The 71,793-nt window shown below is 41.5% G+C and overlaps 3 protein-coding genes across 3 annotated transcripts in view; 2 read left to right on the top strand and 1 right to left on the bottom strand.

Moving 5' to 3' along the window:
* Positions 1-8,248, top strand: part of STON1 (stonin 1) — a gene marked incomplete at both ends in the record, with an annotated part of 11,380 nt that extends 3,132 nt beyond the window's left edge. Inside the window, 2 exons of the mRNA XM_080615996.1 lie at positions 7,593-7,795; positions 8,174-8,248. Of these exons, the coding sequence (XP_080472122.1) occupies positions 7,593-7,795; positions 8,174-8,248 (278 nt within the window). The remainder of the gene's footprint in view (positions 1-7,592; positions 7,796-8,173) is intronic.
* A 10,621-nt stretch (positions 8,249-18,869) lies between these two features.
* GTF2A1L (general transcription factor IIA subunit 1 like) lies at positions 18,870-30,091 on the top strand (the record flags this gene model as incomplete). Its single annotated transcript, XM_080615007.1, has 9 exons — positions 18,870-18,890; positions 20,811-20,912; positions 21,211-21,334; positions 22,966-23,021; positions 24,222-24,315; positions 25,169-25,782; positions 27,311-27,592; positions 28,347-28,436; positions 29,984-30,091. The coding sequence occupies 9 exons, from the start codon at positions 18,870-18,872 to the stop codon at positions 30,089-30,091; spliced, it is 1,491 nt and encodes a 496-aa protein (XP_080471133.1).
* Positions 30,092-36,573: 6,482 nt separating this feature from the next.
* LHCGR (luteinizing hormone/choriogonadotropin receptor) lies at positions 36,574-58,291 on the bottom strand (the record flags this gene model as incomplete). Its single annotated transcript, XM_080615006.1, has 11 exons — positions 36,574-37,813; positions 40,383-40,463; positions 43,060-43,245; positions 44,375-44,449; positions 45,204-45,272; positions 47,283-47,360; positions 47,467-47,541; positions 48,092-48,166; positions 49,768-49,842; positions 51,881-51,952; positions 58,143-58,291. 11 exons carry the CDS (start codon positions 58,289-58,291, stop codon positions 36,574-36,576), a joined length of 2,175 nt encoding a protein of 724 aa, XP_080471132.1.
* Positions 58,292-71,793: the final 13,502 nt, after the last annotated feature.

The raw sequence follows: 71,793 nt of genomic DNA, 5'->3' as shown, positions 1-71,793 counted from the left end.
TAGCAGATTGACAGAAAAACCAAGGCAGAAGCAAATGAAGAGAGGAATATTAGCCTGAGCCTATATATAAACTAAATAAATTGATTTTGGTGTTAAAACAACATTTGAAAGCATCCTATAGCAACATGTTGCTATAGCAGCAGTTGTGAGGGTATGAATTATTGCCTGGCTAGTAGCAGACAAGAGCTAGTATTTTTGCTGATGATGTTGCATAGCAGTACTAGTCCCTTTTGCGTGCAGACTATGTCTTGCTTTGGCAATGAAGTCTCTCAAGTCTTGAGCAATTGCGCCTTTAGGACGCCAAGGACGAGGAACAGTACAAATGACACCGTGGTCAGATTCAGAAATGATGCTGTGTTAATGCTATCTCTGGTTTTCCTCTTCTTTTGCTTTGGAAGAAGCTGTGGTTAGCTTGGACCTGTAGTCCAAGCTGTAAGGCCATATAGTTCCTCCCAGATTGGCTGAGCACTCCCTTCTACACGCAGCTTCGTCCCTGTCTATCTCACGCTCTGCTCCAAGAGGATGCTGGTGGCTGCCAAGCAATGTGCAGCAGGAGAGCAGGGGAGATGCAGCATTGGCAGACAGGCTAACATAAGGCAGGGAGCCCAGCCACAACTGATGATGGGGGGAAGAAGATTCTTCAGGTCTTCAGAATCTGTAGGTATGGGTGTCTTTCACTCCAGGCTTCAAGGATTTGCAACATGCTGCTGTGATCCATATGTTTTCCCAAGGCTTATGGGACTGACTGTTTGGGTAGCTTTTAATATCCTTTGCTATTTAATGTAGGTTTGCTTCTGCAAAATCAAGTCAGCAATTTAGTCAGGCAGTTTTAAAGAAGATTATAATTCTGCCAAAGACTTTAATTCCCTGCAGTTCGTTCACCTTAGATTTGATGTGCACAATTAACTTCAGATTTATATATTATTTTAAGGTAAGAACTGCTTTTGTGACATTCTACAGCTTTACGTTATTTTCTAGCAGTAGCTCAAGCTTTTGACATTTGAAGAATTCCTCTGGCTGAGCTCTGCAAAATCATTTGTGTCCTTGAAATGTTCATGCCTTTGAAAAAACATTTTGGTAGTAATACTGCCCAGTCACATTTTAAACCTCTCTATTAAGTTTTCTGTATGCAGTTAAGAGTTTAAAAATAGACTTGGCCCAAGGCACGCCAAAAATCTGGAGGCACTCAACCTAATAGGAATATGTAAACTTTCATCATGCGTTTACTGCAGGGAAAAAAATATGCCAAGGTTTTTGCCTTCAAAAAGCCTTTGTCCAAGGCTGCTTAAAAAAAAAAGGAAGGAGGGCAAAAGCCTACAGTTATATTGTGACTCCATTTATAGACATCGAAATATGTTAGTATCCACTGGGTTCTGCTCAAGTGCTTCCTTGGAAGGGTGCTGGGCAAGCAAAGTTGATGCGAGCTGCAAGACCCCAGGTTTTTAAAAGCTGCCTGTGCTTATTCAGGTATTTGAAAGGAGAGTTTGGAGCCAGAGTGTTAGCATTAGTAAATAAAGAATTAAAAAGCCATAGACTTTGAAGGGTTGAGTTTGTGCTTCTGAAATCAGACCATCGCATGAGGAAATGTAGAACGTGTTATGATTTCAGCACAGTCTTTGCACTGGAGAAGCTGTACTCACCTGGGTTACCTTTGGAGCTGGGGAGAAACTGGACTTGGGAACGCTGTGTTTTAATCTCTTGCTATGTAAATTTGTGCCCAGTGGTGTTTCCTGCTACGACACCTCCATCCTTGGGCCGCGGTGTAAGGCAGTAGTTCCTCAGCTGATGATCTTCTGCATTGTGGAGCCACACTGCAGAAGCAGTGATTAAGCAACAAAAGAAGTGAAGCCAGGGCAGCTTGTGGCTGATGGCAGCCCTGCTACTGCCTTCTAGTGTGTGGGGTGATGTGGGTCCCATCAACCTTCAGCTGCTGCTTTCCTTATTTCTAAACTGCCTAGGTGGAAACACCAAGCCATGACTTTGTCAGATGGGCTCCATCCGGGCCCAGCCACCTCTGTCTGCTACCAGCACCACTACAAACTGCTCCTTGGTGGCAGTACCTTCCTCCTCTCCTGTTTCCCATGCATTTCTCCCAGCAGGCTGGATAAATGCACCCATTTAGAAATAACTGCAGGAGCTGTTAACTCCTAACAATCCTCATGTAAATCTGTTCTTAGTCGTTGTTGATGTTCTCATGTTCAAAATAAGACTTTTAAAACTGGACCTATTTTGGCAAAAATAGAATTACTACTTAGCTAAAATATCCAGCACATGTTTTTCTGGTCTAAACTGCTTGGCTTTATGAACCTTTCTCAGATCCAGGTTACTCGAATGCTACTCAAAAAGGGGAAGTAGTCATAAATAGTGTGAGTAGGTGCAGCAAAGTTAGATTATTAATTGTTTGTGAAGTGCTATATGAATGCTAAATGACAGTTTGAACCAAATTTCATAGTTTTATTGATCTTTTGTTTGTTTTGGCTTTCTTGTTGGTATTCTTCAAAAGATGAGAGCAAGAATTGGGAACATTTTTAGTAAAAAAGAGCCAGATTTTCAGATGTAAACCAGGACAAACTTGGGCCTGTCAATTCACAAAAGTCTTGCTACCTATACACCTAAACCACAGGGTTTCTATCTCCTAGGTTAGCTAGTAAAAGCTCAGCTCTCCCCAAAGTATCTGGTTGCCTTTCAGGAGTGATTTTGGTTTCATCAGTCCAGGTGGTCATGTCTCTGTGATGCCTAATGGATAAGGGGGGCTTGCGTCTGAATGTGTTGTCTTAGCTCAGTGTGTGGATGTACACTGTGCCTGCTTCAACCCATTTGTCTTCCCACACCATTACCTTCTCTCTGTTTCTGGCCAACATTTTGCTTTTTCAGCATTACAGTTTCTTTTGCAAACAGATCTTGTACATGCAGCCTCTCTTTCTTCTTCTAACTCCAGTGTAATAGGCCTTGGAAGCAATAGTTCCATGGAGCAAAGATGACAAGGACTGTTCAGCTTTAGGTGAAAACCAAGGCAACGCTCACAGTCTTCCAATGTGTTGGTCAATCACTTTGTTGGCTGACAATGGATGGGAAGAAGTTGCTCCATGCTCCTAGCATGGCCCAGCGGTGGGCAGAACTTCTCTGCAGTGAAGTGGTGAGTATCTCCTGACACTGGTGTTGGTACAGGAGATGGATGGGCTGGGGGAAACCCTGTGTTTTGGGGGTAGGCAAAAAGGTCCAGTGGAGGCCACTCCAGAGGACCTAGGGCAGTAGCCTTACCCAGACCCCAAAACTGTCATCTCTGCCTTTGCAGGTTACCACCTAGGGGAAAGGAAGGACCTCAGAATTCATCAGATCCCACCACTGTGACCACGTCATGGGTGTCGGTTAGCTGCAATATAGGCCCATATTTTTTTAAGGGCTATATGGTACTGAGTCACAACTGTGCCATGTCTCACAGAGGAGCCTTTAGCAGCAGACCAAGAGGAACAGCACATGCCTGGGCTGAAGTGGACATCTGCCATCCAACGTTTACCAGGAAAAATCCAAGCAGTGGTTATTTCTGGATCACCCTTCTCAGAAGACAATTTTCAGACTATTCCCATTGCTACTAGTTTCTTCATAGACCTCTCTCTCACAACAGGAAGATGCTGAATTTGATCTCCCGAAGCCCTTAGATACAGCCATTTTCCTTCTACCATGAACGGACTCCAAAAAAGATGTTGCTGCTTTTCGACAAACCCTTTCTTCTCAGATCCTTGTTCAGCCATCGCTCCAGAGAGTGCCACTTTTCCTGGCCAAGGAATAATGTGACACCTAAGGGTTGTAATTGTAACCCCTGCTATTTCCTGCAGGACGTTTCACTTGTGGCTGATGTTGTGCAGTCCGCCCATCCCAACCTAGCAAACAGAACAAAGACCAGGTCAAGTATGTGTGTTGCCATGCTGCATCCTGGCACCGCCATGTGTGAGTGGAGCAGGTCCTGGGAGCCAAGAGGAGCACAGCTCAGGCAGGCTGTGGTGCCACAGATGAGATGAGATCTCACAGTTTGGCTCTGGAACGTGATGCTTCTTACGGCCTCCTTCACAGCTTCACCACAGCTGCTGCTGGGATGATGGCAGATTCAAGAATGGAGAGGCCTACCTCAACAGAGGCTCCTTCTACCATGTCCAGGCAGCCTGGAAGAGGGACTGTGGACTAAGAGAGTGTTAGTGCACGAAAAATGGGCTTGGACACAGGAAGAGACGACCAGCAGCAGACTGTGGACAAGGATCATGTCACAGCAGTATACAGAGCTGCCTGTCACTGTGTTCATGAGTGACAAAGTGTCATCTCCTCACACTTTAGTGCTCCAGCTTCATTCTCAAGGGGTTGGCAAATGATTGTAACGTTTGTGTCTGACTTTGTTCCCTCCTCTCTTTAAATAATGAAGTCCCTAATGTTATAGTTTTACCTGTCTCTGTGTATTGTCTTATTGTCCTGAGACTTCAGCCACATGCTGTGTGCCCCTGGCATTGCTCTCCTTTGCCTCAGACCTTTGTAGGCTTGCAAACTTGTGTGTTAGTGTGTTGAAGGACCCTGTAGTGTGCTCAGAGATGTGAGTAATGTCTCACACATGCTGGGAGCACTGATTTAGCACAAATCACAGTCAGTACCTCCTGCTCCACCTCCATACCAGCCTTGCTGTCTAGCTGCATGGGGGACTTGGAGCCTCATGCACAACTGAACTAAGCAGTAGGCTATTACATAAAAAGAAGGTGACCATGCTGCTGCTTTTGGTCGTGGGCCATGTTTTGGGTGGTGGTTGTCATTTGTCAAGTGTATGTGGGTTGTAAAACATTATGCCTTGACTGATGCGGCTGGTGGGATGCAAAGTCAGCAAGGAGGTGCAAGGTTCTTCCATCCCATCTCTCCAGCGTGTCTGTCTGGGTCTGGTGATGGCCATTGCTGGGCATCTACTTCTCCCCACTCACCTTAAAGTTGTACTGGACATATTTAGTCACAGAATCATAGAATCACAGAATGGTTTGGGTTGGAAGGGACCTTAGAGATCATCCAGTTCCAACCCCCTGCCATGGGCAGGGACACCTTCCACTAGACCAGGTTGCTCCAAGCCCCGTCCAACCCAGCCTTGAACACTGTAAGGGATGGGGCAGCCACAGCTTCTCTGGGCACCCTGTGCCAGGGCCTCAGCACCCTCACAGGGAAGAACTCATTTTCAAAACTCAGAACCTACCCCTTTTATAGATCTGCCTTTGCAGTTATGAATGCAAGTTTCAGTACCTCTTCCTTCAATTTCCATAACCAGTTCCTTATGAGCATGTATTAGAGCCATGCTTTAGTAGAGAGAAGCAGCTAGTCCCATGTGGGGAGTGATTGCTGGGCCTCATTGTGATACATGTGTCTTTAGGAGACTTCATGGCGAGTGTTCTTTATGGTGCAGGATTCTAGGTGGTGGTTGTAGTAATTTTCTGAACTCCAGTCCAGGTTGTCTCTGAATATTACAAGTAGTTATGTAAAGAAACAGCATTTAGGATAAGGATCGAATGTGATGTATTGCTGGAAGCAAGCCTGCAGGGGATGCTTGTAAATCAGCTTTGTACAGAGTCCAGCTGATGAAGGACTGCACTTGCCCAGTGACATGCTCCTTGTCTGAAGCGGTGGCTGTAAATGCTTCTGTGTTTCTGTGTGCATGCCTTTGGGGTCAACTGAGCACAGACAGGAATACTTGCAGTCAGCAGACAGCTTTTCAAGCTACTGATTATTGTTGTTGTTATTAAACATGGATGAAAAAAGGGGGAGAAAAAGAATTGAAGACCTTCCCATCTGAAGTCTAAGGGCTGATAATCCAAAGGACACATCCTGTTCCTTTCTCTCCATCTCTCACCTTTTCTTCCAGGCAGTGAGGTGTTAACTGTGCTGTTGAGTGTAATAACAAGGAAGAAGGAAGAAATTATTAATTATACTAATTATGTACTTAGTCAAAAGGAAACCAAAATGTTAAATGTTTCAGTGATTATGATTAAGACAGATTAAAACAAATGTTGTGCTCTTTAAGCCTTGATTTCTGGGGACACATTGACTTTATGCCGGACTTGGATTGAAATCTGGAGGATGGTTCATTGAATTAGACTTTGTCCTGGTAAAGTCGTAGACACGTGTGACAGAACTGCCCACCAAACCGCTCAAATGGCCATGGTCTCCTAATACCAGAAGTGATTTGGGCATGCTGTGAGGCACGCTGCAGGGAAAACCTGCACAGACCCAGCCCAAGGCTCCCAGCAGCAATGGAGAGGTAGCTTTCTAAATTCAGTTTTGCCTTACAAAATGCCACTTGAGCCTGTGGATGTGGAGTGTCACAGCGATTTTTCCCATGAGACGGATATAGCTCAGTGTATGATAACTCCATCTTCAGTATTTCCTTCGTTCTGGTATGAAATTGATTCCTGTCACCGGAGAAAGCCAGTGCATAAAGAATGGAACTTTGAGATGCCGCTCAGTGTAATGGATGAAAACCAAATCTACACTGCGGGGCTTGCCTTTGACAAAATACAGCCAATGCTTTCTCTGCTTGTATTTTTTCTGCCTGCAGCCAAATGGTAGTCAGTTGTCTGTGCTGATGCTTAAAATCCTGGAGAGCAGGAGAAATGCAGAATTACTACATTTTGCCCTGAAGAATTCGGAGAGGCAGCTGCAATATAAAGGATTCTTTTCATTATATTGTACTGTACTGCTTTCATGCACACAGCATGCCCACTGACCTCAGCTTCTTTGGAAAGCAGGTTTTTCCCTCTAGTGTTCCTGTGTGCCAGGAGAAATGCTGTCCCTTAACCATTGCCACGTAGAAGAAATGCTAAAGCAAGTGATCCCTAGGATCTAAGGCTGGATTGAAGTAATTTAGAATATGCATGGGCAATCCTCCACAACTCTGCATTATAAGATGGCAGTTCCTTCAGTAATATTTTGCTTTGGAAGAAATGGGGTATGTTCTTTCCGAAGCTAGAAAAGGAGTCCAGGTAGCCTTTATCCTGGCAGCTGGGATCTGTCTTCCTTGAGCAGCACTTTTGAGCCACACCTTTGTCTGCGGCTATAGATATACTGTAATAAGTGATGTTACACAAGATAGCTGTAGTTCTTTAAACACTGCAGTACAATTCCTACAGCAGAGAGCTCTGGAAAGCGTGCTTGTTGGACACAAGGCAGCATCTCAGCCTTGGCTAAGCTGGGGCCTTCCAGGTTTTATTTTTCTATGAGAGTAAGACATGTATTTTTAAGGGAAAACTGAGATTCTTCCCTAATTTAGCAGCCAATCCCTAAGCCTGTAATTCTCTTCTTTCAATCTGAAGCTGGAAGGGTCTGGTAAATCTTGTATAATTTAATTTGTAGAAGTGCAATGATTGTGAAAAGTGTGCTGAAGCAGACAAACAATGAGGAAGGGACCACCTTATGCCCAAGTAGCAAAAGATTACAGATAGAATAATCTTGTATCATAACAACAGCTCTGCATTAATAAAAGATAGAGCTGTGCTCTCTTGCTAGGAGATTAACCTTGCACTCTAAGCAAAGGAAAGATTATTAACTGATGGTTTGGGTTTTTTTTCTTTCCCAAGGTTCAGATCATCCACACAGCCTGTCTTACAAATTGGAACTGGGATCAGACCAGGAAATACCGTCTGACTGGTATCCATTTGCTACTGTCCAGTTCATCGTTCACGATACCTGTGCCTCAGGAACAGAAGTCAAGTCACTGGGCACAGAGAGTGATCTGCAGCCCCAGAAACATGTGGTTCAGAAAGCTTTCTACAATTGCCAGGTATTTTCAGGGCTGTGTTTCCAGTGTTTTCCTCCTCTTCTTCCTCCCCACTCCCCCATACAGTATTTGCAAAGCAAATGTGCTTTGCATTTTAAACAAACCTTGCATGTACTCGTGATAATGACTTTGAGCAAAAGGATCATTAAAAACTAATTCCTTGTCTGATCAGAGATGATACTGGAAAACAGAACTGCAAACGCAGCATGGTTTTTCCTCAGCTGAGCTGTTTTTAGCAATAGTGGTTTTGAAATCTGTTTGGTCTGGAAATGTTTTGATTCTGTGTCACAGCTTTTCTTCATGCTGTTGCTGCAGTTCAACTTCCAGTGCCCAATTATTTGCTGATTTTATGTGGGTGTTGTTTTTGTTTTCTGACTACAGGTTGAAATTGAAAAGAAGTGGATCAGGCTTGATGGAGAAGACCCAGATAAGGCTGGCAACTGCCTCATGCAGTAGAAAAGGACAGGAGGCACCGTCATAGGATGATAGTAGGCATCAAGTTACATAGGAAATCCTATTGTTAGAGGAAACGCGGTGACCTAGTTTAGGGTAAACATGGTCATTTTATTTCTTATCTGCTTTTGGGTTTGATTCTGCAAATCAGTACTCGTTTGACTGGTCTATGTGCAAGTAGACTTCCTGTCATGGGAATACTGGTATGAGTAAGGTCTCTTTAAGAGTTGCAGGATGTGAACACTTAACTGACTGATTCTAATATATTATTTTCCTGTTCGGTATCTATGACTTGGGAATGATCTCACACTTTATACTGAAACCTAATGGCTACACTTAAAGAGTACATGTCACTTGGACATATAATATTCAGCACTAAACCTGCCAGAGTGCTTATATGCAGACCACCATCTGTGTAAGATGCAGCAGGACCAATTACATTTTTTAGTGGTGTCTGAAAAGTGAAGTCCCCATGTTTCTGCTCCCCTCAGTATATGTGAACAGAACAAGTTATAATATTACTCTTGACAAGAGCCTCAAATAATGAGTTGGAAATGGGGTGATTTCATTGGTAAAATGGGAAAAGTTCCTCTGCAATAATATTCTTCATTTTTCTGTGGCTGCAAGTGTTTCCTTCCCAGCACTTTATGGCTTCAGTCAAAGTAATCTCTTGGGCAAAAAAACATATGGCAAATGTGATTGAAATTTGTGTTCAGGCATTAGACAAATCTTTTTCACTGCTGCAGTAAGTGAGGCAAGGGGTGCATCTCCAGCAAGCGTGCATCAGTCCCGGCCCTTTTCATATGATGAAGCTTTGAGAATTCATTTGATGAAGCTGTGAGAATTTACTCCAGAGGAGTTTTCCCACAAACTGAAGCCATGGCTGGTTGCTGCTGTTTGCTCTGGGTCTCCTTTAGGATGCAAGTTCCAGAGGTTGGTTTAGAAACTGCAGGAGCTGTTGCTTTGAGTAACTTTTAAGACAGCCTTTCCCTGCTGTGACACTTCAGCAGGCAGTTTGAGCTACTAATCCCATATCAATGTGCTCACTGTGTTTTCAACAAATGACAGGCATTGAGGGAGAGGTTTTAATGCTTCCCCTCAGCCATTCTGCCCCGTGTCCATTCTGCCCCGTGTCATTCTCTTCAGGCTGTAATTCCAGGTTGGAAAAAATCTGATAAATTTAAAAAATGCCCTCAATATCTTTTTTTTTTTTCCTGTATTTTTCCTAAAATTATCCTTCCTTCAAACTGAAATTAGTGGAGAAGAAAAACACAGTAATGCACTAAATCTCACTTTATATTTCATCCAGCTTGTAACTGTTCATATGAACACTGTGTAAAAATACAGATCAGTGTGATTCCCCAGAAGTAGAAATATGTAGGATATGCACTGAGGAAAATTACCAGTCTGAGGAAACAGAAGGCCATAATATGAACCTTGTTCATCACAATAAACTTTTCCCCCCTATTTGGAAGCTGGGAATAAAATGGCTAATAAATTCTATAGTACGTCCTGAGGGCAGGTTTTTTTATGGGTATTGCATTGGCAAAGCCCCAAATAGACTATTATGGTATTTTGACTTCTCTATATATCCCTTTTTATTAGCAGATTATATTATTATAAATCTAAACAAGTACTTGAGTGCAATAGTGATCCAAGTATGTCTCAGCTGTCACATCCTCCATCATGTTTTGACTTGAGAAGCCATTAGCACCTTCAAGTCATGTTTGCTTTCTTTTATTCACATTAATTTTTAGTTTATATTCTTCTCAGCTGAACTGAGAGGCACAGGGGGTGCAAGGGCAAAGTGTTTGTTCATAGCATCACAGCAGAGCTCTGCAGATCACTGGAGCCCATGTTATCCTGGAGCTACGATATCTGTTAACCTCTTTGCTTGGTAAGCTAGAGAACACAAAATACATGTTGCTGACACCTGCACTAACCTTAGTCTGAGGCTGACTTGTTTTGATTTCCATTAATACAGCTAATTGAGTAAATCTGCTAGCAGTTGTTGTTGTCTAAAGCCTGTCTTGCCCAGCTGGCCCCTATTTTCCTGCTTTTCAAAAGGAGGGACATGCAGGCAGATCTGGTGCTCTTTCACCTTAGGATCACCATTTGCAGCATTCATTCCCTGGGCATTTAGTACCTGGTGGTGTTATGGGTTTTGCAGAAGCCACAGCTGCTTTTCTGCTGGCAGGTGTCTGCTGTATCATAGAATCATTGAACGGTTTGGGTTGGAAGGGACCTTAAAACTCATCCAGTTCCAACCCTCTGTGACGGGCAAGGACACCTTCCACTTTCATTTAGTGTTTGGAAGTCCACATAGCATTGACCCCTCAAGATACAAGCTGTTGTTCTGAATGGCCTAAGTGATGAACAGCCACGTTAAGAGTCATCTTTCCTGCCAGTGAGTGTGCGTTATATCTGGTATGGTGCAAATGATCATTCGGCCTTTTTGACATAAAAAGGTCAACCTACAGCTTTATCTGTGTTGCAGACTTTTGGATTTCTATTTGAGGCCTGCAAGACTCGCCATTTACTTTAATTGGAATTGGATCAGGATCACGGAGAAGTAATTCCACAGAAATACTGCCACATTGAAGGAAAGTTACTCTGTTTAATATATGGCTTTCAGTTTAAACCCGACAATTAGTGCATCCTGAGGTTGAGTAATTACTCTGCTCAGTCTTAAACTGATGTTTGTATGCCTTGCTGTCAGAATATTTATAAAGAGGCTGCAGTTTCATGAAAGTTTGGGTTGTCTGACATCTCCCTCCATCCCCCCTCGAATTCTGACTTCCTATGCTATTGCAACATGCCAAAGCAGAAATACGCTGGCTTCCACTGCCTTCTGCATTGTCTGATGTCCTAGGTATAACCTACTGGGCAACTGTTCTCAATGTTTAAGACTCATTTGCTAATATTTTCTACGAAAACTGTAGCAGGTGACAGTGAGTAAATGCTTTGATTCTTTAGAAATCAGGGATATAAGTCATCTAGTTTTGGGAGGGGAATGGAGATGAGGAACAGTTGCTGCAAGCTGCTGTGATGCTTAGTGTCCAGCTAGCAGAAGGATCAGAGCTTTAAATAACCCATTAGGTACATTGGCATCATGCGAGGAACCAGGTTTCACACGTATCTGATCTCTGCTTCCCACAGCTACCACCTGCAGTCATTGAAATGCTTCCAACTGCTTGGGTCGCTTAAGACACTTCTCTCATGTTTACTACAGGGCAGTATGTAGATATTATCTGTGTTTCCTTCACAAAGGACCAGCAGGGTTTGGGATATTTTCTATTTTAAACAGAAATCAATGAGAACACCTATTTTTATAGTGTGTTTGCCTTATTTTACAAGTGTCCTATTTGTTGAATCTGACAAACTTTATCTTTGCGTTCATCTTTCTCATATGATTGTATTACTACTGTAGGCAAATGGTACTTGATGTAATTTTGGACTCAAACACCCATTGAAGTCAATGGAAGTCTTTTAACTGACAAAATGGAATCTGCATCGAAGTCCCTAAGAATAAAGGAGAGGCAAAAAAAAAGGAAGAAAGGAATAGTGGTAATGTGCAAAAACCCCACAGAAGATTCTTGATGCTAGTAAGTAAGCAACATGCAATGCTCATTTATTCCAACCAGAAGAGAGCAAAAAAGAGGTGTTACTGGGTGTCAAAGCTGAAGCTTTGCAGTGACTGGAAACGATGGTGTGGCTGCCCCTGCATGGCAGCTCTTGAGTAGGGAAGATGATGGTGCACTCCATTGAACATGATGCCACGCTGCTCTCATCCTTATGCTCCTTGCTTTTTTTTCCCCCTCCAGATTCCATGTAAGTTGTCCAAAAGTGCTTTACACCTGAAAGTATGTTTTCATGTGTTGCTTTTAGTTGCATTTATTTTACTTGACAGACTTTTTATTGGTGCCCACACCTCTATTTTAAATTCATTTCTCTTTTTGTTGACTAAACAGAGTAACTAACTGCTGCAGTTAGTAGTTCTTAGGTATAATTTTGATAACTCTGAAGCACTGCTGTTATTCTTAATGGAAAATATAATTTTATTTGGGTCTTCTGTCAGTATAAGTATAAACAGGTCATGTTGATAATCTTGTAATAACATTTTGTAGATTGCATATTGATTAAAAAATAAAGTTGTGTTTCAAACTAGCAGTTTCTTGCCCCTCACTAGAAATTTATCAAGCTTGTTTTACGTTTACTGTATTTAACTGGTTGTCTTGTGCCATTGAGTATTGCAATTTATTATAAAGAGTGATTCTCATCTGCGTTTGAGTGGTGGACATCACTCCTCGTCTTGGGTAAAGCTAGGTGCAGAAAGCTGGGCATCTTTCTGCACTATATTCCATTAATGATCATTTATGGCAGGCCCTTTTCCTGCCTTACTTGTATAACAATAGTAGCCCAAAGAATACTCTGTTTTTTTTCCTGTTGTATACTTCCTCTGATCTTTCTGGGATATTTGAGTATAATGTAGCAACAACTGGTTTAAGACTTCCACAATTTTCGAAGTCTGTTCTTGAAATAAGCTGTTACTAAGGAAATAGTGGAATAAGGCAGAGAGATTTGTGTAGCAACATTCAAAGAACTAGCTTAAAGTATAAAATAACCATACCACGTGTCCTATGCTGCTGTCTCTGTAGCACACCAGTCAGCTATTCTAGGAAAGACTGGGAAATACAGTTAATAATAATTTTCACTTTATTGGTGTTTTATCCTTCAGTGAGCAAATAGAAGGCTCTAGCAGAAGGTAACTAGCAGAAGTATAGTCCCCTTCCACAGCTTAAACAGTTTGCAGTGTTTAATAGTATCAGTGAACAATATGATTTAGGTACATGAAAAAGTGAGATAGTAAATTGCTAGAATACAAGCAAAAACATGAAAACATTTATTTTTGGACAGTTTCCTTGTATGTGCTATGCATAGGATGTGCTATTTTATAGCCCTGTTCTTTCCTTAGTAAAAAACAACCTGTAATTTTTTCCAGTAACAATCATAACACATTTTAAGTGATGTTTGAGTTCCCTGCTGAAGCCTTACTGACAGAGATAAAAGAAAAAGCACTGACTCAAATTCTGTTTTGCCATCCCACAAACCCCATGTGCTTAGGTATTTCTGCATGTGGATAGGTATAGTCTAGCACTACATTGTGTTGTGAGGGCCTTTTTGGTTTAATATAAAATAACTTTCACCTCCATTTCCATATTCAACAATAAAAGTCTGAGGAGAGAAAATCAGAAGTGGAATGGACGTGCTGGGAGCAGAAGAGACTCATGATGAGTGGAAGCAGTGGAGGTAAGAGGGAGGAGGCAAGGAGGGAGCAGGGAGTTGGCAGAAGGGCAGCAGGCAGAGCTTGTTTGGAAGGGCTAAGGAGAACTGCTGCCTCTCTAAGTGAAGGTGAAAAGTCTACCTATAAGTGGGACTGAAATAAAAAAGCGGTGAGGAACTCATGCAGAGAAGCACCTTCAAGGGAAGGTATTGAAAACAAAGTTGTGAGTATCTGCAGATGGAAACTGAACTGAATGCTCTCCTGGGGTTGGAATGAGTCAGAGTTGGGAGATGCTGAGGAAGGGGAACATGGGCAGAGCAACAGGAGACACAGCAAGGTGGCTGTGGGACTGATAGGGGACAGGGAGAGGTGCCTTACCTGAACAAGATGAGCTGGTGCCTGCTTGTGGTGTGGCACAGCCCAGGGCAGATGGCTCCGCCTTCATTTAGTATGTGCTGCCATTACATGCCAAGCAGAAGAACTTGCTCGGTCATGAGCATCCCTACATCCCATCTGTATAGCTGTCAGTAATGGAAACCTAATCTCCCTGGACAGGAATATCTTGCTTGTGCAAGGGACCAATGACACAGTCATGCTAGAGGAGATGCAATGAAAATACCAAAACTCAGCAGTGGAACAAGGAGGATTTAAAGCAAGAACTTGGGCATTAGCCTGATGATACCCACAGGTAAGCTACCGCTGTAACCTTGCTGGACTGCTCTGTAGGAAGGGACCTTCATCCATCAAGTAATTTGTAATGTTGAGCAGATTTTACTGTCTAAATGTAAGTACTGACACCAGGATTTAGATGGCAGTTCATCTGAAATGGAGGAAGCCATCCACTGCCTGGATGACAGGCTGTTTCAGCCCCTTCATGGAAAGCCATTACTGAGTATCTTTGCTACTAATTACGTGATTATAATGTCAAAAAGGGTGTGCAGAACATCTCCTTCAGGTAGATCTACACAAAAGGAGAGTTGGAGGAAAAAAAAGAAAGAAAGGAAAAAAGAGAAGCATGAAAAGGTCATGTATTAGGACAGGAGGAGCCCAACCATGTTTGCTTAGAAAGATGACCTTGAGCAAATCCTGGGGTCCTCACACAAATGCTTCCAAGACCTGATGCAGGTTAGTCTCCATACACCTGAGTTATTTTTTAGTGGTGTTAAATTGATATCAATTAGGCAGTAAAAAGAAGAACCTGACTGTTAAACTGTGCTTCAACCTGACTCTCAAAGTCACCTGCTGGATTATTTCAGTGGTATGGTTGGTGCTGCAAAACCCACTGCTGGTGAAAGGGGCTCAGCTTTGCATTTGGTAATTTGGAGAGGAATCAAGTCAGTCAGAGCAAATTGGCCTTGACCAAAACATGCTGCTGTGCTCTTATTTAACTTTGCACTAAAACTGCTGGACTTCTGCAATCATCTGCTTGACTATGAACTTCCAGCAGCGAGAAGGGAAGGGGATTTCAACCATTGATGGAGGGGGCAAGATGTCAGGGAAAAGAATTAAAAGGCAATGAAAGCAAAAGCAGTTGACCAAAGAGGAGGAAGCTGGACTGGGGCTTTTCTTGGGGACACAGGGCAGGAGACTGGGGTCTCTCTGAGAAAGAGGGTACTACAAGCATCTGTATGTCATAGGTAAACACGGCAGGCAGCAAAAGAGGTGAGGGAGCAGGAGATGAGTGCTGAGTTGGGCACTGGCATGAGTATGGCAGAAAGTATGGACAGGGAAGTGGCTGGTGGCTGCTGTTTCCCTATGAGGCTTTCTCTCCACATATGGTATTTGTATCAGGGTGAGTATTTAGGAAAGGCAAGCCTTATTTCTTCCTTAATTAGGCTTACTCATACTACACAAGTCCCTAGGCTTATCAAGGAGCTGAGATACACAGTACTACTCAGTATATTCAATCCACCAGGACTGCCATTTTTATATAGCAGTTTGTAGAGGTCAAAGCTTTTCTTATTCCATCCAGTGTCCTTAAAATCTGTAATTAAATTGAATTAGGGGACAGGTCTTTCTACAGTCCCTCTGATAAAGTGGTTTAAATGGTTTAAAAAAGGAGAGGCCCTTGAAGAAACAGGAGTTACACATGAACAATGAAAGAGGAACAAATCACTGGTCCCAGTGTTACCAGTCTCTGAACCCCACAGAAATGATGGAGCTTATAACAAAATCATGCTGTTAATAAAATTGGTTATGAGACTAGAGTACTGTATGAGTCAACAGCTGAAAACAAAGGGAGCATGTTAGAGAATACCTTTAAAGTGAAATTACAGTTCTGTCCGTGTCAAGGCATTTCAAAGGGAACTGCCAGGATTCTGCAACCGGTTCCTCCTAAGAATGATTGCGTTTACTTGGAAAGACGGGCAAGATGGTATTTGTAAAACATGCCTGACAAAGAATTCTGCAGTCCTGCGGTTGAGTAGCCGAGCTCCTCTACAGCAGCAATGCTGCATTTAAGCAGAAGAGGGCATTCGTTACCAAGCATCTGAGTTTGCTGAGGGCTCCGTTTCTAGAGGGAAGGCATTTCAAACCAGTAAATTATTATATATATTTTTTAATGATTAATAAAGGTTCATCATCCAAAAATAAATCTTCTCTAGACATCATGTACCAAGAGGAGTATAAATAATTACAAATTAAAACCTGTCTAGTAAACGAATGTTCGAGGTGCCCTTAAGCAGCACTATCCCAAATGCTGACAAACCCCCTAAAAATCAGGAGGGTTTGAACAGCATGGTAATCTTTTCCATAGTTTGATTTCAAAAACTCTTGGGAGCTGTTAAAGAGACTGCAATGGGGAGAGCTGGACTGGACTTTCATTAGAACCAAGTCTAATGAAACCTGGATGCTGCTCCCAACTGGCATTTATGAGCTTGGGCAAAAGATGTGGTGTGTCTGTGCCTCAGTTTTTTCTCTTAAAAGCAGGCTTAAATTTAACAGAAACCATATGCATAAAAATCACGACAGGGCTGCACTTTGTACTGCAGGACACTGATACTAGGTTAAGATCACCAGTATCAAAGCTGGCCAGTCAGTATGATTAATGCTATTCACAGACAACTGTGGCTGCTCCCTCCCTGGCAGTGGTCAAGGCCAGGTTGGATGGGGCTTGGTGCAACCTGGTCTAGTGGAAGATATCCTTGTTCCTGGCAGTGGGTTGAAATTGGATGAGCTTTAAGGTCCGTGTTTTAATTTTTTAATAGTAATTTATTAATATTTTATCAATATTAATATAATTAATTTATTAATTTATTAATATTTTTAAATTTTTTAAATATTTTTTCTTGTTCAGAGAAGATTGATTTTTTTCAGTGTACACCAGGCTTCCTCATGCTGCTCAGCTGACACTGCTCACAATGCTTGAATGAAAAGCCACCTTCTCCAGGAATTTGTAAAAGAAATCACATAAAGTATGTTGCTAGACCTCAGATGAAAGCAGATGTGCCTTGGTGTAGCACGAGCCGCACCCTGCAACCTCCCTGTGCAGTTTGGAAAGTTGTATTCCCACTCCCAGTTTTTGCTTTCTCTGCAGCCATAGCTGTGTACTATCAGGAGGCTTAGCCTGTTGTCCTTTGCATGAAGGGAGCTGACACGCTGAGCTTGGTGACAGGAGTTTTGGTATTCACTAGCAATACAAAGGATGTCATTTACAACAGATGGGATATATCCACAGTGCCTTGCGCTGGTGGGATGTGTTACGTATATGCAAATACAGAGACATGCAGTCGACCTGAAATGCAGGTGAATACCGTTTGCTTTGCTCTGCAAAATTTAATGTGGACATAACCAAAGTAACCCAACCATTATCTGAGACAGCTGAGACGTCCTCTGGTATCAAGCTACCCAATCTCTCTTTCTTTTTGAAGTTAGGCATAGAAATTGCACTGATTTCAGGGCACTTTCCATAGATAAAGGGTGGTAGAAGGCAGGGAACTGATTTATAAAATCTTCTTTCTGCACTTCCACCTTTCTAAAGCTGCTGTGCAGTGTGCTGGCAGATAGATGCTGGCAGATAGATGGCTCAGCATCAGGTTTATCTGCCTGATGAATAAGTCGCAGCCAGTTGCAGGAGCACCATCTGCAACCTCCAGGGCCCAGCGAGATCCTCAAGGCTGCAGTCATCTCTGCTAACATGACAGGACTCACCAGACAGGAGAAGAATAACGATGCTCTTGGTATGCACCATCCCAGGCAGCTTCAAATAAGAACCGTGCTTTAAAAAATAAATGTTTTATCACTTAAATTATTCTATAAGCAAAGCAACATGAGGGAAAGGCTTGCCTTTGCCTCATGATGATGCAGGGCATACAGAACAGCTGAATATGCAACTGCTGTTTAATTCAAGACCCAGACAGTGTCATTAAACAAATTTTGTTGCAGAGCAAAATTACTTCAATAGCAAATTGCATTTGTCTCATTCGTGAATATGCAGTTTACAATATTATTATGGATGTTGCTTCTTTGTTGTTGTTGTTGGTGTAGGTGTTAGTCTAGTTATATAATTAAGGGTCTGTCAGTATTTTCATTACAGTATTTTCATTTTTTAGAATGTGTAAGTCATCCTTAAAAATTAAAGCTGAATGGGTGAGTTGCCACATGCCAAATAGCACTGTACCAGCACAGCTACCTAAAAATTGAAAGCAAAAAGAAGGGGAAAAGAAGGAAAAAGATGGCATTTCTAGGTTCTCGGAATCATAATGGCAACACCACTCCATGTACAGAAGGTGTATAAAGACCAAAGTGTATATTCTCCTACATATATGAGATTAATGAACATTTTTCCAGATGAGCAACTGCGAAATTGGTAGATCTCTGTACTAACATATGAACAGATTGCTGCAAATGTAAGCAATAATTTGTGTAGTTGTAGCAGATTGCTGCTACTTAACTGGTAGCTTCAGCTATCTCCCCATTTATGGGGTAATAATGACTTCAGAGTTTATTAAAGCAAAATAATATGCTTTTGTAGCCAGCTTTCCTAGGTGCATTTTGGCACCACGGGTAAGTGGCTCTCCAGACAAAGCCTCCTTTCCCCTGTGCTCACAAGCTGAAGCTTCAGGCTACTGCTCAGGGCTTGAACTACAAACCGGGCCCCTTGGCGGCCTTAAGCTTTGTGCAGCGGCAGGTCCCTGTCTTCAGTCTCTGAAAGAAGAAACCAGGGTTCAGTAACCATCACCCGGAGACGCTGGAGGCTTTCAGTGCAGAGAGGACAACAACGAGCCCACTAAAGAGAAGGAAGGAAGGCAGAGAAGCGGCTGGGCGGGGCCTGCAGCGGGGAGGCCGCCTTTCTGTGGCAAAGGCGCCATAAGGCGGGAGGGCGGTCGGCGGGCCGGCAACATGGCGCATGCTAACTTTGTGGTGAGCTGTGGCGGGGCTGGGCTGCGTCCCGGCCCGACACCGCGGCGTGTACCTGGTGCTCAGGAGCTGTGAAAGGCTCTGCGGGCTCTGGTTGCCGTGCGGGAGAGGTTGGGGCCAGGGCCCCGGCAGTGGCGTCCTGCTCCCTGGAGGCGGTGGTGCCCAGGAAGAGCCTCCAGCTTTTCCCTTTGCAAGGCGTTATTTTTTAGACGGTGGATGTTTAAAAAAAGGGTTTTGGAGGCAGAAGCATCGTGGCAGGTGTTGGTGCGAGGTGCTGGGTAGCTCTAGGTGTGGAGAGATGGTGTGCAAGCTTAGAGGTGACAAGGAGAAAGGTGGTGGCTTTTTTCCCCCTCCGGGCTTCATCTGCTGCCTCTCCTCAGCGGAGAGGCTGAGAGAGAAAGTGAGACTTTCTCTCACTTGAGAAAGTGAAGACTTGAGAGAGAAAGTGCTTCAGATGACAGTAAGCCCAGGGAAGCCTTGGAGGCTTCGGTTTAAGACTCGCTTTTGGCTTTTGCTTTCCCTGCCATCCCACAGGAATTTGTTAACCAATGTTGCTGGCAGTTCCAATGTGGATGGCTTGGTTCTGGAAAGAAAAGCTGTGTGTGTGAAAGCTGGAGTACAGTAACATTTGCACTGTGACCATTCCTCTCTAATTTGGAAACACGTAGTGTTCGAATTGTACAATTGCTATGTACAGTTTTCATAGAATGCAATGGGTGTGCTTTCTTACTGTAGCTTGGCCATCCTGGGGAGAGGAGTGGGCCTGCTGAAAGATTTCAATTCAGTTTCTCTTCTGGATTAGTAATGAAGACAAAGCATTCAGGCTAGTCAGCATCTTTTAGTGTAGTGGTACAAGAGTAATTTTTTTTCCTTCTTACCTTCCTAGTATCCTGAAATGTGGGAGAATTGGAGATCTCTAAGCTCCCATAAGAACACATGCATGAGTATGGTTATTTTAAAGTAGTGCTCTGTTATGCTGGCAGCTTTTTGTGAACAATGTAACTAGTACTTCTTAATAACTTACAGGTTTTTGGTGTTTGTTTTTTTAAACAAGCTTTTTATCATCTTCAGTTTAACACAGCTTTAGAGCAGTAAAATATTAATTGGATGTTGTAGGAAAATACAAATTAATATCCTGAAATCTTAACTTCTGAGGTGTCCTGAAAATCTCAGCTTCATCTTTCACCTGATGTAGGCTGTTCTGGTGGTAGTGATAGTTTAAAGTTTAGCAGTTTAAATTATTAAAAGCTTATTTTACGTTTGCATTTGAGTGGGTCAGTTTTCTAGCTCATGTCTAGACCTGTTGTCCAGGTCTGACTAGAGGTTCAGGATTTAGTCACTGACATGAGTTGGGCTCCTGTTGTGTTGTAAGATGAATGATATGTATTGATAACTAGAGCATTAACATTTCCATAGCTAAATTACTATACAGCATCAGACTATTGCCACAAAGAAAAAAGTAAACTGTCTCTGATTTCTTGCAGGTTGCTTACATTGTGCTTCTGGTAGAATTGGCACATCTCAATTTTAGTAGTTTGTGTTGGTTGGTCTTTAAGTTAGGTGCGATGACACTAGAATGATACAGTTTTAAACTGGCATTTTAGATGTGCTTTTTTATCTAAAAACAATATGGCACAGCAACTGTTTTTGTAATATGTCTAGGATTTTCTTAAGCATTACTGTAACACACAGAAGCCAGTAATTTGAGGCTTGAATCCAATATTTTTTCAGGGATGTTGGATTTAAAAGAATGAATGGTCTTGCAGACCTTTGCACTTGGGAGTATTCAGTTTATTACACTGTTCTGTTCATGTTCTGCAGTTTGTGACAGTAGTTTTTACAGCAAGATTAGATTGGTGCTGTCATTTCAAATGACTGAATGTTCATCTTAACTTGAAAATATTTTTATTTTCTTAAACATAGGCCAAACTATACAAGTCTGTTATTGAAGATGTGATTGAAGGTGTGCGGGAACTCTTTGCAGAGGAGGGTTTAGAGGAACGGGTTGTCCAAGACTTGAAGCAGGTTTGTTGGGTTCCCCTGCATTAATAGAAGTTGTGTATTTTATTTTTTTCTTTTGGGATGGTGCATCTGACCTTTTCTTTGCCCTCTAAAGCACGCATATTTTGTCCTGACTTAAGGTATGCTGTGAAGGATGTGTTGGGCTGCTGGAAGTCGAAATTCAGTGGTGATTGTCACCATGTTTGTTGGATAGAATCAGTCAATTTACTCTTGGAAAAAACAGGAATATGTGATGATAGTTTTAGCTGTGGTTTGTTTTTAAAGCTGATGTCTGTTGACCTTAATAATAATCCTTCTGCAGCGTTGGGAAACCAAGGTGATGCAGTCTAAGGCAACAGAAGGCTTCTTCAAGAATAGCCACCATTCTCAACGGTTTACTCTGCAGTTGCCACAGAATCTTCACCGTGTTCTGCAGGCTTCAACAGGTCAGATATTGTTGATTACAACAGACACAATTTAAGAATCACTTAGTGATTCAGAAATCTTTTTGGAAGACTTGAAAGTTGTGGAATAATCTTGGTTTGTGATTCTTACGTATCCCCGTCTATCATGATGGGGAATGGTAATTATTTGAAAGCAGAATTATACCAATAAAGGACAAGTTAAAATTTGATAAACTAATGTAATTCTGTCTACATGCTTGTAATCTGCTGTTTATTTCCAGTAGCACAATTTGAAGAGTGTTTTAGCCAATTCTGCGGTCCAGAAGTGGAACCCTTCAATTGCAAATGTACCAGTAGGGTTAAGCTTTCACTTCCCCTTTTAATGTAAGGCATGATGTATGCAGAGGTTATATGGCATGTTTGTGCCATGCAGCTCTGATGTGTTGAACAATGTTCTGCGTTTGTTTAAATGTAATCCCTTGCTCAAACAGAAGAGTGTGAGTGCTTTTTGTTTGCCTCTCAGTTAGTTCTCCTAAAAGCAATATTCCCTTTGCAGAGAAGTACTTACTTTCACTCAGCCTCTTACATCAGGACCTATTAGTCTCAATTAAGTCCAGCTGACCACTGTAGTAATGTTGTGATAGAGTGTAATGCTTAGCTGAGATTTCTCCCAGTGAGGGGCCATTAGCTCCTTTCCCAGTAAGGACAAATAAACACAGAATCATGAGATGATTTAATTAAAACCTGAGTTGTAGTGCACTTCAGGGTTAGGCAGGGACTCTTCATCTGGGTTTTTTGGCTTTTTACAATCTTTATAGTTGAATGGGCTGGTTTTGGAAACAGATGTTTTACTTATTCCATCTGCTTAAAGGGAAAATACTTTTGAGTTTGTTTGCTATTGAAGGCTTTACATTTAATGAGCTTTACTTTATTACTCATGGTTTTTGGAAGAGCAATACTAAGGCAAAACAATCTGTTGAAGCCAGTGAACTTTTTATTTGCTGTTTTGTTTTTGGGTTTGTTTGGGTTTTTTTTAATGGAATTTGAATTGTTCCATGGCTAGGGATTTTCAAAGTAGTTAGTATTACTCAGTTGTTTGTTTCTTGAAGCCTGGGACAGCTTTCCCTTTGGTTTATCTTCACTGAAGTCAGTATTGAGTGCTTTTGAAAATCCCACCTTAGTGTTCTTACTATTAGCACTATTGGATTTGCTATAGTGCAGAAAAATACTTGCATACTTTCCCCTTGTTTACAAGGCAGTACATTTTACATATGCGTTCTTGGTCATGTAAACATGGTAGTATTGCACATCTGTCCATGTAATTGATGGCATATAGAAATGGCATGCTTAATTTTTACAGTGCAGCTTAAATAGATGAAATAGTTATAATAAATATTTGTAAAACAAACAAACAAATCTCCAAGACCAGCTTTTAGCAAAATATAAGTTTTGTAAATTCAGAGTATAATCTTTTCCTCCCTCAAGTACAGCGTAAGCTTGAAGCAGCATAAAGGGAAGTATATTTAAGAGCCTTACCTCGATGTGCTTGTTTGTTGATCTAATGAGTGTGAACTGAAATCAAATTGCTTTAGTTTCAGCAGTCCTTGCTGTAAATTACTGAAAGATCAACTGTGTCTGAAAAATTAACATTTTTATATTTTTTGGTTTTATAGCTTCTTTTGTCATCCCAACTGCCAAAGGTTTTCAGCATTTTACAGCAGTAGACCCGGTGCGTAGCTGTAGTGATGTTTTCTTTCAGTTTTGATTATTCTGAATTCTAAATGATTGTCAATTGTTAATAGGCTTAATGGGAGGCAAATATTACGTATTTTCCATGTATAGATCTTCAGAACAGCATTTAGGGACTGAAAAAGTAGCATTTCTCATGATTTCACCTGTCCAATACAGCAAGAGAGCAGGAGTCCTGCTGAGAGAGAATAAACAGCTAAGGAAACTCGTTGTTGCTTCTGGTCCTTTTAGTTACTTATTTTTTGTGAAGACCATGAAAAAACTAAGAGTCTGCAGAGAGAGCTGTAACTTTGCTGCTTCTATTTGAGCAGTGAAAAGGGATGGGAAATCTACCAGTTGGTTTTGCAAGCAGTGCAGCCAGAAGTGTGTTGGAAGATGTGGCTGTGTGTATTTAGCCCATAGGGTGGAAGTGTAGTAGTGGAAATACACATCTGCAGATCCTTTTTTTAATCATTGGGTGTTACAGTAATTCATGGTTGGGATATCCTAGCACTAGTGAAGCTGCGAGCAGCATTATCCGTGAGATATAGAAATAGCCCAGAAGACAATGGGTGTTTTTAGAGTTGACAGGTTCTAAACTCTGGGCATGGCAAAATTTCTTTGGGGAGAGGCTATTAACTGTCAGAGCTTGATGAATTTACTGAGTGCCTCCTGAGCCTCAAGCTAACTCGCTTGTCAGGCTGAAATATAATACAGAGAAGATGTTTGTGTAATGTGCAAGTTTCCTGATTTAAAAACAGGAATTCCCTGGAACAGCTAGTTTGAAAGGGAGATGTGTATCCAACTCCACTTTCCAGGAGAAAAAGAAAATGTGAAGTGACTTCACAGACCTAGGCAAGGAGCCTGTGCTGTGTGAAGTAATGCATAAGCTTAGGATAAAGTGGCTCTGAGTGGAAGAATACTTTTCTGGATGGTGTGTACATGGAAGGGGTAAAGTGTTCTGTTAACAAAAAGGAAATGTGGTAATTGGAAAATAGGATATACTTGGGACAAGTTATTATCCTATCAATATATAATGCTCTTTACATGTCTAAATTTCAAAAGTCTGAAGCAACTCTTCAGTAAAGATGATCACAAAAAGGCCTTCGTTGATGTTTCATCTGGATATGTTGTGTGTGACATGTAGGGCCCTAGGAGATAAAGTATGCACTATTTCTTAATGAAGCTCTTGTGTATCTAGGGTGCTTCACGAGCAGGTGCAACTCTTACTCACCCTTCGGGTATTGCTTATCCTGTACATGTACCGGCTGGAGTGATGCTACAAACAGCATCTGGTAAGATTAAAGAGGAGATGTAAAATGTTACAGCATGTGGACTGTGTGTGGGTAGTGAAAGATGATGCGGAGAACAGTAGATAAAACAAATAGGAAGTTAAAGTATACGTGGGTGGAGCCATTTATCATCCACTTTTTTTGTCCTTTGTGTTTGTGATTGCTGCATAGGGAAGTAATAATGTTGGGTAATTAGTGTCTCAGTTATGCACACTTGCAGGTTAGTTAACATGGGCTGCCAGGTTATTTTGTTTTACAGTTGCTCGCAAATGTGCTGCTTTGTCAGTCTGGGCACTGGTATCTCCTCCTATATAAGGGACAATCTTCCCTTCTGGTGCTTTGGAATCAAATTGATTTCTTATTCAAATAAAATCCAGTCATTCATTAACCTTTTTGCTTACGCTCTTTTGTTGATAAAACTGCCTGTAGTGCTTGTACAAAAATGTGCTTGTACTGCTTAGGGTGTGATGAGTGGAAGGCTTATTTCTGTCATAGATTGACTCTTCTCTCCAGCAGCTGTTCTTTGATAAGAACTTATGTCTCTAGATACCTATTTCAGGTATAATCACGAAGGTTTGGAGACCTATAGGCTGATATGAGTGACTCTGTGCGTAAGCATGTGTGTGGGGAAAAGAATAATTAAATGAAATTGGGAGGTTAGCTCTGGCATCTCAATTCTAACACTGATAAGAATAACTGTAAGGATTAAATTTGGGGAGAGTACTGCTTTGTAGGCATCCTGTTTCTCATGATTTGCCTTCATGTTTGCTGTTGGTAATTAGTGGTAACAGGACAGTGACCTGGATGAACCTGTAGTTTAACCTGTTGGAGCAGTTTGTAACTCTTCTCTTTGTAGGGCACCTTTATAAGGTAAATGTGCCTGTTGTGGTCACGCAGACTACAGGAGATGTGAGTATTCTCCATCATCCTGTTCAGCAGATGTATCAGCCCCTTGGGCAACCTTCAGTTCTGAAAGCCAATGTTCCCAGTGTTGCACAGCTGAGTGATGTCACCGGTGAAAAATGCACAGCATCTTCTGCTGAAATATTGCAGCCCCAGGACACTGCTGCCCAACACACCATGGTTTTTCAACCAAATGTCATGGAAAAAAACAACCTGGAGAACTCTGCCAATACGTCTTTGGTCCAGCAGCCCTCTGTGAGTCAGCAGCAGCTTCCATCTGATGCAGCATTAAATCGGTGTGCAGACTCAACAGAAAAACCCCAGCATGGGAGTCTTCACACAGCTGTGTTTACTCCAGAATCCTCCAAAGGGTTTTCTCCTGCTGAATCCCTGGCAAACGACTCGAGCAGTGTGCTGTTGGACGTGGAGGAGCAGTTAGGCGTTCAGCTTCAGGAGTCAGTACACCAGCAGGTGTCTGATGATATCATTGACCTGATTATCATGGGCAACAGTTTGGATAATGGCACTGTTCTGAAACATCAGGACAGAATTGCTTCCTCTGACAAGGTAAGACCTTGTATTTCTCAGCTGGTGAAAATACATCCATTGAAGATGGTTGGTTGAAGTATCATGAGAGATGTGGCAGAGGGGTTGGAATCAGATGATCTCTAAGGTCTGTTGCAACCCTAACCATTCTATCATTCCACGTGATCTTGAGCTTGATTTGAATAGCAGTAGCTGACTGTTTAGTTTTACATTAAGAATTGGTCACAAATATTGCTGAAATACTGGGATTGATGAGAATGTCAATCTAAATGCTGAAAGTGGAGTGAATTGATATAATGTATTCTTAGACTTCCTGACTATTTTGGGGGATTAGAGTTTTGGGTTTGTTTTTTTTTTTTTTTTTTTTTTTGTGGCTGAGCAGACATGAATGACCCTTTGAGAACTCCTGTGTCATTCCGACACTGAATCTGCATATAGGTACTGCCCAGTTGTGGGCAAACTGCTTTGCAGTTTCACCTGGGGTTAGTTTTAACTTGTAATGTGTGAAGAGCATTGAGAATGCATATTAAGTATGAAGAGTCAGATTTGATAAGTGAAAGTCTGCTGGAAGGAAATGTATTTCCTTGGGGGGGGTCGGAAATCCTAAACAAACTAGAATTCAGCTCAAGCTGTGAGAAAAACTTGAATGATTTTAATTAATAAGCCACTTTCTTGACCTCATCTAATTTTTGTTCCAGAAATTATTTGCAGATGTTTGAAGTTCAGGCTGGTTTGCTAACTTTTAAGTTGTAGTGCTTAGATGTGATTGAAGCAAATTTATTAAATGCAAATTTAATAACAGTAAGGACAAATGGCTGTAAATGGAAAGCGTGTTCTGTTTCTCATCTGAACTTTGATGGCAGGATGATGAAGACTGTCTGTAGTAAGAATGGAAGGTCAAAACAAAGTGTGAGTTTTCTTGAAAGTGTATGTGGAGGAGAATTAAGTGCTACAATAAAAAATTAATGAGAAACTGAAGATGGTTGAAAGCTTCAGGCCCTTTTATGCTCCTGTGAATGCTCTGTTTAGGAATTCTAGCACTTCTATGAAGAGAACTTGAAGTACTGAAAATACTGTCTCTCTCAGCTTCTTATCTCTTATTTAAACAAAGCATTTTGATTGAGTTGAGGAAGAGGGATGAGTTCATATTGACTTCTATTTCAAAAATGAAAAATGCTATTTTTGGGAGTGGGGAAGTAGTTTATTTCTTTTTTTTTTTTCTTGGAGTTTTCTTTGCAATAGAAATTCTAAAGGCCTGCTCTATCAACTTCTTAAGTTGTTTGAGTAGAATAGCATTTAAAGAAAAGTCTAGCAAAATGTCTTTCTGTATTGCTGAGGAATATGTGACATGGATTCCATTTAAGCTTAAGTGTAAGAACAAGATTTGCAAATGTACTCAGGGTTTACAAGAAGGCTGGGACTTGAAACTCTCATTGCCCCAATTTTGTCACTTTATTAAACAAAAATCTTAGGCTTTGAGGCATTTAAACAATAATAGCTATGTGGTGTTAATTCACAAGCTGTCTCTGGTCTGTTTTCTTCCTGTCAGATGGAATCCACTGTGCAGATGGAATCTAATTTACGATCGGAGAAGGATATCTGCAGCGACATTGAAGGCATAATTCAGCTAGATGGTACTGGTGATGGTTCTCCCAAGAAAGAAATACCGCATACAAAAGATAGAGAGGAGAACGAATTCATTGGTGTTGAATCAGAGGATCTAAAAGTTCTGGGTGATGAGGATGATGGAGAATGTGGCAGTACTTCGGACACAGAGTCTAGCAGCAGTGGTGGTGATAATGAGGAGCCCCAAATAGATATAATTGAGGAGGTAATTTACTTTTAAGCCTTGTGATGCATGGTATGATAGTATATCTATCTTGACTGTTGAATTGTTTGACCCAGCCTGATTCCTGGTATGTGTAATGCAGAGAATGCATAGTTAAGTTAGATATCTCTTGAGATAGAAGGTACTGCTGGGAAATTATTTGAGCTCATTCTGAGGACTGTGGACAAATGAAAGAGATGTTGAGAAGTCATTTGTTTATTGGATGAATTAAAATACTTAATCACCAGAATTAAAGTTCAATAGTAAAAAGCTGGCCTCAGTGGAATGGAGTTCTGCTTTTTAATTAAGTAAGACCAGGATACAAATCTAGGTTTCTTTTCCTTCTGAAGGACCCAGGGGATTAGACAGAGAACAATGTGATACAAGTACATAACATTTCCTAGGAAAATGGTTTCCTTGAAGGTGTGCAATTTCATATTCTGGAGATTCACAAGAGAACCAACTCCTAGCACCTGGATTTAAAATGAATGCTAGTTGATTAGTAGTGTTCCAGTTACTGGGGTCAGTTTTGTTAAGTTAGCAGTCTTGCTTTTTGACCTGTGTTTTTTGTTTAGAGTGTTTTTGAGAATGTAAGCATGTAAAGATGCTTATAAATGAGCTCTGTACAACATGGTCTTCATAGCCTCTAGGTCTTTATTTTTTCCAGTGGTAACCTTTATTGTTCTAGGTGTGTTTAATGTCAAGTATATTCAGTGCTATTCTGAAAGAATGTATAAAATACAATTTTAATCTTTAGGACCCCTTAAATTCTGGTGATGATATCAGTGAACAGGACATTCAAGACTTGTTTGACACCAACAATCTGATAGTTTGTCAGTATGACAAGGTAGAGTATATAGTTTTATTTTTGATCCTTAATTATTCTAAATAATATCTTCAGCAAGTCCATTGTCTACTGTCAGTGCCATTTAAAGGAAACCTGATGCTGTAATAACTGAGTGTTTAAATTACGTGCTCAGCTTACAGTAAGCCGAAGACTTACCTCCTGTTTTCTGAAATAAGGATAATCAATGGGTTCATAATGGCCTATTAAAGGAAAGGGGACCAAACTGTGCAAAAGAAAGATTTGGAAAGCAGCAAAAGCTTATGCATTTGCTTAACTTTTAAGTAATATCAACGGTACCATGGATGAAAGAATGCATTTTCAGCCATGGATTAAGACTTTCAAAATGGGTAACAGAAAAGAGGAGTGCATGTACTTTCTTTTACATTTCTTTGCCTTTGAAGTGCTCGCTGAGAGTTTTTCCTACCAGAATTCTGTTGTTTGAAAAACAAAGAAGTTAAGGGCCGTTTTGTCCTCTTCATTTTAATGTTTAAAATTCAATCTTATTTTGAACTCTTGAAGATCATACCAAAGTTAGGAGTAATTAATTTGGTTTTGGACACTTCTTTGTCAGTAGTTTAAAAGCTGACAAAACAAAGTCCATATTTTATTTTGAACCAAATATGGACAGATATGTTTATAGTTTGCTTAAGAACTTTTGGCTTTTATTCTTTCAAAACTGACTAGTGATATTTTTTGTGTGTGTGTGTGTTCATCTAGGCCTCCCTTAACAGTGTCTGTGTTTTAGGAAATAATGAGGTGCAAAGAAAATTATCTTTATTAAAGTGTTACTGAAACAAGTAATTTGGGAAAACATGATTAGAGGGATGTGTTTAGAAGACGCACCTGAAATGAAGCCTCAATACTTGTGTTGTATTGAAAAAGTATGCAAAGTTTTGAAGCTTCTTACCTCAGTATATAAAGAATGCTTTTGGCAAAATTATTGTCTTTGTTTATTTTTATTCCTCCTTTTTCCTTCTGGGCTTGAAAACAGACTGATGATTAGAATCCAAGAAAATCTCTAGAGATGTTTAAAATTCCTTCTTTTAGTATTAAATATTTTCTTCAGTATAGGTTGTTTTGCAGGCCTTTAAAAAGAAACAGAATATGCAAACACTTTCTTATGGGTTTGCGTGGCAGTATTTGCTTTTAAGTGACATTTTCCTCCTTTGGCCTCATCCTAATGTCTGTATGCACACAATATTGCTATGCAGTGTGTACTGGAGAAGAAAACCACTGCAGTTTAGTTCAGCCATACTTGTTTGTAGGGTGCAGTATATTTTGGGATTGATACACTCATGAAATTGCTCCATCATTGTCTTGTTTCCTGTCACACAGCTCCCTTTGCTTTGGGAGCTGGGGAGATGCTGAGATTCAGGAGGTTGTTCCCTTGTGTGTTCAGTGACAGTGCTTCACATGTTTTGGGCTATCAGGATTTTAAAAGAAAATCAAGGTTTGTAAACCAGGTTGTGCTTAAAACACCCTCTTTAATGGATGGTCTAAGATACATATTTTTTTTTGGGGGGTGGGGTATTGATTTTTTCCATCAGATACATCGAAGTAAGAACAAATGGAAGTTCTCCTTAAAAGACGGAGTGATGTCCTTTGAGGGTAAAGACCACATTTTTTCAAAAGCCATTGGAGATGCAGAGTGGTGAAACCTCACTGAAGTACGTACTTTAAGGCTGCGGCACTATTCCCTTACAAACCTTCTATGAAACGTCTTGTTTTGCCATAAAAAATAAACCCAGCAAAACAACAAAGCTATGATAAAAATATGCAAAAAGTGTTGTTAATACATGCAAACTAAACCCCATTATTCTTAGCTACTCAGTTATCTTCACTGTTCTTTTCTGATTATTTCATTACTTTTCTACACAAGAAATGTCATTGGAATACCTTTAAAGACCAGAATGCTGAATCTGTAATTCAAGAAGCTAGTGCAATAGTAAGTGGCTAAATGTAAGTAAATATCTGTTCTGTTGGTTTTATTTCCACATATTTAAAAAAAAGAGCTAAAGTATGAGTTGAAATATAAAGAAATATAAAACTAGACAGTTGTTGGTTATACTATGCATTTCTTTTCAAAGGCTGCTGAGTTAGAATAAGAGCAACATCTCTGCAAGTTTGAAACCTGTGGCTGTTTCAGCTGTGTACTTTTCTCTCCCCTTTCTTTCCTCCCTTGCTTATTTTGTTGTTGCTTTGTGGTTTTTTGACTTCATCTTAAATACGGGTGCTTAAGATGTAAGTCAGGAAATGTGGGTGGATGACCCTTGAGCTCTCAATATATGAGAATTATTATTGTTTATTCTATACCTTCTGACTACTGAGATGCAATGAACAGTGAGATTTGACATTAAAATGTGATTTATTTTCACTGTCAATGCAAAATCGTTTTAAGTTTGCTTCTGTACATATCTACCACATTCTGGGACTACAGACCAGTAAGCTGTGAATGATACAAATTGTGTATGATAATAAAATGTCATCTTGTACATGTTTCAAGCAGAGAGTTGTATTTGTGTTCCCTAAATATAAACTTTGCTTAGAGAAGTGTGTAGAAGCCATACACGTGACAGTAGCTCAACCTGCCATGAGAACTGCATTCCTAACAGTCCTTAATATTTTGTTTGTTCCTGTAGAAATAGAGGACAAAAAAGTTCTGTGCCCATGCGTGTGGGCCATAACCCTTTGGAGCTACAGCTTTCTTCTGGCTAGCTCTGATTCCTTGTATGGCAATACTGGAAACTAAATGGTAAATCCTCAGCAAGGCTGACTTAAGAGTGGAATAATCCTGCTAGAATCATAGAATGGTTTGAGTTGGAAAGCTCCTTAAAGCTCATCCAGTTCCAACCCCTTGCCATAAGCAGGGACACTTTCCACTAGACCAGGTTGCTCCAAGCCCCATCCAGCATGGCCTTGAACACTGCTGGGGATGGGGCAGCCACAGCTTCTTTGGGCAACCTGTGCCAGGGCCTCACCACTCTCATAGTAAAGAGTTTCTTCCTAGTGTCTAATCTAAATCTTTCTTGTCAGTTTAAAGCCATTCCTTTTCTCTTGTCGCTACATGGCCTTGTAAAAGTCCCTCCAGCTTTCTTGCAAGCCCCCTTTAGGTGTTGGAAGACTGTTACAAGGTCTCCAATGAGCTTTGTTTTCCTCAGGCTGAACAAGCCCAGCTCTCTCAGCTTGTCTCCATAGCAGAGGTGCTTCAGCCCTCGGAGCGTCTTTGTGGACTCCCCTGGACTCGCTCGAGCAGGTCCCTGTCCCTCTTGTGCTGGACAGCGCTACAAACAAGCACATGGTACCCCTCCCTCCTGGCTGCTTCTTTTACATCTGCTGGAAGAAGACATCATGAGACGATTTGTTTTTCTCTGCTCCCTTGGATGATGTGGAGACCTTAAAGAGAAAGAAAAAAAGAGGTGGAGAGAAGGAATATATAGAAGAAATGGGGGAAGGAAAAAACCCACTTTTGCTGATGGCATAAGCAGTTGAGATGCTTCCCTTGTGGGGTATGTTTTGAACAACTATTGAGTTTCTTGCATGCTTTTGTTTTGTTTTGTTTTTGTTTTTATACATATCTGCTGCTTTCCAGTACCAAAAACAGGTCACTGAACTACAGGGCCTGGCCTGAGTGTGGCATTTCTTTTGTCTTTTACATATACTGCTGATGGCATGTGAAGAATTGTGTATTTGGAGACAGTTAAAATATTACCATGTGTGATTTCTTTTTTCCCCATTCAGCTGACTTGCAGCCACACTGGTGCAATGCTTCAGACTCATAAATGCACAGGAAATGTAGCTGTTACTACATGATGGATGATTTTAGATTTCAGCACTCTCACAGGCTCCAAGGTGTACATTATGAACTGTGGGACCACCTTCAACTTGGGCAGCTAGTGATGCTTCAGAAAAGACTGGAAGCAGAGGTAGTGTAGCACAGGAATCCATGGGACATGAATGGATATGCACCTTTCACTAAGTACCACACAGTCTCTGAATGTTGCTTCTGGAAACAGAACTTGGTCCTGTGGTCACTATAAATTGAAGTGGCTGAAGTGTACCTAATTTTGGGCTAGTTTTGAAGATAGTCAGCTTTTTCCTCTTTGCGGTATCTTTCTACTTGGTGGTGGTAAGACTGCCTGCATGTGACGGTAAGGATGCTTTGAGCATCCTTATAACTGCTCATGCTCTCTCTCCCTGTCCCTTTTCAGACCTTGTTCCTCTGTGAATGGATGCTGACATGTATTGGAGTTAAATAGAGTAGAAATTGTCCCCCGTCTCTTAGGCTTTACCAATTCATACTTATTTACATACCTTCTACCTGTTAGCCTCTTCTGCCTTTTTATTCCATTCTTGAAACACTTTCTGTACTTGAGAGTTTTGCAAGTTAATTTTTACGACAACTTGCTGCAGTGCCTGAGCAGTTTGAGTATACTATTGACTGTGTAGACTGCGCATCTAGGATTGGAAGTATTTTTAACACTGATCTCTTAATTACCAAACTTCTTGTAAGTTTTACAGAGTGGGTGTTAGTGATACTTTTCATCCTCTTTTGCTTTTTCACAACTCTTGTAATATCAGCATTCAAAATCCAAAAGGATGGTTTGCCATCTTTCCTCCTGGAGCTTTGCCAACCATATGCATAGCTGGCTGTTGCTCCTGGCTAAAGCTGACCTGCATCGAAAGATGTTGCTGAAGATAGTTTAGCTACACCAGCAAGCATCTCCTGGATTTTCATTTAGTTGTGTTTTCTAATGCAGCACCTTCTTGATAGGAAGGACCCTTAATGTGGGCTCTATCCAGTGCATTCCTGAGCTATGAAAGGTGGAAGCTTTAGGGATTAGAGTGGGGTTTTGCTCTTCCTATCTCAACCCTTCCGCTATGTGGGGAAATGGCTCCTGAATTCATAGCACTACACATCTTCTGGCTCTCTCCAAATTATGCTGCATGTATTCCTTGGGAGTGCTTGCAGTGGTTTTCTTGGTGGAGAGCTATGGACTTTCTATTTGGCTTCCTGCGGTAGGACTGACTTTCATCTTCCATCTAAGAATACAAAACTTGCCCCATATTTTGCTTCCAGTCATCTTGAATGGACACTGGCAAAGACTTAGAGCTTTGAATAGACACAACAAAATATACTGAAAGTCAGGAATTTTATATTGGAGAAAGATATTTCTTATTAAAATGTAAGGTCAGTTAACTAATTACTGTAGCCTATGAATTGAGGAGTAATCAGATCAGAGTGCTTTTGATCTGAATAGTTTACATATTAATGTTTTTGATAGCCACTAACAGTTTAGCAAACACATTGCTGTAGATGTGATGGGAAGAGGTGTATAATACAAGTTGTGGTAATCCAAGATCCTTCAGTAAATGGCTGTGTGAAACTTTACACTAGAAAGAAGGTAAGTTTACAAAAGGAAGTCAGATTGAATAACAAGTGTGACTTTTATGAGAGGCTTTAGACTGAATCTAAGTCATTGCTAAAGTGTTGCTTTAACTTATTGCTCATTTTTTGTGTGTAGAAAAATTTGAAGTATATGAATTTGTTGTGTGGGTTTTGTTTTCTGGTTTTTTGGTTTTGTTTTTGTGTTTTAACGAGCAATTATTTTCTAAGTGGTGAATTTCATTCAACTTTCAGAAGGTACAAAAAGAAAAATGCAAAAAGAATAAAGAAAAATATGAAGGAAAATCTCATACTTCTTTGCTGTTACTAAGCAGCATCGTAAAATAGGTACTCAGTTGTTGCTATTTCAAACTCATTTCTCTTGCATGTCGTTGCCTGCTAATGTTATGTGGCAGGTGGACAGGAAGGGTGGGCTGGTGAACTCTTGTCCTATTGAAAAAGAAGGTAAGTAAACCAGTTATTGCCCATTATCAAGATATGTCCTAAATTGTGTGCAGGATTCTTCCAGGTGCTGTCTGAATAAACTAGTCTTGAAAACTGGTTTTGAGATAGGTGACAGAGAAGCCTTAGGCCAGGTAGACTTTTTTTCACCAGTGTCTTTAGTTTCTATTATAGTTAAATATCCTATGCTAGTCCCCTTTGCTTATCTGCTAAGCTAGGAGCTGGTGCACACAAAGGGGTGCATCCTATGGTATTTTTATTGATGGCTAGAGTTTTAAGTCTCCTCTGATCTTGATCTTGCTTTGTTCCCCACGTGTGTGAACTGCTGGTGAGTACAGCTGTGCTTACACCCAGAGCTTGTATACTGATTGGAAGCAAATATAATTTGCAGTGCAGTGTTTTGGCATTAAGAGGTGTGCTTTGGAACGCTTTTTTATTCTGATGCCGTCACAGAGTTGAAAGGACTCAGTTCAGAAGGAGAATGGAAAAGGTTTAAAGTCATTGCAAAAATACCATTGTCTTATATATCAGAGTCTGTGCTTTTGGTCTGGAACTGTTTGGCCGTGACTGTTTTGGAGTAAGCAGAGATCTTAGAGCTGTGTGCAAGGGAGGTATGTATTACACCAGCTGAGGGTCTGTCTTCAAATAACCATGAGTATCATCTACTGAATGTGACTTAAGATGCTGAAACTTTGTATACAAGCCCAAATAAAATGCATTTGCTTTACTTTCTGTGAACCATAAGCTGTCACATGTAAGTCTCATGCTACTATACTGGTTCAATGAAATGTAAGCCCTCGTGTTCCTCCCATTAGAGGCAATGTAACCAACTTGTCAAGGATAAGCAACCTAAGAGGAGGCTTCATCTGCTTTTGCATCTGTTTTTGCCCACAGGACTCTGATCTTTCCAGCAACTAAAGCATTGCGGAATGGAGCCTCCTTAGGATGTGCCTGGAGCAGATTCCCACGGGGATCCTGCCTGGCATTCAGTACAGTCTGCAGCTGGTCACCCAGTACATACCGTTTGGTCCATACAATGCAGGTGAGAGCTTACACATCTGAATCTCCAACTTCAATACAGTGTGGCGTTGGCTCACAGCAAGTGAACTGCATGAAGACAGCTTATTTGCTGCGGACAGAGTAAATATGCTGCAGTAACAAAGGAATGCTCAAAATTCTCAAATTAGGAATGCAGACACAAATCTGTATCTCCTTAGCATCAGGAAATGCATGGTGAAAGAAAAGATAGATTTTTACAAGGAAAACAAAGTCACTAAAAAGTAACTACTCTGTTTCATCAGCTGGGAATTGAGTTGGACTGTGAGTGCTGAGGAGTCCCTGGTGCATCCCACATGCCACTGGCACTGGTCATGCTGGAGAGTGGGCAGATGAAAATAATTCATGAGACTGTCCCTGGAGAGTAAACAAGGCAGCTTATACTTGCCTGTGCAGGAAGCAGCTATCCTGCTGCTGAGAGTAACCTTTAACAGCCTACATGGTTTGTGCATCTTTTGTGATTTCCAGATCATGCATGACTGTGTATGGGTTAATTTTTTGAAGTAAATTACCTACCAGCTCAGACCAAAATCTAATGTAAACTGCAAAATTGCTAGTAACAAAGGTTCAGCAGATCAACTTTTCTGCTTGTTGACATCTTTGCAACTACTGCTTCATAGAACCATAAGAATCATAGAACGGTTTGCATTGGAAGGGACCTTAAAGATCTTCTAGTTACAAATCCCCTGCCATCCCAGGGACACCTTCCACTAGACCAAGTTGCTCAAGGATCCATTCAGCTTGTCTTTGAACAGTTTTCTTTAGCTGGATGTAAGTGGCTGTGTAATTGGAAGTTTCTGCTGATGAAATGAAAGGAGGCATCTAGTTTAGTGCCCTTTCTTTAACCCAGTAATGCTGACACAGCTGACAGCAACGGAAAAAGAAGGCTTGAAAGGTAGCAGACAGGCTTTAAATACTCCAGAGAAGCAGAGCTGGAGAAAAGAGCTAGACTGCAATCACTGCAGTACCTGTTAACTTCAAGAGCACCTTGACTCCTCCTGGGTTCCACTGGTTCCCCCAAAGAAGAGTTTTGCCTGATAGTTACCTTCCACGCCTATCATTACAAAAGAAGAAAAGGGAAAATATCACTGTGAATGTCAGAACAGTTGCATTGGATAGGAATTCTCAATCAGCATTTTTATTTATTGTGAAGTGGTCAAACTATTACAAAATAATCTCTAGTCACTAGAGTAATTACAACCGGCCTTGCAAAGTGCTGCATCTACTGGCTTCGGTTTAATTTTTGTTGTAAGACATTTTCTCCCCTGCTGCAGGATACTGCTTCTCTACCGCCGACAAGAGCAGCAGTGCTTTGCTGGGGGCTGTGGCTGAGCTGCCATTCTTGCAGTTGGAGGTATAAGCAGAGAAATAATTCATCCTGTAAAGCTCTGCTCTGCTTTTACAGCAACCAAGCTTGCTCATCAGTAGAAAGAAATCCCTTCGAAATGCTTTGGTGAAAATTGCATAGAGAAATGGGTTTGCACAGGAGTTGACGGGGTAAAATAGAACCAGCAAGATCTTGGAGTTTGTCACTGTGATGAGAGGTACCTTAAAGGCAGCGGATATGGCAAAAAAGGAGATAGGAGCCATGCAGGTAAAATCTGTGAAGATCAGTACTGCCATTCTCTTAGCAACCTTGGTATCTTTATTGGCAGCTACCAGCTCTGGATTCTGAACAGCTATGTAAATCTTAATGTAGCAAGCACAAATGACAATGAAAGCAACAACATTTAGCACTAAGATCAGCAGTATATAAGCTTGGGAAAGACCCGTTTCAATATCCATGGGTAAACAAATGCTGACCTTCATGTAACTGCTGATCCCTAAGAGGGGCAGCACTGCTATTAAAATGGAGAATATCCAGCCGCCAAGCATGATGGGCACAGCGTGCCTCAGCCTTAGCTTTCGGTCCAGCTGCATGGCATAGGTGATGGTGTGCCACCTCTCGATAGTTATTACGGTCAGCGTGTACACAGAGAGCTCACTTGCGAACACAGTGAAAAAGCCGGCGGCACTGCAGCCGCTGCCGGTTTGCCAGTCTATGGCGTGGTTGTAGTACTGACCGCTGGTCTGGGCATCAACAGAGGCAATGAGCAGCAGATATAGCCCCATGCAAAAATCTGCAAAGGAGAGGTTGCACATGAGGAAGCGAGGAACAGTGAGCTTGTAATGGCTGGTGATGAGAACGAGGAGTACAGTGAAATTGCCTGCAATGGCAAGGATGTTTATGAACCAGATCAGGACTCGGAGAAAGCTGTATCCCAGGATGTCTTCACAGGGATTAAATGCATCTGGTTCTGGAGTGCACGTGAGTATTTTAGGCTGACAAAAGTCATACTCAAAGTCAAAGCTGGTCATTTCACCATCATTGAAAATGGCTGAGTAACTGTAAGGAGAGGTTTCTTCATCTGTTGCGAATGAGTACATGCTCTTTTCTGCTGACCACAGCGATGTGTTGTAAGAGCCATCTCTATAACTATTAAGAAAACAAACCCCCACAAATGGAAGTGAGCTGTTTGTTACATGCTGCTTGCACTCTTTTGTAAAATACAACAGATAAACTGTTAAGTCAGTTACTACTTATGTTTCTACAGGGTGTTTACATATAATGAAGCCTTGTAAGGAAGCCTATTTATGGGTAGCAGCCTTGGAGAGCAGCAAAGGTCACAGTCACATGCACAGGAATGCTTTCTTGTACAACTTACTTATTTGTAAGTACTTTACCTTGATTGCTTTGTAAGTGAGCCATTGTTCTCATGCTGCCAGTAGACCACAGTTCACACTACAGTAACACTTGCATTGATGGATTATAGGTTTCATGTGTATAGGTTTATCAGACAGTTATAGAAGCCAAACTAAAGTAACCTAAGGATTTTAACAGCACATCATTACCCTCCCTCAGGAAATGCACTTACTAAACAAAGTCCTGAGAATACGTATGACTTGGGAAGTGTTGAGGTATTTTATGTTCACAGTATTATAAAGCGAGGAGTGGAAATGCAAGTTAACCAGATGGCTAGGAATATATTAAGTTTAGACTGGACCTGATGCCTAACTATAAATGTTTTAGGTGTTTAAAATAGACCTTTCTAATCTCCAGGTCACCAACAGTGTGGGGATAAGCCTAACAAAGAAGAAACATGTTAAAAGCAAACACTGTCTCTTCTGATTCCCTGCCAGCACAGGTACCTATTTCACAACTACCCAATTATCCTGACAGAGTGTTTGGTGGGCAGACAATCTGCAGTGTGAAACACGGAAAGTATCTCTACTGAGGACAACCTTCAGAAAACTGGTAGCTTTGGGATAACTTAAATACGTGCTTAAACTTCCACATCCACTGAAGCATGTACTTCAAGCTATTTTTCTGGAGCAGGGTCTTAACTGGCAAATGAAGCTGAGCCGCTTTTCAGCTATTCCTGTTGGGCAAATAACTTCCCAATCTTGTTATCCTATCTCTTCTCTCCTTACATGAAAAACTGCCCAATGTCTTGCTTTTACTTGCCTGGCTTATACTGGAAGAGCAGGGAATATATTTACTTCTATTTATGAATATAAAATTATTTTGATTTGTGAGAGGCCATGTAAACATGCTGCCATGTGCAAGCTGGTTGGTTTGTTTTGTGTTTTTCTAATGAGAGCTTGGGACTTTCAGCTGATTTCTGCTGTGGTTTTCCAAACTTTGCAACTTGCAGCCGGTTCTGCTCATGAATCATGACCTTACTTCCATCTGCTTAATATAATGTCTGCTCAGTGAATTGCTGGGTTTGGGACTTAGCAAAGCAAAATCTTCAGGAGCCAATAGACTGGGCAGACTATTTACTGCACAGTGGGAATGTAACAGATGCTAATCTGAAGCAGAGGGATTTCTCTGGCATAGGCAGTGCTGATTTGTGTGATCATATTCCTCACTGGCGTGTCACTTCACTCACTTTATAACATGGTCTAATGCTCTGTGTTTACCTTCTTGCCTTACCTTGCTTCTCCCCCAAGCCACCCCTGATAGAGGCAATATATTCTTGGTCCCGTTGACTGCCTAGACTTTGCCTTTTTGTAGTCCTGAAGTGCTTCAGTTTTGTGGTTAGGAGTGGAGTGAGCAGGACTGATTGAGAGATGCATGCAGAGGAGATGCAGGTATGCAGCAAATGAGAAGCAATGACAGGAGAATCAAGGCAGCTGTTGCTTTTCAACAGGTCGAATAAAACCAAATGGCAAGCATAGGAGTTCTCATTTGCAGGACACGAGCAAACAAGGTAATGTCAAGGAAGTCAGTACCCCAGTGAATTGATCACACTTCAGCTGTATTTAGCTGTTGGAATTTTGTGACTGTAACCTTGTTTTTTCTAGACTTTACAATGCTCCAACCCCATTTCAGGGCTGCTGAGAAATCCCACTTAGCTGCAGAGGGATAAATAGTAGCAAATCCTTAAATTTCTCCATTATGTACTGGTTTAAAGCCTGTGTCAACCAGCATGGCCAACGCAACAGTTTTGATGTTAGTCTTTCTCACTGTCCCACTAACGCTGTCAAACAGAACTGTGATGATACAGAAAGATGCGTTTAGAAGCAGTAAAACAACTGCATGGGGTTATCACACTTCTAAGTCAGGGACTCTATTTCTGCCAAGGGAAACTACTGATATACAGAATTGTAATTATTCTTTTATAGGCAAAAAAATATTAAAAGTAGCAGCTCTTCTTTGAACCATGCAAACAACTGCAATTATCTCAGGGCATGAAAAGTCTCCATGTAGGCTGTTAACTTCCTTAAATATTTAATCACTGTTTTGAAAGTCTTTCAAGAATTCAGAAGAGAAGCTAGAATAAGTAAAGCTCATGAAATTACTTTTTGTTTTTTTTTCCCTTTCCTTTTGAACATCAAAATCACAAATCTTGGTTTAATGATAGTAAAATTACCACTGTGCAACTTATAAGGGTGACTGAACTGGCAGCAAAAGACCTGCTGTTCTAGAAAAAACACACAAACAGGAGGAGGGGAAGTCCATATTTGCTACTTCCAGCATCTGCATGCAGAGAGGTACTTACAACATTTCATTAGTTCGTTTCCTCATGGTGCTTTCACACTCTTTGGAGAACTTGTCAAAAATGGAAAGCAAGGAATTTTGTCTGAAAGAAGAATGAAAAGGAAGTTGAGCTGCAGCCTGGATTTTGGCCAAATTCTCACCTTCTCTGCAAGTGATCTTCACAGGTACGTAAGGTAAGCTAGAGTTGGCTTCACAGCAGTGTGAATGTTCATTTAGACCTCTGAAAGCAGGGAGAAGAAGGCTTCAAATACTGTGACAGTAAGCAGTACCTCATGGGGAACTTAAGGATGGTCTTTCAGCTTGGTTATTGTTTATGATCCAGTTTTTTATAGCAAAATAACTTGACCTGAAATTAAAAGCTATGGTTTGCCTTATGAAATACTGCATTGAAGTGAGCTGGATTCTCCACCACGAATGATAGCAGTTATGCCAGCTTTTAGAGAAGTGCATATTAACAAATGCCGGGAAGCTGGCCTGATTGTCTGTTTTTAACAACTGTTTGAGATCTGGAGGTAGACTTTACATGGTGGAAGTAAAGCAATTTGAAAAGTACAAGTTGAAGGATGATCTATTTGGTAAAATCTCTGGTTTTGAAGTGTTGGAAGCATGGGCCAAGTACTCTACCAGTGTGAATGGAAATGGCTTTGACCTCATTGCTGCAGTAGTAGAAAGAGCCAGCAAAACCACTAAGTTGTTTTTGTGTACTCGTAAGAAAATCAGACACCTGGAAGCTTATAGAAAGTTTTATGTAAAATGAGAGAAATAAGATACCAACCCCTATGAGATGCTTATCAATAACAAGATGGCAACAGAAGCTGGGGCTTTTTTCTTGTAATTTTTTTTAAATTGTGGTATATATACCTGCCTTCTTTTTTCCGCACATTCAGGCCAGTGGAAGAAAGGGACTGAATGCTGCCTTCTACTGACATGCCTCAGGGAATGAGCACACCACAACTGTACCCCAGAAATCTCAAGAATATTTGGTATGAGGATTTTATTTCCCTAATGTCTGTGATGCTGTCTTAAGTGAACCTGCTTGCCCAGTTGGATGTATGTAAGAGTATGTCACCACATCTCACTAAGCAGAGAATGAAGTCTACAGGTGTTAAGAAGTAGGACATGGTGCAGGAACAGTAAAAACTGGGTGAGATGACTGTGTAGAGTATAGGGTAGAGAAGGGGGTAGAAGGAGACAGAAACAGGCTGCAGGCATGTGAACATGGGAATGCATAACCACACAAAGTCTCTTCCCTGTGTAAGCTGGGAAGGTCTTGGGAGGCCTGTCTCTGTAGTCTTCTGCTGTCATCAGTAGGTGACAAGAAAAGCAGCCAGAGATCTGCCTCTCATTCTTTCATAGTAGCTGGCCATATAGAACATAATGGCCCATTGCTTGTACAGGTTTTCCAGTAGCTAGGGCTGTGCAGATAGCTGATGCATCAGCACTGCTCTGAACCCTGCTGATGCCCCATTAGGAGCGCAGTCCAGTTTCTTGATTTGCAAGGCTTTTTTTTTTTCCCCAGTTTACTAAGGAAATAGTTACTAAATATAAGTATAAATATAAATATAGTGACTTACTAAAGCACCCCTGTTTTCATAGGTTATGATCACATTGCAAAGTCAAGCACTTGAAAATTACTATAATATCAGAAACCTGGTTATCTTCATCTGAATAATTAATTTTTTCCCTCCTCACGGTTGCCTCTGCATTTAATATACTCAGAGACTTCATCTGGGACAGAATCGGAGTTTGGAAGCAATGGAAAAACCTTGACTGTAGAATCTTTGCTCTACTCTTGCAGAAACAGAAACCACTTAGTAAAATGAGGTAGGCAGAGAAAGCATACCATCACCCCTAATTTTACCTGAAAGAATTGGATTCTATTCCTGCCTTTGCAACATAGTCCTGATGCAATGACATGCAAGTCACACAGATCAGGCTTCTCACAAATGACTGCTCAGTATGTCTTTTCTACAGCCTTCATTTGAGACAGACGAGAATTGAGACATCCTCATAGCTTAAACTAATTTGGAGCTGCTTTGGCTGCCTGAAGCCTACTGAGGGTTGAGTTTTTTGAAACAAAAATGCTGAAAAATTAGCTCCAGTTGTCTCACTGACTGCCTGAATTGGCAGATGCAAAGCTCACTGCGCCACAGTTTCCAACTGTGGGGAGAACAATACTGTCTATTATCTGAAATGACTGGAACTACACAGAGTAACCTCTTTCTGTAGGCATATGTCAGGTCCCAATTTCAAGGGGTAGCTGAAAGCTGCCTTTTCTACTAGGTCATCATATCGCCTGCATTAAATAAGCTACATAGCTGAAGGCTACAGTGGGATTTTTTTTTTTTTAGGGCAACATGCTGTTGATGGAGCTCTATCTTTCATGTGCCAGTGGGCTTTTTAATTGGAATAGAAGCTTTAAGCAAACTTAAAATAATATTCCTGCTGGCAGATCCTGGCCACAGGATGGGATCCATTTCAGTTCTGAAATAAATGGGGATCATTTTCCTGGCTTTAGCAGAGATCTATTGTTTTGTATGAAACCTTGCTATGTACCACGTAGAAGCCTCCTTGTAACTGAAATAAGGATAATCAAACCTTGTGAGCTGAATAAAGACAAATTGCCACTTCTGAGCTACTGAAGTACTGCAATACAATAATGAGCTACTTGAACTTACTTTTCTGTCCTTAGATTTCGAAAAGCACAGCAGTGGCTGGGATATGTTAGAACAGCTTCCACAAGGCTGCTGAATTTATCCAGTGGTGGCAGTCTCTTTAATGAGTATGATGACGTTGCATTTAGGACTTGAATGGCCTCAAGCCCGTAGCTAGGCAGGGACTCCAGGGCTGTTGAAGAAATATCCCTGTGAAATAGAAAGTATTCTCTTTTCGTATATATAAAAGAAACCACCAAAGCATGACGGTAGGTAACAGCAACTTGGTTTTTCACAAAGGTCTGAGTCTGCAAACCTACTTCAGCACCTGATAACCCACTCAGAAACATGGCCTGTGAAACTACAGGAGCCCCAGTGAGGCAAGGTGCTCGTTTTTTCCTGGGGAAATCAAAACCCACTGCTCCAAGGGCTGTGCCACCATGCAGAGTGAGGGATGGCAGTTTAGGCCAGAGAAAGGAAGAGGGAAGAGGTAAATGTGACTCTCCAGCCAGCTAACAGGTAAAACACCCTCTTGGCTCTCTGCTTGGCTCTGAAGGGCTGTTTTAGATGTTTTAATTAAATAGTTATTAATTAAAACACATAAAAGAATGTGTCATTCTTGCCAGGGCCAACTTAAGCAGCGTGGCTTAGGGTAACTTCAGAGGGCTGTTTGTGTGAGGAAAGGCTATCAACACAACTAAGGATTTTCAGTGTCAAAGGAAAAAAGGCTACAACTGTGAAAGTGATGTTAGTAATGTCATGTACTTTAAAGCACCAATAAAAGGAACAAAATGGCACGTGTGGCACAGAGAGCTACTTACATAACCACCCACTGTATTTTATCACATGGTGTTACGGTCAGTAAAGCACCCCTCCAGTAATTGATTGATAAATCATGAGGAGGATAATGTGTTTAATTCAGCACAGGCTTATAGCATGCATTCAGCATTCACTTCTATAACCAAATTCTGAAATAATACATTGTAAAAACATACTTATCCTACCAAAAGACAAGTTGGTTTGCAGTGTCAGAATATAAGGCATAGGAATAAGATCAGAATCTGACACAAATAAAGCAAAGGCTGAAATATCTTAAGAGGTGGAGGTCAATGCCAGCGTTAGAACTGGCTGGTCTGCGTTTGTCATGGTGCAAACAGCCTTCCACCCCTTAATTTCATGCATCTCATTGGCATGTTTCCATTTTACAACTAGAGGGTAAGAGATCAAGTCTCCTTCCAGACTCAAAGCCCATGTTTGCTGAGATGACAAAGCCCACGTGGCACAGCACCCTTCCTGTGGGACACCTATAAACACAGACAGTGGAGCAATGGATACTTACAGGACATCTGGCCCTGTGGCTCCTCTCAGGGCATTGTTGTGTATCCGCCTGAGGTTCTTATTGTCCTTCAGGATTCTGTGAAATCAAACATGAACTCTCTTTACATCTGTATTTTGATGGGGCTTTGAGCAACCTGCTCTAGTGGAAGGTGTTCCTGCCTGTGGCAGGGGTTTGGAACTGGATGATCTTCAAGGTCCCTTCCAACCCAAACCATTCTATGATTTGTCCTCTCTCTCTCAATCCTTTCTCTCGCCACAGCAGTTGTTGCAATATCTAAGCCTGGGAGTGCTTGTATTTCTCATGTGACCTTTCCCTGTGCTGATGCCATCAGACCATTACCATCTACACTTCATTCTGATCATTTCTGATTTCTTCTGACTTAAGCCAAGAACAACCAGTGTGGTTCCTTTGTGGCAGTAGCAGTGTCCAAAAATGCAGCAGAAGTTTTGCCCAAACCAAGAGGCTAGTCCCAGAGCATGTGAGAGTGATTTAGAAATGATTGATGTTTCCAGATATGAGATATAGGTTCCTCAGTTTGGGCTGCAGTTTCAAGCTTTCTACTATAGCTGCTAAGTTTAGAAATTTATGAAATTTTATTAAAAATAATGAGCTTTTCTCACAAAACCTGCAGTGTTCTCTAAGGGATGGTGTTTCAGGAAAAGCACTAAGTGCTGCAGGATTAACAACTGAGTTGCACTGACACTAAAACATCAGTTTTCTAATGGATAGCAGGAAATGCAGTCACTTAGGCTGAAGGAAGAGTCTTTACTATACTAGAGCTATTATTTACTGTTTAAAAAGAAATACTGAGGAGGGGAAACATACTCACAATTGATTCAGCTTTGTCCCATTGAAGGCGTGGCTGTGGATATCTTCAAATCCGTTTTTATACAATTTTCTGGGGTTTAAAAAAACATATAAGGGAAAAAGATTTGGAAAAGATGAGGTTATGTTATGTATTACAGGTTTAAAATCATAATGCTGCATTCATTTTAATGATTAGAGAGTCTGCTTATAAAGAACAAGGGTAACTATTGCATGACAACTCTAAAATTAAGAAGGTGGAGCTTAAATACCCTAAGCACCTTTCTGTTCAGCTATAGGAGAGAACTGCTCATGAACAGATCCTCCCTCTTTGAAGGGCTCACCTGTGCCTATCTTGGGCTGAGATCCTGAAACAAGACATTAGTCCAGGAAAGTGCCTGGCATACAGATGCCAGCCTGGAGGCAGAAGACCTGGATTTTGTGGTGTCAGCAAGTGTAAATGAAAGACTGCAAGGGCTAGAGAAGTGTCAGATGGAAAGCAGCTCTAAAGCCTGGAGGGTGCTGCTGCGTTGTAGATCCCCTGTAGAGAAATCTTCCAGCAGCCCAAGAGACAGCTTTGCAGAGGCAGGAGTGAGTTGTGCATCATCTAGTGGCTAGTGAGCTATTAGCTCCTCCAGAGTACTGCTGCTAGGCTTGAGTTTTGCTGTGGAAAACCTGCTGTCTCCTGTGCTGTGCTGAGTTCTCTTGATTCCCCACCCTGGGGCCAGATACCTAAAGGCTGGGCTCTGCTGCACCTAAGTTCAGCTCTTTTCCTTTATTAGGATATCTAGCCTATGGGTCTGATTTCACTGAGAAAAATCCATTTGTGACATGGACTTGCTCAAGTGTGTTCAGAGGAGGCCATGAAGATGCTCATAGTGCTGAAGCACCTCTGCTATGGAGACAGGCTGAGTGAGCTAGGCTTGTTCAGCCTGGAGAAGAGAAACACATGAAACACTAACTGTAGGAAAAAATAAGCTAGCTATTTGTAGAAACAGCTATTATTCTATATCTTCATAGATTACTTGTGTTTCACCAGACTATGCTGTAACAACAGGAATTACTTCAGCTAATTACGGTTAAGCACATAGGGTGGAGTTAAGATGTAGCTGTACAGTTAGGAAGCTGTTGATAAAATAATCCCTTTCTTCTAGTGGTGAGCTCCCTATCACAAAAGGATGGGAAAAAGTTGATCATTGGCTGTTTCCTGACTTAGACTCCCTCCCACTTAATACACTTTAGGGTTACAGTAAAAATTTTAAGCACCTTTCTCCATCTCTTTTATGTTCATTTTCTTGCACCATTAACAGAATCATAATTTTGCTAAATTTCTTTCGTAGAACTTGTTGGTAGGAAAAGAGGTTCATAAGAGGAAATGATGCCCTAATCTAAGCAATTGCTCCTCTTTAACATTGCATAGTAGTAGTCTTCAGTCACATTTATGCTCAGTCCCTTTAATGGTTTCACAAGGTATTGGCCAATACATAAATTCTGTGTCAAAATTGCTGTCATGCCTGCACATCAGCCTGATGAAGGGCCTAATTTTGTCAACTGCAGTTCCTTTTTCCCTTATATGTTTTTCTGCTTCTATTGCCTCAGGAGACCTGAATTTTGGGCACATCCTGCAGAGAGGCTTAGTCTGTGATTTTTTTTTTTTTTTTTTTTTTTCCCCCTATTTCAGTATTTCTTTGTGGAAGTTTTTGTGAGAACAAGGGTGCTGTGAAATCCACATGTGGTTCTTGCTGTTCTGACTGATGACACTTTGGCTTTCTGCTGCTTTTTGCATTCCTTGGGTAGGGCATCTTACCTAGCATCAAACCATCTCACAGGTGGCTGTACCCACAAATCCACAGTTTGCTAAAAGGAAAGTCTTGGGTGTGGAGACTTATGGGAATCAATGTCAAAAGAAATCACCCACCTCTTCAGCTTAAAGACCACCCCTTCATTTCCTAAGAATTTCAAATTTAACTCACAATACGGATACATATTGCATGGGGCTTAATTTTCAGATTTTTATGTAGCCAACTTCAAACTTTATAAAGGTTTCCTCAAGCAGAAGTGTTATCGTTGCAGAAGGAACTGGAGCTAGGATTATTTTACTCACAGTGTCAGTGATTCATTGTTCATGCCCCGGAAAGCATTCTGCGGGATAGTTGTCATACGCAAGTTATCGCAGAGCTCTCTTTGGGAAGAAAAATAAATCAAAAAGCAAAGGTATTTTTGTCAGTGATCCAGGAGGAAGAAGATGGCAAAGACTTACAGTTGTGTTAGGTTGGGTTTCTACTTACAAAATAAAGTAAGCTTCTAATGAGAGGATCTGTGTCAGGTCTGGAAATTGTCTTATTCCAGTGTTACAGATGCTCCTAGAGAAAGGCATAATTCCTATTTACAGGAGGAAAGATTACCACAGTGGATGCAACAAAAAGCCAACTCAGTAGTTACGAGTTTAACATGCATTAAACAATGCATTAAAAGGTGAGTGACAAATATAATAACTTTTAAGTAAGCTCGAATTGTGTTTGTAAGGCCTGTAAATATTAAGTTTTGTAGCATCCTCAAGCAGTGTTCTGGAGAAGCAGTGTCTGTTCTCTCTACATTAAGCACAAGGAGGAGATTTTAGTTACCCTTTTGCATAGTACCTTGTCAATCTGAAAGCTTTATTCTAGAAATAAGCACTTAGCAGAACTAATTTTTCAGGCTTTACTACTTTCCTGTCCATTACTCTCCTGGGTTACGTTATTTTGTTGCCTATTGACAGACCTCACTGTTAGTTAACTGCACAGTAAATTATGTATGTATTCCTGGTGTACTGTAATGCATGTAAACCTTTTTTGCCTTATTCCCCTTTATTTGTCTATTCTTATAGAGGGAGGAAAAACAGAAAAGAAACAGAACTCTTTCTTTCTTCCTTACAAGTATTTCAGCCTTGGAAGGTTTCTGAATGCGCCGTCCTCGATGTGCAACAGGTTTTTCATGTTCAGGATTAATCTGTAATGAAGGGAAAAATATGTCAGGATTATAACTGGTATACATTCGGAAGGGTCCTGAATTTTTTCCTTTGTCAGAAAACAGCCAACTGCAGCATATGACAGAAGGTTCACTTGCTGTGAACCAACCTTCTACAAATACACCATGAGTGCATTTTGAAGCACTATTGGTAATAAAAATGGCCTGCAGTTGTTAGGTAGCTGACAGAAGATAACAGCTGCATCATCCCTTGTTTCCATTATATGACTGATGCCCTGCCTAGCCAGGAAAGGCAGTTCCTGAGAGGGTTTAACCTCTTAGAGTACCATGGACTCCATTAGAGCAGTGGCTAATAACACTGGATGCCTACTTAGATCTGCACAAACCGAGAGATGGAGATAAGTGTGTGAGAAGTAGTGTTTCCTACTGGTCACTCAAAAAATGGGCAGCACCTCTTGATCAAGTAACACTTTTTGCAGCTGTACTATCTGGTAAAACTATATGTTTGTATAAAAGCACAGTAGCTGTAGCCCAGCTCCCTCCCTATGCATAATTTACAAAATTCAAAGGTTTTAGCATGTGAAATTGCAATAAGAGTTGAAATTCAGGAATGCCGTTGAACCCACTTACCTTGATCATCCATTGGAAGTGGCCTAGAGTGCAGCTTGGAACATCAGGCCCTTGCAACGTGAGGCAGGTGTGGAGCATTCAGAGTCCGAAAAGGTTTACTTTCTAGCCTGTAGCTCTTTAATGGTCTTGCTTAGCTTTTTGGTTTTGGAGGAAAGGTAAACGACAAGCTATCCATAAAATGCAGGTGAATGCATGGGGGTCAAATCTTTTATTCCTTCCCTAAATCCACCACTGATACTAGTGGAAGTTGGATCCAGTCAGAGCTGGATAAATCTATATCTGTTGCTTATGTGAGTAACTGACTTGAATGGATTTCACACGTAAGGGAAAAAAAAAAAAAGAGATGGATTTTTTCTCACTCAGTTACACCATTTTTAAGGCACTCACTGATCATGCTATGTGAAAAAGGCAGTAATGAGTTACTGAATCAGATTTACAGTTTCCAATTTCACTAAATATTTCAGAACATTCTCCTAGCCATTGCCTTTAACTCACTCAGATGCCTGTGCTATGTGGGTCAAGTTTAAAATCAGTACATGTTCTGTTTGAGTAATATTTGAGTGCTCGAAAGAAGAGCTATGCATACTAAGCAGCTGTACTTAAATACTGTAGGGCTTTGAGAACTGCATCTTCATAAAGGAAGATATTTCTCATCAGTTGTTATCTTGAATTATTTCCCTGCTTAGAAAGCTTGACAGTGCCAGCAGAATTAGACAGCGCTCTGCTCCTGCCATTGAGCTCACTGCAAGCAGTAGTATTCTCTACGCATGGATGTCTTTGCATGATTTAGCTCTCCAAGGCTAGACCTTACACAGTGCTCACTATTTCATATGGTACTTTGGAGAGAAATGTTTGTCATCATAGATCTAATCCAAAGCCAAGCGAAGTAATGGAGAAAGATTTGGTCCAAGAATAGTTCTCTGCAGACTGCTTATTCCTTGATGATCCTAAATCATGACATAGATGCCTTTTTTTCTTTAACTGATGCTTACATTTCAGACAAAGTGGGAAGGCTGTCAAATGCGCTCGCTTCTATTCTCTCCAGGGAGTCACTCTGAGAGATTTCACTGTAATGAAAAAGTCAGACACAAAGCAATATATTAGCAGAAAAGATATCAGAAGTCAGCTTTCCACTTTGTATTTCCTCCTTTTATGCAGAGTTGTTCAACCTCCCCACCAATTCTGTTTGGCAGCAGTGTCCATGTCTCAGCCTGGATTACTTGAGAGCCTGTGCCAGCTGGGATTGAGAGAGACCAGCCTGTTGCTGTCTTGGTAAAAAGGAATGCCAACACTTTGGAGTAAGTAGCTCTGTAACAGCAAATTTCCATCTTCTCAGTAAACTGTGTTATTTTTGGTATTGCACTAGTTACTCATAAATGAAGGATAGATGTAGGGCAGGTGGCCTGCTAGGCACCTGATCCTTAGAGACTCAGGGGCTGGTGAGGTCAGTGCCTTCTGGCAAAACTTGGAGAGTCTTTCAGGTCTGTGGTCTGAAACATGCTCCTTCCATGGGATCCCTCCTGTCTGCCACTGGTTTGCCGTTTACATATGTTGGAATGACTGATGGTAGTGAGAGTAATTTATCATTTGATTTGCAGAGGGTGATCAGTTGCCAAAGAGATGATTTAGAGATTAAACTAAAAAAGATTTTAAAATACGGATTCTTCAAAGTAATACTAAATCTCAATATAATTATGAAGTGTTCTATAGATTTGCTTCAGACAACTACATTGATTTCTGTGCTCTTAATTTGGAGAGATCCATTAAAAGGACATAAAGTAATCAATTAAATTCTCTTTATCAAGGGGAAAATTTCAGTCAACAAAATATTCTCTGAAGAATAAGATATGCATACAGTTTAAGCAAGTTTAGCCTCAAGTCATTCAGGTAGGAAAAACTTCATAGGTTTAAGTTGGTCTCCTATCTACAAATGGTTTCCATTAATCATTCAGATGCAAGTGAATGCAAGAATACAGTGCGGTTGGGTTTTCCAATCATACTTTATTGCAGTGGAATACATGCAGCAGAATTCAGCTTATTTTCTGCTTTCTAGAGCTACAGTAACACATAAATTTATAATTCGACCAAAATTGTTTAACCAATGAGCACTAAAAGCTGAACTAGTCCAGTTGAGTCTATTTGGGCCTTTGCATTACCTTCATCCTTCAAGTCTTCAAGAAGGCACCACAAGAAAGTTTTCTTTCTTTTTTTGTTTATTTGAAAGTAAATTATGTAACATCTAATACATATTTTAATATCTGATGCGCTATGTGCTTTTCATAGGTGAAAGTTATAAAAAGTGCTCCTTGAAAAGAAAGTGGCATCATTGGTGCTCCTGCTTAGGTTCTGCACTACCCTGGTGTGGTGGTGGTCACCAGCTTTGTCCTTTAGACACCACTCAGATAAAGTAAAAAAATAATACATAATGGAGACTCCAGCCTGCCATCTTTCAGCTGGAATAACAACAGAAATAGTGTTCTATTTCAGTAGTGGCGAGGGTGGTCAGGCGAGCTTTATGGTCTGAGTCCTTGATATAAAATAGGTACAAAGCCAAGGGAGGGGAAGCATCGCAGACCCAGTGTGCAAAATTACAGCATATGTAAACCAAAAGATCCAAGAAACAGGTTCAGTCCTGCTGATCCCCCTGCCAAGCTTATCTCATGGTGCCAAACACCAAAGAAAATACCTCATCTGGGTATTATGTATAATAATGAATGCCATAATAATTATGAATATAATGAATGCCATAGCTATCATTGCAGTGGTAATGCTGGATGATAAAAATCTATCTCCTCTGCCAATCAAAAGCACCTATCATCAGCTGTTAAGCTGTACCCAGTTTTCTCTGACATGATTAATGTTTCATTATGTGATCTGTTAAACATCTGATAAAAATCGCACCTTTTCAAAGAATCTTTTAAGTGCTGCTTGTAAGAAAAGAAATGCTATATTTATCCTTTCCCAGTGGGTTTTTTTTTTTCCACCTATAGTTTTAGCAACACATTTTCACATTACTGGAAAAAGATGTTGTTTGGGATGGAGGTTTATGATAGAATTTCTAGTGAGAAATTAAAGAAAAGCATGTGGAAAATGTTGTCAACTTACATGATGAAGGCATCTCTAAGTCCTTCAAATGCGTGTGATGGGATTACTTTTACAGGGAGATGAGTAAATGATCTGAAAAAGAAGAGAGGGAGGAAAGGATTGTAAGGCATGAGGTTTCCTTGTTTAGCCATTTTACCATTATGGTAGGGAGAAGACCAATAAAGCATAATTCTTTAAGGTCCCTTCCAACCCAAACCATTCTATGATAATGCCACTTCAGTTTGCCTGCAGTTCTCTGCACTTCTTGGGCCTGATCCATTTACCGTTGATCTCAGCTAAATGGAATTCAAAGGATATTGGAGCAGTTCCTCAACAGCATAAATTTGAGACTAATCACCATCAAATCAATAATAATCATAATGTAGTAAGTAAATTAATAGCCTGATGGAAGTGAGCAGCTACATTCACAAAGGAAGCTATAGGCTTATTTAAAGCTAGTTCCTCAGAAAAAGTGGCTGCCATGTAAAGTTTTCTTTATAAAACAGTATCTTTGCATTTGCTGGACCATATTTTCTTCCAGCAGCATCCCTGTAATGTTGCACCATGGCACCCTGCATTCACTGTCAGTGGTCTGGCTGTTTACAAGTGTAGAAGAAATCCAAATCCAAATCAGGCCTGATACGGTAGGTTTTATCATTCTATTTTAAAATGAGTTGCATCAGTCTGGTTAGCTGATTAAAAGCAAGCATACATTGTCCTTCTTAATTTTTTAGTTACTCAGACTGAGAAGTTAATAATGATGTGGCAGACAGATCTGCATTGCACCATTCTACTCCACTTCTGAATCACAGTATTTTTACCAGCCAATATATCTACCCATGGCTGTACTCTCCCTGATAATGGCCAGAGGAAAATATTTAACCTATTTCAAGACGTTATCTCTGTGCAGACAGATAATTGCTCCATTTTGCTTTATAACTAGTCAGAGATGTTTGATTTCCATCCTTAAAACCACCCCTCAAGGTTTTTGACTGAAATGTTTCCATGCTATTCATATAACATGTTTTTTTCTTCCCTATGTTGTCATAATCTTTTATATGAAGACAATTAAAAATGTTTATCAACTTTTTAATATATATGTATTTTATATACATGTGTCATGCCCACACAATATAGTGGCAGGCTGCAAAACACATGTATGTCTTGGACTTACAAATCTAGATGTGCTAAGGAACCTGGCAGTCAATTCCTAGCTATGTTCCAAACAGTCTGTATGATTTAGGGCAAATCATTTAGTTTCCTTCCACCTTGATTTTATGTCAGTAAACTGGGAATAACAACCCTTCCCTACCTAATAGGAATGCTGTAAGGATATGTGTGTTTTTCATGCCACTGTGTCTAGATGGATACTGGCATGTTTTGTTGTGTGTGAGGTTTGGTCAAATCAGAAATGAAACTAAATGCCTGGAAAAATGTGTTTGTCCCTGAGAGGACTGACAGGTAGAGATAACCTGCAATAGCACTCGATGTTCTCAGCCAAAAGGAAAAGAACTTCAAGAAGAAGTAAAAAGTAGAAGCTGAGCAATAACCTCACATATAATGCTCTGTAACTCTGGCACCAGGAACTTCCCACATCTGCACCATCAGCTGGTGCTCCTTGGAAAATAGAACATGCCTGTTGTGAAATTGTCTGCCAAAAAAGTATTATCATTTACACAAGAAATAGAAATGTAACTGAAAGTGCAAAAATTAAAACCAGGTCTTGCTTTTTAATTACATCAAGTTATTGATCACAGAGCCTCCTACCTCCCTGTGATGTGCCTGTGAGCAGTGTGGCAGCTGTAAAATCCCCATAGTGTGTGGCTTGGAGAGACCCACTCCCTGCTTGCAGAAAGCCTTTGGCAATGGTGCTCTGAGCTTAGGCATCTTAGCTATGTGATTAAATTTAAGTGGGATGACCCAGAACATTTAACACATACTGTAGCTAAGCTACATCATGGCATTCAATCCATTCTGTATTTCAACTTCATTGGGTTTTGGGCTTTCATTCTTGTGAGTTCACCTTAATAGCTGGAACTGTGAACTCATCTGCACTGACATTACATTGTCCCACTAAGCATCTCACAAGACAGCAAGAACAAAGGAAAAAGGCAATTCATAATCAGCCTTCTCTTAATCCTCAAAATACTGGTGTAGCACACACAGATGCTTCCACATCGATAAAGACATCTTAAATTCACCAAAAATGTGAATGTTTCCATCCCTATACTTGTCCACTTTACCTTCATAGTTTTTACCTTGAGGTGAAAACTTACCTTGAGGCAGGTTTTGAAGCCTGCCTGTGTTAAGGGGAAATGTTTTAATTTGGATGTCTCTATACTTACACATTTTGAAGAAGATCCTCTAACTTGTTAAGCACAATCCAGTCTGTGTAGATGTATAAGCATTTAGGTTCATAGAATCATAGAATAGTTAGGGTTGGAAAGGACCTTAAGATGATCTAGTTCCAACCCCCCTGCCATGGGCAGGGATACCTCTCACTAAACCATGCCACCCAAGGCTCTGTGGCATGATAGAGTTTAGAAGTGCCTGTTGCAGGCTTAATTCTTTCCAGAGTGCCGAGTAAAGTGAGGCCTTATCTCATGTGATGTCTTTGCTATTGAACATGACTTTGACAGTTCACAACGAAACTCAAGCAGGTGCTATCAGGAATTATAGGAGTCATAGACTGGTTTGGGTTGGAAGGGACCTTAAAGCTCATCCAGTTCCAACCCCTGCCACGGACAGGAACTCCTTCCACTAGACCAGGTTTCTCAAAGCCCTGTCCAGCCTGGCCTTCAACACTGCCAGGGATGGGGCAGCCACAGCTTCTCTGGGCACCCTGTGCCAGAGCCTCACCAACCTCACAGAGAAGAATTTCTTGCTAATGTCTAATCTAAATCTCCCCTATTTCAGTTTAAAGCTGTATCCACCAATGCTGTCATCCTGCTGTAGAAGGCTGTTATATTTTAGTTTCTTTATTTTATAGGATTACTCATCTTTCTAATGCCCAAAAAGTGAATCCATAAGGTAGGCTCCTGCTGGGAGTGGCAAATTTTTATTCTGTGGTACCCTTGGACTTAACTCGGAAAGATTGGGAATGTTGATAGAAATTAACACTGAAACCCTGTCATCTACCTAGGATTTTTATCAGCTTCTGGGGGCAATGCAAAGTGTTGGCACTTTACATTGATTTTTAAAGCCCTGTATATCAGGCGTTATCTACCTGAAATGGGTAATACGATGCTGGATATATTACACAAGCAGCTAAAGAGTACTTTCCCTTAGATGATGATGGGTCATTCATTATCTCCTATGAAAGACAATTTGGCCATGAAATGGAATTCCTCTGTTAACCCCAAAGAGCCAGATGTGCTCCCAGTGAAGATATGGTAGAACTGTGACTTCAGGCTCCTGCCACAAAGCTTTGCATTTGGTACCTGGTAATTTGGTGCCTAATGATGTGCCACTCACCCTACTGCAGAAGCACTGCATACAGGGGCATGCACTCAGGCACAGCAAAGTGAACCTCACTGTGAAATGAGGTTTTGTAAGGGGCAGAAGGGTATTAGGTATCCAATACCCATTACTGTACAGCTGGAGTTGGGTGCCTATCCATTTAGACTTTGCTAAAAAAAAAAAACAACCTCAAAAGTACTTACGAGACTTCAAAAGAAGGAAAATAGTGTTTTGTTTCAAAATATAATGGTGGTGAAAGATTGTTTTTCTGCTGAGACTAGAAGATGCATAGCTGCTCTAGCCAAAATGGCATGAAAGGTGTCTGGATAATGGAGTTCCTATAGGGTTTGTGTAATGTCCAAATTAAAAACAGGAGCCTGCGAAAAAAATGCTCCATTCAGGACTGTATAAAACACATCATTCCGCAGCCTGACGGAACTCTAATGATTTTGAAAACTCTTCCAGCAATAATGTGACATGGCAAGAATAACTTGGGTGAAGAAAAATGGCTGAAATTTCCCTACAGGGTATATACTTGGGATATAAAAAATTATCAGAAGTACATTTGGAAGCATGGCTCGTTACAGCATCAGGGCTTGAATTACTCAGGTATAGCTGGAGTTACATATTGGTGTTTATTTTCCTGAATGGCCATAGTAGTAAGGACTTTAGCAAGCACTGTTCTGCAGTTCTGCTGGTGCCCACAGGTACAGATATGGCTATGTAGGAACAAAAGTAACTTTCTCTTGCTTTGCCTGTCCTACACAGAGCTGGGCAGTGAGAGAAGAGAGCTAAAAATACTGGTAAAGTATGGAAGGAGAGGGAATCAGTACTAACAAAGCTGGAAAAGCCATATAAGTAAGAGAGAGGGAAGATGAAGGAGCTGGACATGTCTGCAAAGTCAGACTGAAAGAAGGATTTTTTTGACATCTGAGTAAATATTTTCTCTGTAGGAGTATTGAGCAGAATCTTGGTTGAACTCTTTTCTGATTGTAAAGTTGGTTTCTACAGCCAGCCTAATGTCTATACTTTGTGCACAATCATAAAGATTAAATATTATATTAAAACTTGAAGGGAAAAATTCTTCTCTTACTTTTACCCGTAATCTAACCCCATTGATCTGAGTGAAGTGTAACTGGCAGCAGCCGTAAGTCTTAACCTGGCCACTGAGGATGGGATGTCACTTATTCTTGTGGTGATAGAAAAGGAAAAATGAAAGAGTAAACCAAAAAAGGAAAGAAAAAAGTCAGTTTAGAGCTTTTGATAGTCTCTCTGGGCTGTGATGCTAAATCACTGCAAAAACTAAGCCCCCATTTGTTTCTGCTACTGCAGGGATCCTTGATGTGACTGATGCACTGCCTGCTCTGCCCGTGGTACAAACACCAGGGAAGAAATGTGCTTGTTGCAATAACTGTGGAGAGTCTCTCCAGCATCCATGGACTCTGCTTTCTCTGTCACTAAGGTAACGCAGGAAAATGTGGAATGCCCCATCCCTGACAGTGTTCAAGGCCAGGTTGGACAGGGCTTGGAGCAATCTAGTCTAGTGGAAGGTGTCTCTGCCCACAGCAGGGGATTGGAGCTAGATGTATTTTAAGGTATGTTCCAACCCAACCCATTCTGTGAGTCTATGAAATGAGGAAAAAGCCAGTTCAAGACAGAGAGTTTTCTAAGAACTGACTTTGGAGGAATGATTCACATTGGTTCTGGAGTAATACAAATTAGTGTTTCTTTCTCTTATCAATCCTCAAGCCAAGGAGAAAGGGAAGAGGAGATCAAGGTTAGTATCATCTCTGGGGAATTTCAAAAAACATGTTAAATTTACAAACAAATCAGATGAAAATTGGAAAACACAGGCTTTGTTACCAAAAGGGGCATAAGTCATGCTCCTGTCATTCTCAAGTCATGCACAGATAACTGAGGGATCCTAGAAACAATAACTATGGTATCTGTAGGTCGCCAAATCTTGTCTTTTGATGCCATGGTTGTTTAGAACAGTGCTATAATTGAGCCCATGAACAATCCAACAACACTTGAATACCTACCTATATCAAGTATTTGGTCTGGTCTACTAGATCCTGAGCTTGGAGTGTGGTGTGGGATAAGGGAATGCCTGTGATTCCCTGTTATAATTTAACCCTAATTAGAGGTGCATTAGGCAGAAAGATATGATGGATCACCCTACAGAAATCCAGACAGCCTGTCAAAACTTACAGCAGCTTTTCTACTACTAGAGAGGGAAAAATGATTAGCCACTCACTTGTCAATGAGTTGGAACTCAAAAAGAGGCAACAAGCGCACTGCTCAGAGGATTCTGATGCTTTAATACCGGGGGCATTAAATGGCACAAGCTTTTGGAGAAGAACTTGCAAGAAGTCTGATGGATTTGTGAAAGAAAAAGCAAAGAACCCCGGGAAATGGCAGAAGCTTTAAGACCAGATATCAACCTTTCAATCGGATTTATTTAAAGTTGACTATGCCACTACAGGGTGCTGGTTTTGGAATAGGAAAGCTTGTATCTCCTGCCTCCGCGGGAGGAGACTGAAAGTTCTGACAACTTCCCTCTGCCACCGGGACTGGTGCCACGCGGTTCTGAGAGCATCACATTTTGCCCATCGAGAAAACGTCCCGAAAGACGCGCATCTTCTTGCTGGGGAGAAACCTCCGCGCCTGGGCTTTCAACTCCTCGGCAGCATTCTGAGCCCAAGAAAACCCCAGCCCCAAGCGTCCCACCACTTCTCGCCTCTGCGGGGTCAGTGATGCTCAAAGCCCTCGAGCTGCTCGTCCGTATCCGTCCGCCCCAGTCCCCCTTCCCCGCGGTACTTACGCGCGGGGCGGCGAGGGGGGCGCCCCCTGTCTCGGCGGTGGGCAGCGCAGGGCGCGCTGGGTGCAGGTGCAGCGGGGCGGGCAGCGGCCGCCAGCTCCGGCGGGCAGCAGCGGCTGCAGCAGCAGGAGCGGCAGCAGCGCGGGGACCATGGCCGGGGACCATCCACCCTCGGCTCTGCCCGCCCGCGGGACGCGGCCGGCGCCCCCGGCTCCTCCTGCCCCCGCCCCGGGGCGGGCTCGACGCCCTCCACCTCATCACGGTCCCCACCCTTCCCGCGGGCTTCCAGAGGAGCGTCCTTTGCGTGCTGCTCGTGGTGAAGCTGGGTGCAAAGCCTACAGGTGGCAAGCAGAAGCCCTCTCTGTTGATTTTCCTGAGTCCCCTAACCACCTCCGTCGCTGGAGTGCCCTGGTAGAAGGATTGGGAACACATATGTGAGGAGACAGGTTGAGAGAGGGGATTCTCCCCCTCTATTCTGCTCTGGTGAACCCCCCCTGCAGTCCTGTGTCCAGCTCTGGGGGCAATAACACAGGAGGGACATGGAGCTGTTGGAGCAAGTCCAGAGGAGGCCATGGAGATGCTGCGAGGGCTGGGGCACCTATTGCCACAGACTGAGAGAGCTGGGCTTGTTCAGCCTGGAGAAGGCTTGGGGAGACCTTAGAACAGTCTTCCAATACCTAAAGGGGCCGAACAGAAAGCTGGAGAGGGACTGTAGTGACAGGACGCAGGGGAATGTCTTTAACCTGACAGGGGGGAGATTTAGATTAGGCATTCTATAATTCTGTGATTCTCTGATTCATTTTATGATTCCAAGTGATGCTGTCCATTCCCAGAGGGGTTCTATGGCCAGTATTATTGGTGAAAAGACCATGCTCAGCTCAGCATCAGACTGTGCTGTGTGAAAGCTGAGCTGGTGGGCCGTGGAAACTCCCATTTGTCTGGTGTTACTGAGAGATTGTGACTGGGAGAAAATACGTTGATTTTGCCTTAATGCAGTAAAGGCTCATTGTGCAGATATGGCAGCCTTGTTAGTGTATGGGAATGGTTGGGATACAAATGGCGCTGTCAAACAGTCTCTTACGGCTCTATGCGCAGCTTCTGTATCGCTAATGAAGGATTAAAATTTGCCTGCAGAGTCATCAAAGAGAGGCATTTCAGGGTGTATGTCTCGTTACTTTATGATCAATTATACCCTTTGCGTGGAAGTACTAATCATGTTTTCAGGACTACTTATCTTCCCAAAGGTCCATTCATTTTGTAAGAGACTGGTTTGCACCTTACTATCATTATTGCTGCTACTGTTATTGTTATTTATTACTACAACAATAGCTTCTAGAAGATGCAGTTAGAAATCAGTTACCCTATTTATGACGAGTGATGGAGCAAACCACCAAAAAAGATGATTGCTTCCCGAAGTAGGATTTGCAATAAGTAGAAGGGTATGGATATGTCATCAAAAGCTACCTCTGCCTTCAAGTGTATCTAGGAAAAAATCCAAAGAGTGAAGGAGCGAATGACTCAGCACAATGTGGGGTTTGCCTGAAATGGTTTTTCCAGTTGTCGCTTTAAAATCATGGAATCAAATAATAAAGCCTTTTACAGGATTTGGTGTTTAGGACTAAAGTGTGAGACGTGCGGGGTCCAGGGGCATCCCTGTGTTCTCAGCGGCATCTGGGAGATGGAGATTGAGAGCAGTTGCTAAGCAGCTCACCTGGGGTGGCCTCAACACCATGACCTGTGTCCACCCAGATTGGGAAGTAGAACCAAATCTTGCCAAGGAAGATATGGTGGCAAAGCCCTGCTTTGCTGTCCTTCTCAAGAGTGCTACCATCGACTCAACCTTCTTCCTTCAGCGTCATCCACTCTGCTTTAACTGATGGAGTCTTCAAAGCAGTTTTCCAATACCTAAAGGGGGCCTACAGAAAATCTGGAGAGGGACTTTTTACAAGGGCAGATAGGGACAGGACAAGGTGGAATGGCTTTAAACTGACAGAGGGGAGATTTAGGTTGGACATTAGGAAGAAATTCTTCCTTGTTAGGGTGGTGAAGCACTGGCACAGGTTGCTCAGAGAAGCTGTGGCTGCCCCATCCCTGGCAGTGTTCAAGGCCAGGCTGGATGGGGCTTGGAGCAACCTGCTCTAGTGGAAGGTGTCCCAGCCCATGGCAGGGGTTTGGAACTGGATGAGCTTGAAGGTCCCTTTCAACCCAAACCATTCTATGATTCTCTGATCTTTCTTGTTACCAGCACAGATCCAACCCTTGGTGGGCCTTAAGTCACAAAACGCCTCACGGCCACTGGTGCTTGACTTAGAGGTCAGAACACTGAAGGCAGAAGGCAAGCACGTAAGGAAAGAGAAATGCCTATACAGCCTATAGTGTGTTTGCATTACTGCCAAAGATGAAACTGCAGATCATACACAAGCTATCCAGCTCCAACTACAACACGCATCTCAGTGTAGCTTGAGCACTGTCAGAGGGATTGCTTTACACATGTTGGAATGCTTTCTTGAATCCTTGCCTCAAGGCTGCTGTGCAGATGTGTATGTGAGCCCTTCCACACTCAGGAATCACAGGAGTGGTAACAGCTGCCAAGGCTGCAGCTGCAGGTTGTAGGTTTGCTCTGCACAGGCGAAAAATATAAACAGGAAAACCCCACGAGTCCTTCCTCCATCAGATCTCCCATTGATCTGAAACGTGGGGTTGATGGAGCAAGGACTGAGAGATCTGGCTTGCAGGAGCTGGTACAAGGTTTCTCACCCTGACATCTGACAGCAGGGCTGCAACCTGTCAGCTCACTTTCTTGGAGAGCAACCCAGAACTTGCAGTCATTGTAGACTCAGTTTAGGCCAGTTATTCTAATTTACCACCTTTTCCTCTCCTTCTCCATTTGTTACATGCCTTTTACAGTTCCTCAGAGAAACGGTGCCAATGGAATACTCATGTGTAGAAAAAATGGCTTTTGAGATACAGAACACAACTAATTACAGCGTTACAATTAGCTGAATGCCCTTAACAGAGTCCAAGGCCGGGGGGGAATCACAGTGCAGCATCTGCTATAGCATATGCTTTCCTAGTTTCCAGAAGATAACAGCAGGCATGTATGCTGCCGTGGATTGTGCTTTCTGCCTGAAGAGCAGAGCAGCACGCAGATGCTCCACTATTTCTTCCACCCAAACTCCGTTAGAAATGTCTGATGCTGCACACATCTGTTATGATGAATTATTCTTTCTTGGCTTCAGATCCTTCATGCAGACAGACTTATAACGATGCAACGGTAATTCATATCCCATCGTTCCTGAATGCATACTTCATCCTAAGGGTAGGTGTTGTACCAAGAACAGTGTAATAGACAGTATGGCATCACATGAGTTTGTGCCCAGCTCTGGGGTGCTTCACACTGTTCACTGAATTACCATATAAAACAGAGGAACTGCTGCTTTCTGCCTGGTTTGGTTTTTTTTTTTCCCTGTGGTGTTGGAAAGCTGCAGTGCTCTTCTGTGCACTGTTTACTGAACTAAACCCAAAATGCCTTATTATTTTCTATTCTGTAGATTAACGTTGCCTTGCCTAAAACATCCCAGAATAGTTGTAGCCCTGCTAATATACTGCTCAACTTGCTGAACTATGGTACTTACAGCTGAATTAGAGCTGACAAAGATTGAGCCAACTTGGTCAAATACTGCTTCAAATTGAACACAAACCTTCTGTTCCTTTCGATTACTTTATTTTTTATCACATATTTGATGTTTTGCTGTCTTTTGCCTTAACCAGGCCCAGAACTCCAAAAAGAAATGTGTTTGTAAAGACATTAGTAAAAAATATGTCACTATAGTCTCAAACCAGTAAGTAGTATCTAACTTTGGACCACATCCATACTCCTAAGTACTGATTAATAGGAGAGCTTGCTATAGAAAGCAGGTCTCTGTTATTTAGCCTGTTACTTAATAATTAATTCTCTCTTCCCAGTTTTTTGCCAGCCTTGTGCTATGATCTGTGGCAGCTCCTGACAAAATAAAAGGAATTGTTAAATTAGTTGGAAGGGCCTTGGCCAGGGCATATAAACCTGTGATTTACCTCCAGTAAAGCCTAGAGGAAGGATGCTGAGAGAGAAAAAGGCCTGTGGCTCCTCCACCAGCAGCTGGAAGAGAGTCTGGCTCTGGTTGGGTGTTTGTGAGAGGAACTCTGCTTTTACTGGGCATGCCTTCAGTGTACCACTGAAGCTGGTTGTTTGTTCTTCACTAATATGATGTCATATGGTTAGTGCATATGTCTTTATGAATTAGAGGACTATGACCATCTTCTGAGCACTACCTGTTTTTATGTGGAGGGTATGAGTGCAATGAGGATTTAACCCCCCGGTCCCAGTGTTGGGACCAGAGCTACTGTGGAGGGTAAAGTGGATTATAGGAGGTAGGATTTTTCTCACTTGGTCTTAGTTCTCTGATGCACCAGTTGAGTCTTACTTATTTATAACCATACATAATTATACACTTGAAAGTGTTAAATGAGACTGGTGGGCTCCTTGTCTTTAAGGAGGTCTGAGTGCCTGGAAGAGGGACTGAGCTGAAAACGCAGGCTGTGACTTTATATATGTACATGATGTGCAACAAAAGCTTTAAGGCTGGATAAGGTTTGAAGTAGGATGAGTTGCAAGCTTTTTTCACTAGATGGCAAAACCCATGGTCTTTGATCCAGTAATCCCTATGTCAGTTGGATCACAAATCCAATAATTAAGTACAGTGTAGTTTTTCAGCCCCTCTTCCAAAGACTTTCTTTCACATTCTTATTTATCTTTTGTCTGTTGTCTTGAAATGTCAAAAGAGGGTACAGCCATTCACTATCAGGTCTGAGCCTGATTCCTCTGTCACTTTTAGCGTGTATTATGCACTGATTTAGAAGCTATTTTAAAATATATGAAAGCCACCATGAGAAATGAAGGAAGCTCTGCACTTCAGAGTGTGTGTTTGATGCTTACCTCATTGAATTCAGGAAGAGGGGATTATTACAGACATAAAAGCTGTCTCTTTATCAGGAGCTTAAAAACACTCCAAGGGAAACAAAATCTGTTGTGCTTAGCTGCTATAATTGAAGAGCCAACTTCTGCTCTCATTTATAACAGCATAAATTTGAATTTGATTGAACTCTGGATTAACATCACTGCAAATGAGATAAAAATGTGACTTCAGAAGTTCATAAGGTAAGAAGCGGTTTTGCACCCGACCTTGTTCATTTTATCTGTATGTATGCTCTTACTGACTCTGCTTTGGCGCATTACCCTGGAAAAAAGATACCTATGGTATATTTGATCTCTTTTTAATGGTCCTAGTCAGATTGGATATTTTTATTTTAATGCTAGATGCAGCCACATTGGTAAAATTCCACTGGGGTTTGTACACTTTCCCATTCCCATGATATTTGAATACTGCATGAAAAAATAATGGCATGCTGCCTAGATCCTGAGATTGTGGTTCAGGTATTTCATGGACTTTCAGGTTCAAAAGGGCTGCAATTACATCGTGTTTCACTTGCTACATAATGCAGGCCAGCTTGTGTGATTCTGACAATGCAGAGACGGATAGGAGAGAGTCTAAAAAGACTGCAGTAGTTTCAGTAATTACATATTGGTTTAATAGTTAATACAAGTTCCTTATGTAAAAACAATAGCTCACAATCTATTCTTATAAAATCAGAACTGCCCATACTGTATTGATTAAAAATTACTTAAACGTTATGAAGTGGATTGTTAATATATTTTTTTGGGAGCCCATGAAAGTTGAAGTTCTTGAATCAGAGTGTAGACTTATAAGGGAAAATAATTCCAAATCTTAGTATTCATTCCAAAAAGAAATAGTGTTATCCATCCTCAGCTTGTTCACTTTCCTACCTCTTTCACTGACACTGTAACTAAGGTTACATTATTTCAAGGTCAATATTTCCAAGGGTGATTCTCTTCAAGGGTGCAGGACGTTGTGTAATTGGCCATTGGTCAGAAAAATGCATTAATCCTGATAAAGCATGTAGGAACTCTTTCTGCTTGTCCTTATATGACTTACAAAATATACAGCTTCTTTTCCTCATCCCACCCCAAGTCAACATCAGATTAATGGAGTTTGTCAGCTGTTTAGGCAATGAGCTAGAACAGACATTATGTTTATGGAGGAGATGTGTGTGTATGTTACATTGTGAGGCCAAAATCCAGAAAGATGAATGTTTTCAATTATCTTTACAACCAGACTCTCTTCCTGCATATTCAGTGCCTACTAGCTTTAAAGAAAGATTGTTCTGTAAAACCTTCTAATGATTGCTGGCAGAAATACAAGAAAAATGAAAGACACTTCGATTTACACCAAAACTGAGATCAGAATTTAGTTCTAAATGACAGGCATTTCCAGTTTATTTGTGATTAACCTCTTACTCCTCTTTTTTTCTTTGAGTAGTGCTTCACTGGTGTGGATAAGAAGTTAGTGTAATGCTTGGGAACAGGCCCAGGAGGTGACTGACCCCAATTCTTCCATGTCTTAGAATCATAGAATAGTTAGGGTTGGAAAGGACCCTAAGATCATCCAGTTCCAACCCACCTGCCATGGACAGGGACACCTCACACTAAACCATGCCACCCAAGGCCTCATCCAACCTGGCCTTGAACACCACCAAGGATGGAGCATTCACAACCTCCCTGGGCAACCCATTCCAGTGCCTCACCACCCTCACAGTAAAGAATTTCTTCCTTATATCCAATCTAAACTTCCCCTGTTTAAGTTTGAACCCGTTACCCCTTGTCCTGTCACTACAGTCCCTGATGAAGAGTCCCTCCCCAGCATCCCTATAGCTCCCCTTCAGATACTGGAAGGCTGCTCTGAGGTCTCCACGCAGCCTTCTCTTCTCCAGGCTGAACAGCCCCAACTTTCTCAGCCTATCTTCATACGGGAGGTGCTCCAGTCCCCTGATCATTCTCGTGGCCCTCCTCTGGACTTGTTCCAACAGTTCCATGTCCTTTTTATGTTGAGGCCACCAAAACTGCACACAATACTGCAAGTGAGGTCTCACAAGAGCAGAGTAGAGAAGCAGGATCACCTCCTTCGACCTTGTTACCTGCACTCAGCTGTGATGTGTTTTTGCAAAAGCTAGTAGTATCACCTGAGGTTGAAGAGTTGGAGCCAATACCAAATTTCTCTGCATAGCAGCACCTGTCTCTAAAGTTTGGTTTGTAAGCTTCTTGCACAGCTCATGGGAGAAATTAAGCACCTCCAAAAAACCAATCCCAAATGATGCAAGTTGTATGAAGAGCAAGCTAGAGAGTTCTGTGCAGAGGCATGAAGATAAAGCCCCGCTCATGCTAGAGTGGGGTTCCTGGAAGCAAACAGCTTCATCCACTCAGGATCAACAGTTGCTAATCCTTAATACCTATCACCTGTGAGGAAGAAACGCTTGCAGACTTTTCTTGATTTTAAAGTGTTTTCACATGGGAAATAATTGCTGCTGCCTGTAAGGAGAAGGAGGGCGGGGTTGGGCCTCTTTCCTGTTCTAAGAGGATTTTGGACTTGTGTTTCTCACCACCTGGGTGAGTAGCGCAGCTCTTGGTTGGGGCTTGAGCTTCTGGAAGCTGCTGTTTTGCAGAAAGGAAGGTAAGAGATATTTTTCTCATGTGCCTTAGGTTGCTGTAACTTTTACCTGCTTTTCTTTTTCTCTATGATTTCTGGGTCAGATTAGCTGAGGCATTGTTGCTGATGTGGTGTTACTGTCATTCCCTTTGTTTATTGTTGCTAATATTCTTCTAAATTGCGTATTCAGCCGCTTATGTCTGGAACACTTCTCCATGAGTTTTCTTGTTGAGTTGAAAAGGGAATTCTAGGTATTTGTTGATTTAAGGATAAACGAAGTTTCCATTTAAATCCTTGTACTTTCTTCCCTCGCTTGCTTCACTGTTTCCTTTAGTTTCTCAGTTTGCACACTTGGAAGTCAGGACTTCTTGTATGGATTTTATTTTCTTCTTTTGGGTTAGTGCCAAATGAGGGCTTGATCACTTGCTCTAGTGCTATGTTCTGTGAATGACCCTTGCATAATTGCCTCCCATAATTAGTAGAGAGATGAAGTGCTAGGTAGGTGCTGTGTGAGCATCCAAAGGAGTTCTCTGTCTTGTGGAAGGCAATGGCAAAACTTTCCTGGCACGAGCTTGCCGTGGCTGTAGAGTAACAAGGTAACAGCCCTTAATTCACTCTTCATGGGCATTGGTACACAAAGCGTTTGTGTTTATCTTTTAGAAAGTTAGGGCAAACTGCTTGATGTTGGTGTTTGAAGGGAGTATTGTTGAGTGCTGGGCTGGGAGGGTGGTGGGTGTCACTAGAGGGGCCATGGGAGGCACTACCCCACTCCCAGGCCCAGCAGATGCCACATGATCATAAAGAGCTTGACCACTGTTTTCTTATCAGGCTATGCTCTCACTTGTTCTTTTACTAAGTTTAAATTATTGTGGATGAAAAGAAGGTTTGGTTTTTTTCAGGCTTATCAGGGCCAGAGTTGTCTCTGAATACCAGCCAAAAGAGGATTAAAGTGAGTCCTTGGATAATGGCTCACCTCATCAAAGCCCACTGATGTGGGGAAGGGCTGCAGATGGCATCTTGGTGCAGCATTTTTGATTATTTATTTATTTGCTTGGACTCGGACTCACTGTCTGCTTCTATACATTAATTTGGGATATCCAATTGCCCTTCTTGATCTCTCTTCTCCTATGTAAAGCCTCTCAGGTGTGCCTTCTCTGATGTGCCCCAGATCCTGTCCCTTGGTCTCCTCTGAGTTGTAAGAAGTTGTTGTTCTCTCAACCCTTTTCCCCTTCCCCCCCCAACAAAAAAAGCAACCCTTGCATTTGTACCAGGAAGGCTTGCCTTGACATGCTTCAGTTTGATCCAATTCTGTTGCTCTTTCCCTGGCCCTGCCAGCCTAAGATGCTCAGAAGAGAAGGTCTTTGAGGCTAGTGGAGCTCTCTCAGTGCACTTGCTGCCTGGCCAACTGCAAGTGGGCGCTGGTACCCCACATCCCTGGCATCTGTAGGTGTTTTTTCTTAATATTTCCAGCCCCTGCACAGTCTCCTTTCTTACTCCTTTCAGTTTCCTCTGTCTGCGTTCACCCTACCTTCCTCTACATTCACATGCAAGCTCAGGAAGCCAAAAGCAGCCTCAGCTGCTGGTCCGATGCAGTCCTGCTGTGCCTCTTGCTGGCTCACCCTTGCACAGATGAGGCATGTATGAAGGAGAACTGGGAAGAGCTCTGGCTTTGCCAGCCAGCAGTTGCTGTGTGCCCAGATCACACAGCAAGCACCCTTTGGCTCAACTCTCCTGTCTCCACCTCATTCCCTTTGGCTCAGAGTAAGTTTTGGACTGTACATATGGCTGCTAGAGAGGAGAGTGTTTTCAAGACAAAAAATAAAGCAGAAGAATATCAATGAGAGAAATATCAGAAAGACATTTCATGGAGCTTCCCATACTTTCCTTTTTCTCCTTGCTTTCTCAGGTGTGTTATGTCCCTTCCCAAGGGCATGATGGCCACAGAATCCTAATCTTTCTTTGCTCTCATGAGGGCATTTCTTAGTGTGGCTGCTGAATACAGTGATATGTGTGGGATGCTGGTTGCTTTAAGCCTATGCTTTGGCAGCTTTGGGTTAAAATAAACAGGAACAGGGTGCACTGCTTGTGAGTTCTTATGTAATTGCTGCAGCCTCACAGATGAAATTCATTCAACACATCTCTTGTTTGTGAAAAATGTAGAGGTCAAGATAGTCCCTTTTCCTTTTCACACCCTTCCTCATTATTTTTGAGTTGCATGGTTTTTAGATGAGTAACTGAGAAACTGGAAAAAATAGTGACTGGTCTCTTAAAAGGAAAAAAAAAAAGCTTTGTTGCTTTGATCTTTATTAAATAAATAATTATCTGTTTGATCAAATCCTAAAAGAAGGAGAAAAACATCTGATACTCTTCATGCACCCATGAGCCCTTTGTATGGATTTGTATTCTGCTGAAGTAAGGGGCTCAGTATAAAAAGGAATGTGAATACTTTGTGATGGATAAAAACTAAAGGAGTGGAATTATTTCAATTGTAAACTATTTAAATTGAGTATTTGCTCAGAGGAATACTGTGATGACAAGAAGTGATTGCCTATTTTTTTTAATTCATCCCTGATGTCTGGAATGTCTTTCAGTTACTGGAATTGCATGGATGTGAGCAATCTCATGAAAAACAAGTTGAGTGTGCTCATAGGACTGAAGTTAGTTGTGTGTATTAATTGCACTGAGTTTCAGGAGATGAATGGTGTAAATACAGCTACTTGTGTTTGTGAATCCATGGAGTAATAGCTCTTGTCTTGCAAGGATGTACGAGACGGGTGTATTTCTCATCTTCCATCTCCCCAGATGAAGCAGTCAAATCCAACTTTTATAACCTAGGCCATTCTCCCAGTAGGCCAGATTCTGAAATCCCCACTCAATGACATTAATACTTGTGGTTTTGCATAGGCAAAGTATCCACTGGTACAAAGGAAATGTGTGCCCAAACAAGCTTAAAGGAGTGGTCAACTAGTCTACGGTAGTAATTTCTTGCAAACTGTCTTCTGGCTGCACATCTGTATATTCTGTAAGGAGTAGTTCTTCACCGTAGCATCCTCAGCTCTTTTAAGTAAGTTTGCTTCACTTTAAACTGAAGTACTTTGGAGTTAAGGCATGAGTGAGATCACGCTTATACGCTACACTATGATGTAGTGTTACTACTCTTGCAGTAAAAAACCTCACAGTGATCTTGTGAGACAACGTTTATGATGTATCTATATTTAAATACATCTAAATCCATTCTAAATTCTGTGAAGGGGGAAGTTGTGATTTCTTGACTTGAATTATTTTTTTCTTTTGCCTTCAAATCTTCCCATAATATTAAAGTTGCAAATGAAGGCAGAAGTTTAACAGTTTCTTTTCAGGTTTTTGTTTTTGCATGAAGACCCCACAGAGTAACACTCCTCAATTAATGGAAAGCAAGAATGGGTTGCATAAACACCCAGTGAATATTTTCTTAGCAAATTAAATCTGATTGAATGCTTTAAGCCAAAGAAATATTTGCATAGCTAATGAAACTGATTAACTTGGAATTAATTTGCAATGTTTAGTCACACGGCTTAAAAGTAAAGTGATGTTAGTAATATGTTGATTATTATTAGTACTCCAGATAATCAGGCTTGATAGATGATTAAATGTAAATACATGGTAAAAAATTGGTTCAGGTTAATAAACAATTTCAAATAGGAAAATGCCCCATGATGATAAAGTGAAATCAAGGGGTGGTAATTGTACAAGTAGAAGTTAAGAAGTGTGGGGAAAGTTCTTGTCTTCGGGTGAAAAGCTGAGGGTTTTTTTCCATTTCCCTTTGATTTGCTAATGATTTCTTTATGATCCGTGTTACACTTGTGCCTGGGAACAGCCAGTATGGGCCACAGACCTGATATGCTCAAGTGCTGTACAAACAGATCTCGGTGAGCTCATGGGAGTGTGGATAGGAACTAATGGTTAGAGGCATCAGGCAGAGGGGATGATTTGTGGGTCAGTGCCTGTGAGAGCAGGGACCTTAGTTCTCCAGCAGCCTAACTGTAGCTGGGACTTGTTTTTGCTTAGTTCTGCAAGCCTCGTGGCAAAGTTTTGGGGTGGAGTTGCAGGGAGAATCGTGTAGTGACTTTTGGAGACTTCCCCTTTGAGATAAGGTTTCTGTTGGAGAAAACATGAAAGTGTATGCTTAAAATGAAGTGGTTGTGCTGCTAAGAGGTGGTATTGCTGACCTGTAAGGATGCAGAGCTTGCTGGTCAGTAACCTTAAAAAGCAGATAAATAACCTTGGCATAGGAAGCAAATGGCATGGAAAGGATAGAGAGGCACCTATTAAAGTACCTATTCTTATCCTGTTGTCTGGAGGCTCAGTCAGCCTGTAGATGAACTAGAGGTAATGGTACTTCCTTTGTGCCATCCGTTTCAAGAGTTTTATGTCATGTTTTTAAAAGTAGCTACTGTGATGATGCTCTGGCCTCTGCTTGGATATTCTAGGTGCTGGGGAAGGGATGGGGGAAGAGGGGTGCCACATGTGGTAACTCCACTCCATGGAAAGATATCATATTATCCAATGCTTTTGTAATGTATAACCCACATGTACACGTATGTATTTAGCTCCCAAGGCATATTCAGCTTTTACTTGTTTCAGTAGAAAATGAGAGGAACCGTAATGAAGTCTTTAATTCAGGGCAGACTCAGGCCCACTGCCAGGTTCAAAATATTGTCATATTCAGGATAAGTCTGTATACTGATAATATTAAGAAGAACCTCCTTTATTACCTCTAACTGCATAAGACATCTAACCTTATAATGTGTTTAATACAAGAGAACAATGTTTATAGCATCAGAGCTTCCTGCTTATAATAGTCATATTGGTCAGCATCTCTTGATGTTTTACAACCAAATTATAAGTCCATTTAAGTGACTTATTACACCACAACCTGGATAGTAAGCACAGGTAAACAGGTTCTCTAGGAAGATATAAACTGGGAGGACAGTCACTATAAAGCCTAACAGAAATTCATTGCACTTTACAGATGGAACAGATTAAAAAAAAAGAATCCAGAACTACAGATATCAGGGAAAGAAAGTCCTAAATCATCAAGATGCAATGAAAGGCTGTCACGGGGTGCTATACAAATGACTTGGAAAGCAATTTTAATTGATTAATAAAAAGAGTAGATGAAAAATGGACTTGGTTATGAGCTATTTTAAGACAGCCTTCCAGGCTACCTATCTCCAGTGGGTCAGCTTAGAAAGCCAGTGTGGTTGTGCTTGGCTGGAAAGTGAATGGGGTGGGTGGGGAGATGACTGTAATGATGTTTTGTGTTGCCAAAACCTGACAGGTCTGCAAACTGAGGAGAATGAGAGTCCCAAGCAGTTAAAAATCACATGAAGCTTTCATGCAGATCACTTCATGTCAGGATTTTTTAATTTGTTTTCTACTCTTCAGCTTTCAGGGTTTGCTTTGTCCCTGCTCTCCTAACTCCCCTCTGTGACCGTGAGGACTAAAGGCTTATTTTGTAAATGGCAAGTTGAAAAGCGCATCAGCTGTTGAAAGATCTGCCATTTAGTCAATCGGGAAGACAGCACTAAAAAGGAACAGAAAAAGTCACTGGCAATGAGCGTGGATTAGGAAGTTTAGAGGAAGTGATAGTTTTCAGAGCTCTGATATGCCAGCAAAGTACAGAAAAGCAGGACAGAGCCAGCAGAGAGGCTTGGAACTGGAAGGAAGTAGCATCTGTGAAATGGCTGTCAAACCCACAAGTTTTGAAAGAGATTTTTGGAAGTCTGGAGAGGGTTAGAGTCAGTAACAATCTGTTATTTGCCAGTTGATGCTGACTCAGTATCTTAGTTGTACCCCTTAGTTAGGGGTCCCTTTGCTTAGTGAAGAGCTTTTCATACAGACTGGCTAAACTGCAGCAGTGAACTTGCTCTTGGTGCAAGTTTCTTGTGGCAGGCAGGACTAACTCGCCAGAGTCAGTGAAGTTGGTGTCTTAATATCAGTGCTGTGTCCGACTTGGAGCTGTTGGCTTCATCTTCCAGTTTTGTTGCCAAGCAGGTTTTGAGGGACAGGGA

This window comes from Psittacula echo, assembly GCF_963264785.1.
Source record: "Psittacula echo genome assembly, chromosome: 4".
Classification (NCBI taxonomy): Eukaryota; Metazoa; Chordata; class Aves; order Psittaciformes; family Psittacidae; genus Psittacula; species Psittacula echo.
The sequence above is the reverse complement of the archived record's forward strand: the minus strand, read 5'-3'. Positions and strand labels throughout refer to the sequence as shown.